Here is a 63946-nt window from a genome sequence, read left to right on the forward strand (position 1 = left end):
GTGTCACTGACTTTTTGGCTGCAGAGGAATGGTGGGAGGAACCAGCTGGAAAACCACCAAAGGAGGAAGGCTCAGAGCCCTGAGATTGGTGGTGGGGCGACGATGCAAGTGATCAGAAGGAGAAGACTAGAAAGAGGAGGTGTAGGAAGGGGGAAAGGTAACAGGGTTTAGTGAGCTGGGAGAATCGGTGGCAGAGAGGAGTCCAGAATCAGAGGCAGAAGCTGAAGCAGGAGAGTGAGATGAGGCAGGCCAAGAGGCAAAGATAAGTCAGGCTGGTGAAGAGTCACAGGTGTCTCCCAGAACTAGAAGAGGCATGAAAAAGGCGAAGGAGAGGTTGGCTACACACAGGCACAGTCTCTGATTGCCTGGGGAAAGCCATGGGGAAACTGGCAGCTGTGCGGAGGCAGGGATTTCAGTCCTGGCAACTGATTTTCACAGAGGAAGGCTACCGGGAATGAGCTGCTCTGCTTATTAAGCCTGACACTCAACCACATCTGTGGTGATCGTGCTTTTGCTAATAAAGAGATAACTCCAACTTTGAGCAGTGTGATTGCTGACCAGCACACTCCTGTAAGTGGAGCGGGAACCTGGGGGGTGGGGGCAGAAACAGAAACATCTCAGTGGCCAGAGATCCCCAAGTATCTGTTGGGCAGAAGGGAATGTAAAGCTGAAGGGGAATGGAATGGAGCGTTGCCCTCTGACCAGCCCCTGTCTCCTCAGCCTGACCTACCTCGCAGGGTTGTTGGGAGGATGGTGGGTGTAAGACCACGTTGGCCATTTTGAGCTCCTTGGTGGGAAAGCCTGATGCGCTTGTAAGTAAAAGAGAGAGAAAACAGAAGACGTCATCCTTGCTGACGCAGTGGAAGCCTGTGGACCGCATTTCTGTCCCATACAACCACCCCTTGCCATTTCAAAAGGAATTAGGTGGCAAATTGCGGGTCATAAGACCATAAAGTAATCAGATCATAGTGAGATAATAAAAAACGGTGAATGATCAAAAGGCTTCCAGCAGCTGGCGTGTAACACCTGGACAAGGCAACGGTCCCAAAGCTTTCTTGGCAGGCTCCCAAGTCGCCACGAATGAGCAACGAATGACGCAGCCACGTTGCAGAGGGCTGCAAATACTCTATCCACTGGCCAACTTTGCACAATGTTTTCACAACCTTTTGCACAAAATCTGTACCCAGGAGCATGTGAAATAAATTCTGAAATCAGTATTATTATTTTTACAGATTCAGCACCTTTGCCTGGTGTTCTGCTTAGCTTGCACAATTTATTCCCAGTCATGGAGAGGGGCGATGAGCAGCGATGAGCAGAGAAATCGAGGGTGTGGGTGTGTGTCCACCTTCCTCCAGCAGGAAACCTGTTTCAAATCTATGACTTCTAAGATTTTGACTGGTGTCACCCACGTGCTTTCCAAACCTATATTCCTCTCCATAAGGACTAGAAACTTGCTTGGAAAAAGGAAAAAAGAAAGCCAGCTTTTTCAGAAAGCTGGTTATTGTGGGGTATCTTCCCGCCCCCCACCAGCGCCCCAGACCTCCAAGCTGGATAAAGCACAGTAAAATGAAAGCCTGTTCTGCCATGCAAATGTTACAGGCATTTAAAAATACTAATATGATAATAACAATAGTAGCCATAAAGTGTTTTATAAACTACCCTGTCCCCTCTTACTTGCCTTTTCTCTAACTAAAATGTCTCAAATGCTACAACCTTTCCTCATTGGCCTTAGGCATCTCTCCTGAGAAAAGGAACCTAGGGACTTGCTTTCAATCCCCATCTTCTCAAGGTAGAATGATGAGGACTAGAATCTTGCTTTATTTTTAGGGGAAGGGCGGCCATAACTCAGTGAGAGAGAGCATGTGATTTATACATCGAGGGCCCAGCTTCAACTCCTGGAAACTCCAGGTAGGGTTGGGAGAAACCTTTGCCTGGAGAGCAGCTGCCAGTCAGTGTAGGCATTACTCAGCTTGGTGGACCAGTGGTCTGACTCTGCATAAGGCAGCTTCTGGCGCTGATTTGTGGAATAGCAAAGGAGGGGTGGGAAATGCCTCCAGTTTGCCTATTGCAACGTGGTGTGAGGCGCTTTTTCTTCCCTCAGTCAACCGTTCCAAGGCAGAGTCCTTGAGAATCTGCTGGGCAAACAATAAACAGAGGAAAAATGAGGAAACGAAACTTAATATTTCAACCGACTGCGAAAGTGACGGATGACACTTTAGAAAGAAAAGAATAAGATAGATTTGTGTGCACAGAGAGAGATGGGCTGGCAGGAAAGGGAACTGGCAGTGAGCCCCTCATTCCCTCCCCCCCCCAAAAAAAATTTCCACTATTTTTCAGTTATGACTTGGGGAGCCAACTTCCTTTGATCCACACAATTCAGCCCTTGAGCCAATTTTGGGCTGTGACACACCATACATTTAAAGCACAGTTCTCAACGCCTTGAGAAAAGAAATCACAAAGAAAATGATCCATAATTTGAGATTGCAACAAGGACTAGAACCTGCAGACCCTTTTTATATGAGTTGGCATTCCTTTATGACATACTAGCTGCCCCGGCCACACTTTGCTGTGGCTCATCCGTGTGATTCCCTCCCCCCTGTGCCGATCCATGACGTATCTCGCCCCCTCCTCCCCCCCACCCCCGGCTTATCCCTGTGATTCCCCCCCCACACACACACTGTCCTGACGCATGACGTATCACGCCCCCTCTTCCCCCCACCCCTCGGCTCATCCCTGTGACTGGTCCCACCGTGTCCTGACCTATCCCGTCCCCTCCTCCCCCCCACCCCCACCCAGGCGAGTCTGTACCTCCATTCGGCCTAGTCTGTAAAGGCTTCGGTCTAGTATGTAAACGGGAGCCGAGGTTCTGTTGAGAGGGAAGGTTTTATAGGTGCAGTACCAGCGTAGCCGCCACTAGAGGGTGCTGGTTTGCAACCTGGTTCTTTTCCCAGCATGCATTTTCGTCTAAGTGGTGTGTTTTGAAACACGGGGTTTTTCCTGGCACAGGTGTGACATCTGTCTTTGAAAATGGTACAGGGTCACTTTCATATTCGCATGCAGCATTGTGTCGAAATTTGAACACAATCGGTCAAGCGGTTTTGGTGAGAAGTGGAGACCAACACACAAGCCCCTTTTACATTTATATATATATATAGATACAGCGGAACCGTCATTTCCAAGAAAAGCCTGGCAGATCTGGAACGATGCTTGACAATAGAATAACACTCATATTTTTTATCTGGACCTCGTTCTTTTCACCCATGTGCAACTGTACTCACCCTACAGGCCTATTTTATAGTTTGCCTTTCCTCTTTTAATTTTTGTCTATTGTCATAACTGTTCTCCCTGTTTTATATACGTAGTAGAACGAAACTGAAAATCCTCGCCCCCAAAAAAGAACAAGAGTAAAATATCGCTTCTGATACTCATTTTTCATCTTGTACAATTTCTCCCCACAAAATCCTGCCCCCGTCCTGCCAGTTCCTGGTGGAATCAGGGGCAAAGAGGAGCAAGCAGGAACCACCGAGGCTGGAATCCCAGTCCGATCCAGCTTGTGCGTAACTGGGTGAGACGAGCAAGCAGTCCTTTAAACACCGAAAAACACAGGGCTGGGAAGGCAATTAATTGAGTGCCAAGGGCTGGGTCTGTGGTGCAAAAATCACTGCCAGGAATTGGGGTAGGACAGGGTAAACAAGAATGGAAGCCCTTCTGGGAAATCCCCAAACAGATGTTCCAACGTGACTGTCCCTGCTGTATATTTTGCATCGTCCTGCTTCCTTGAGTACCAGAGATGGGTGGTGCCGCCTGGTTAAGCTTTCTTAACCAGGTTAAGAGAACACTGGGGAAACATTTAAGGACTTTGCATTATTTGCTTTAGAATCATGGAATTTTACAGTTGGAAGGGACCCTAAGGATCATCTAGTCCAACCCCCTGCAATGCAGGAATCTTTCTGCCCAACATGGGGCTGGAACCCCACGCTCTACCGCCTGAGCTATCTCAGTAGAAGAAGAGAGGAAGCAAACTGACAGTCCTCCGAACCCAGACTTCCCCCCCCCCAAAAGTGATGGGGAGCCTGTAGCCTTTCAAATGTCGGTGGACTCCAACTCCCATCATTCATGACGCCTGGCCAGTGCTGGCTGGGGGCTGATGAGAGTTGTAGTCCAACAGCACGTGGATGGCTGTAGGTTCTTCGTCCCTGCTCTAGGTAAGAGAATATTACATCTCTGCGATTGCATTTGGTATGTGATCCCTGATTGGTTCGGACATGTATCTAGGACAGGGTTTTTATGGGGCCTGATGACTTGCATGCCTCACAAAAGAATTTTGGAAATTTTCGCTTCTGAACTTCCCTATTGCCAAGGTAAAGGTCTCAGCGGCCTTCTGTGTAAATAGAATTTGCATAGGATATTCTAATATTCAGAATTTTAAAACCTAAGTTTGTCCGTGCGTAAGTTATTCAATCCAGCATCAAATCAAGAAGAACAAAGTTTTTCATGGCCCAGGTGCGTATTGCATTCGAAAACAGAGAGGCTCCCCAGCCATCAAGAGCTCATCCCCTAATAAAATATCACAAGAACCTCTGATGCTGACAGATCACTGGCCCATCGGACTCAGTATTGTCAACACTGACTGGCAGCGAGCTGACATAGCTCATGACAGGTCTGGGGGAACCTTCTTCCAATGCAGTTGGATTCCAGATCCCACCAGTCCCAGCCAGCAGGGCTAATGGTCAGCAATGATGGGAGCTGCAACAACCATGGGAAAATCAGAGCTAAGCTCCATCAAGCCATGCACCCTGTTTCCAACAGAGGACAGCCGGATGCTTCTAGGCTACTCTAGGCTACATTTGCCCATTCTGCCCACTACCCCCCTCCAACTTCAATTGCAAGGTAGACTGTCTCTGTTTCTGGAGGTTCTTGGGTGAACAACCTGCCGAGACATCCTGCTCTTCCTAACTGGGCGATGTTTTTATTTCTTCCTTAAAGCAGTCCTCAGGGATAAGAAAACACAGTCCACTCTATGGACAAGGAAATGGGAACGAAAAGTGCTCAGGGTGGGAGGGAGCGAGATCCGGGGCTGGCTTGCTTTCGTTCCGTGGTTTCCCAAGGCAACAATGAAAGCAAACATTCCCTTTTTTTATTATGTAAGCAATGGGGGCAGGGGCAGCGGTTTGGCAGCAGGAAAGTGTATTTGTGTAAAGTAAATAATAATGAACAATAGGGTTGCCGATTTGCTTATTATTATTTGGCATGAGCGCTGATGCATTAAATCGACCGGTGGTTGATTAGGGTCAAGGGAAAAAGCAAGCAACTGACTTCTTGAATTCTTTCATGGGAAGGACTGCAGCTGAGCAGCAGAACATCTACTTGGCATGCAGATGGTCCCAGGTTCAAATCCTGACATATCCAAATAGCGTTGGGAGCGTCTCCTGCCTGAAACTCTGGAGGGCCACAGCCGGTCAGGATGGAGAAGACTGAGCTAGATGGACCCAAAATTGTGACTAGGTATAAGGCAGCTTCCTGTTTTTTCAGTCAGCCTTTTAATCCAGAGTCATGAGGACTAGAATCTTACTTTATTTCTCACTTTGCAGCTCAGTGGCAGAGAACCAGTTTTGCATGTAAGAAGTTTCAGGCTCAACCGCCGACATCCACCGTTTTAAAAGGATAGGGCAGACTTCTTTCTGCCCATCACTCTGCAGAGGTGCTGCCAGTCAGAGTAAGCAATCCTGGGCTTGATGGGCAATTGGTTAAACCTGGTACAAAGCAGCTGCCTAAGTTCTTCCCTCACCACCATAGCTGCCAAGTTCTCCCTTTTTTAAGGGAAATTCCCTTATGCTGAATAGGCTTCCTCGCGAGAAAAGGGAAAACTTGGCAGCTATGCTCACCACCCTGCCCTTGATCTTGCTGTTAACGGAGTGACTGGAATAAAGCAGATGGGAGTCGAGAGTGAAAACGTATCACACTTTACTGAAGTAAAGTGAACAAAACAGTATATAAATATGCAGAAGGGGGGTCTTCTTTCTTAGGGTTCAGGCCTAGTCCAGGGCAGGGTTAGTAGCCAATCAGAGCTCGAGTACTGCATTCTGGCTGGATGTTAGGAAACACCTCCTCCTCCTTCACCACCCCTCTTGGTTAACTGCCTGTCAACAGAATTAACCCTTTAGTTGCTGACCGCAGGATCCCTGCTGTTATATTTCTAACCCCTGCAACCTTAGCAACAAGCCTTGCTGCACCCACTCAAGAATTAAACCAAGCACGAGTGCCTGCTTCTCTCGACACTCAAAAAAAAATACAAAGGGCTGAAGTACTCAGCACCAGGAAGATGAAGTGCACTCAAGTCATTCTTTTCAGCAATACCCTCTTGAAATTGTGTTCTTTTTTTATGTTTGCAGAATCAAACTTCCCTGGTTTGTTTAATCCAGGGTGGGTAAGCTTTTTCGGTCCTTCTAATTCACTGTTGCTTACACTGGCTGGCAGAGGCTCTCCTGGATTTCGGGCAGGGAATATTCCCAGCTCTACCTGGAAATGCCATTGGGGATCCAACATGGGAGCTTCTGCATGCCAAGCAAGTGTTCTGCCACCAAGCTTCGGCCATCTCCCCAGAAATAAAGAGCCCAATCCTCATCCCCTTGGACCAGGGGTGTCAAACTCAAATTCATCGGGGCCCGCATCAGCAGTTTGGTCACCCTCAAAGGGCCAGTTGTATCTGTAGGACTATGTGTCCACTCTTTATTATCATAAATTATTGTCACTGCATTCAATTATTACTGTTTTTTGTAATAATGTAAGTAATAACTAACATAGTCAGAATAATGGCAAGTAGATATTGAAATGTACAATTATTGTACAATTTATTGAAAAATGATTTTTGGTAACTGCACTGGGTGGTGGAGGCTCGCTAGGGTTTCATGCAGGAGCTTTGCAGAGCTACTGGTACCTGGAGATGCTGGGGTCCTTCTGCATGCAGGACAGATGTTCTGCCAGTGAGCCACCACCCTTCACCAAAGGGACTGGCTGAGGTTGACTCACTGGAGCTGTTCTCCTGGTTCCAGGGTTTAAGGGCCAGAAGTATAAAGCAGCATCCTATGTTTCTGAGGAGAGGGAGAGGGAGGGGAGGGGAGGGGAGGGGAGGGGAGGAAGGAAGGAAGGAAGGAAGGAAGGAAGGAAGGAAGGAAGGAAGGAAAGAGGGAGTGGGAGGGAGAGAGGAAGGAAGGAAAGAGGGGAGAGAAAGAAGAGTAGGAAATAAGGAAGGGAATAAAGAAGGAAAGAAAAAGAAAGAGGGAGAGAAGACAGAGATAAAGAAGGAAGGAAGGAGAGGGAAAGAAAGAATAAGAATGAGGGCGAGGAAGAAAGATGGGAAGGACGGAAGGAAGGAAGGAAGGAAGGAAGAAAGAAAGAAAGAAAAGAGGGAGCAGGAGGAAGAGAGGAAGGAAAGAGGGGAGAGAAAAAAGAGTAGGAAAGAAGGAAGGGGATAAAGAAGGAAAGAAAAAGAAAGAGGGAGAGAAGACAGAGATAAAGAAGGAAGGAAGGAGAGGGAAAGAAAGAATAAGAACGAGAGAGAGGAAGAAAGAAAGGGAAGGGGGGTAGACGCCTTGATTCAGCGCCAGAAAAGAGCGCGAAGGGACCCAGGGGCAAAAAGCATTTCCCGTGCAGCGTGAGGCAGCGGGTGTCCGTTTTAGGAGACGTGCGTAAAGCCTCAGAGTTGCACGTTCGTGAGGCTGAGCCGCTGCTGAGCTCACGTTCATGAGGCTGAGCCATGGCAGGAGGAGGAGGAGGAGGCGGCAAGAGGAGGAGGAGGAGGCGGCTTGCCGGGTAGGTGTCCGTCAGCGCCGTACGGAGAGTCCCAAGCCTCTGAGACGCAGCAGTGCTCTGTAGCACTTTGAATCCTCCTCCACGCGGCGCTGCTGGGTGCTTTGTCTGTGCTTCAGCAGCAGCCACAGCAGCAGCCATTTTCAGGCACCGAGCCATGGCAGCAGGAGGAGGATTCAAAGTGCTACAGAGCACTGCTGCGTCGCAGAGGTTCGGGACTCTCCGTGCGGCGCTGCTGCCCCAGCTGTTTGTCGGCGCAGCGCTTCAGCAGCAAGGTCCCACTGCTGGGTCCCACTAGCTGCGGCGCTCGGCGGGCCACATGACGAGGTCTGGCGGGCCAGATTTGGCCCCCGGGTCTTGTGTTTGACACCCGTGCCTTGGACAAACGGCTGGTTTTAAATAGGGCGATAGGGAGCTGCCTTACACAGAGCCAGACTTCTGGGTCTATCTTAGCTCAGTATTGTCCGCACCAACTGGCAGCTCCAGGGTTTCATGAACAGGTCAATCCCCAGCCCTACTGGGAGATGCGAGCGGTTGAACCTGGGACCTTCTGCATGCAAAGCAGATGCTCTACCCCTTAACTACAGAGGAACTTTTTCAGCATGAGAGCCATGTTGCAGCACGGACCACCTTCCTGGGGACACATGTGGCCGGGGCCAGAGGCAAACAGAGGCAGAGCTTACCTTTCCTACGGGAAGCTGCATTCCAGTAGGGCTGCCATGCATCTAGAATACGGCAGTCTGAAACAGGGGACATCCCTGCAATGTCCAGGAAATTCTTCTCTCTTTTTGGTGAATTTCCTTAAGAATAGCTCTAAACCTTCATTATTATTATTATTATTATTATTATTATTATTATTATTATTATTTTGAGATATATATATATATGCTACGCAACTTTGGTTAAAACTAAAAAAAGCTCAACAACTTTTCACTTACTGTTATTGTTACGTTTGTCATAATGATATGTATTATTGTGTTTTTATCTTGCTCAGCGACCTTTGATGGTTGGTGGCTACCAGCAGGAGACAATAAAAAAATAAAAAAATAAAATAACAACAACAACTACTACAACTAATCCAGAATGCGACAGACTGGTGACTGGGAGCGGCCGCCGAGACCACATAACACCAGTCTTGAAAGATCTACATTGGCTCCCAGTACGTTTCCGAGCACAATTCAAAGTGTTGGTGCTGACCTTTAAAGCCCTAAACGGCCTCTGCCCAGTATACCTGAAGGAGCATCTCCACCCCATCGTTCTGCCCGGACACTGAGGTCCAGTACCGAGGGCCTTCTGGCGGTTCCCTCGTTGCGAGAAGCCAAGTTGCAGGGGACCAGGCAGAGGGCCTTCTCGGTAGTGGCGCCCGCCCTGTGGAACGCCCTCCCATCAGATGTCAAAGAGAAAAACAGCTACCAGATTTTTAGAAGACATCTGAAGGCAGCCCTGTTTAGGGAGGCTTTTAATGTTTAATAGATTTTATTTCATTTTTCTGTTGGAAGCCGCCCAGAGTGGCTGGGGAAACCCAGCCAGATGGGTGGGGTATAAATAATAAATTATTATTATTATTATTATTATTATTATTATTATTATTATTATTACTACTACTAGACAGTTGTCTTTGTTCAGATCATGGATGAGCCAGACCCTAGCAAATGAAAGCACATGCTATCATAATGGAGCCTAGCCCTTAAGATGTTACCAGACTTCCTTCTTTTGTTGTTGCATTTGCAAACAGACAACACTGCAAAAATGCCACGACCTCTCTGCAACCCTCACTCTGCAGGTATGAGCCTGTACAAGGCTGCCACTGTGGAAACTCCCTTCAAGTCACAACAAAACTAGCAATTAACTATTGGATGTAACAGCGCACACTTAAATATTTCTGTTCCTAGTGCTGCAGTGCCCTCTGCTGGCTATTGCCAGAACCAAACACCTGTTGAAAGAACCGAGCGGCCCTGGGACAGTTCTGAGGGCCGCATAGAGAGGCACAGAGGGCCTGAGGCTCTTGCTCCTTCCCAACTTACATGCCCTTTTGTTCTCAGACATGTGCAGGTGAAGGACCCATTAGATCAAGTCTGCATATGCCAGAAGGATCTGCCCATCTCTATCTAGGCAGCTCTTAATGGTGGCTGAAAGTGACTCACTTTCCTTTCTTGGGGGGGGGGGTGCATCTACCAGGGAGTGGGGGTGTCCTGCAGGGATGCCTGTTCTCCTTACACACTGACATTCAAAAGAAAACCAGGCACTGCGACGTAAAATCATGGAAAATAATAGTGGAAACTGCAGTGTCAAGTTCTGGGTGCGAAATGAAGCTTCCTTAGGGAACAGTGCGGAGATCTCAGGAGTGCGAAGGATCCATTTTAGGGACCTTCATGGAGAAGCAACATCCAGAAAACAAATGCAGTCAGTCAGAAGAGAGCCAGGTGCGATTCACCGTTCCGTTTAATTTTTTTTGTTTTTTTTAATATCACAACAATCCTGAAGTGAACAGGCAGATCTACACTATAAAATCTTAAACCTGCACGAAAACAGTTTTGATTGCCTTAGTTCACCCCTGCCCACCCTGCTGTGTCCCACCCACCTCCCTTTCTCCCTTGGAGGGGGACTCTCAATTCCCTCCCTCCCCCCAACAGGGGTGACTTATTCATCCCGTTGCCCTTTCATCCCCTTTGCCAGAAATCCAGAAATCCATGATTTGCAAAACCCAAGACAGATTGGAAAAAACAGACTTTGACATCATGTAGACAAGATTAAGAGATGGGGCTCGATCCAAAAATGAGGGGGGGTGAGGCACCTGTGAGGCCTTGCAAGACTTGCAAAGTTGGGGAGGGGGGCTCTTTGGAAGGGGGGGAGCTTTAAAAAACATTCAGTTCAAAATTGGAGTCAGACTAGGAGAGACGCGACAGGTGCCAATCACCCCGTTGCTGGTGGTGGGGTGTCGATGGAAAGATGTAGGGGGGGGAAGAGCACAGATGGATTACAGAGTTTAAAAAAGGGAGATTGTGTGTGATTAAAAACATCCCTAATTCGTCCATGCATCAAACGAAACATCCTTACCTCCTCCATAGATGAAAATTCCTAACCCCACGGGGAGCTAGGTTCCTTCAGAGTCTTTGGGGCAAGCATCCCAACTGGGAGAGTGCCGCCCCACCGCCCTGCAAGGCACAAGGACACAGAGGGACCGTAAAAGATGTTGGGGCGGGGGTAGGAAAAACAAAGGACCTGATGAAACAGAAAGACATTCCTGCACCCCACAAGCACACCCAGTGCAGCTTATGGGGGCAACACCCCGCTCTGTCCCATCCCTGCCCCCCACAAAATTATCTCAACAGCGAACATTCTATGAGGGGAGGTCTACTACAGGATCACGGTCTTTCGAAAGGCAGAGTCTCTTCTATCCGCTGGAAGGTCCATCAGCCCGCCAGGCGGGGCAAATCTCAGTATGGCCCGTGAGCAGAAGGGCGGCCATTTTGTTGTAGGCCCCGGGCATCCTCCGCCGCTTTCAACAGGCGCTCGGAGGCCCGTTTAGTGGGAGGGATGACTGTTCTCGTGCACCGAGGGCCGCTTCCTGCTCGGTTTCCGCCTCCCTCGCGCCAAGAGATGCCAAGAGACATGCTCAGTCCATCTTTGAGAAGCCGCCGATGGTGACCTTCCGCTCCTGTCGGTTGGCCACCAGCTCCTGGAGGTGCAGGGCGCCGCCGCCGATGAAGCAGAAGGCGGGGCAGACGGGTCCCGAGCAGTCGATGCCACACTCCCAGAGGCTGCGGAAGGAGACGGCGTCAAAGAACGTCACCTTGCCCCGCTCGTAGTCCAGGCAGATGCCCACACGGGGAGGCAGCGGCACCGTGCAGTTGCCGGGGTCCCGCGAGGTCAGCGCCACGCCGTGCGAGAGGAGGATCTTGCCCATGCCGATGGTCAGGAAGGCGAAAGGCGGCGCCGTGTCCAGGGTGGTGTCCTCAGCGCCGCTGTCATGGCCGCTGTCGGGGTCGTACCTGAGCCATGGGAAACGAGGGGGCAGGCCGGGGGGGGGAGAAGGAGTTAAGCCTCGGAGCAACAAGTCCGGCGGCACACGAGCGTCGGAAGCTGGCTCGCACCGCGGTCAAGGCTCCCTGGGAACCTCAGAGTCTTCCTTACCATGGGAGCTGGAGTCCAAGAACTACAGTTCCCACCAGCTCCGAGCCAGCCATGGCCGAGGTGTTTTCGGACTCCAGCTCCCATCAGCCCCTAGCCAGCCTGGGCCGAAAGGTAAGCCTTCGCAAGAAGCGACTGACGGTTAATCATCATCATCATTTCATTCTTATACGCTGCCCATCTGGCTAGGTTGCCAGCTCCCAACACAATATAAAGGGACAAAGCAAGTGTTTAAAAACTTCCCGAAAACAGGGTTGGTTGCCTTCAGACGATTCTAAAAGTTGTACAGTTATTTATCTCCTTGAAGGAGCGTCTGCACCCCTGTCATTCAGCCCAGACACTGAGGTCCTCCTCTGAGGGCCTTTCTGGTGGTTCCCTCCCTGTGAGAAGTGAAGTTACAAGGAGCCAGGCAGAGGGCCTTCTCAGTAGTGGCACCCGCCCTGTGGAACGCCCTCCCATCAGATGTCAAGGAGATAAAGAACTATACAACTTTGAGAAGACACCTGAAGACAGCCCTGTATAAGGAAGCTTTCAATGTTTGACGTTTTGCTGTGTTTTTATTATGCTGAAAGCCACCCAGAGTGGCTGGGGCAACCCAGTCAGATGGGTGGGGTACATTATTATTATTATTATTATTATTATTATTATTATTATTATTCCAACTTGAAGGGGCCTTAAGGATCATCTGGTCCAACCCCCTGCAATGCAGGAATATGCAGCTATCCCATATGGGGATCGAACCTGAAACCTTGGCGTTATCAGCATCACGCTCTAACCAGCTGAGCAATTGTAATATACCATAGCAGTATTTATATTTGTACCCTGATCTATAAGCTGATCGATATTACAGTCAATATCCTAATCAATATCCCTTCCGCAATAGAGTTTGGCAGAGGTTTTTCTGTATATATAAACTTTGTGAAATTAAAAAGACAATTTCCTTGAGAAAACCTGCCCCCCTTCCTCCCTCCAGAACAGCCGCTGCTCACCTGGGGCTCACCACATCCTGGGGTACCTGGAACCACTCTTGCAGCTTGCTCTCCAGCCCGACGCCCACCTTGACCAGGTAGGAGCTGGGGTCCACGCAGCAGGCCCAATAGCTGCGCCCCTGGGTGACGGCCACGTCCCCAATCACGAGGTCGATTGACAGGTGGCAGCTGGTCATCAGCCGCTCTGCGGCAAAGAGCATGGGCAGCCCCGGCACACTCCGGACGGCCCGCTGGTCCTTGCTGATCACCAAGCGCTCCCTGTTGAACCCCCACCGGTTGTCCAGGAAGAAGTTCAGCACTTGGGAGAAGGGGAAGGTGGGAGGCAGGAAGAAGGAAAAGGAGGAGAGAGGATCTTAACTAGGAAGAACCCTTCCCCCCCCCAAAAAAAAGCTGCTGAGGTGTAGAAACTTTAGACACATCAACACTTTAAACAGCCATGATCCCCCCCCAAATAACTCTGGGAACTGTAGTTTGTCAATGGTGCAAAAGGTCATTAAAGGTAAAGGGACCCCTAACCATTGGGTCCAGTCGCGGACGACTCTGGGGTTGCGGCGCTCATCTCGCTTTACTGGCCGAGGGAGCCGGCGTACAACTTCTGGGCCATGTGGCCAGCATGACAAAGCCGCTTCTGGCGAACCAGAGCAGCGCACGGAAACGCTGTTTACCTTCCCGCCAGAGTGGTACCTATTTATCTACTTGCACTTTGTGCTTTCGAACTTGCTAGGTGGGCAGGAGCTGGGACCGAGCAACGGGAGCTCACTCCGTCGTGGGGATTCGAACCGCCGACCTTCCGATCGGCAAGCCCTAGGCTCTGTGGTTTACTCTACAGTGCCACCCACGTCCCCTGCAAAGTCATTAGGAGGTCCCTATTCCCCATCACAGAGCTATAATTCCCAGAGTTCCCTAGGAAGAGGCACTGATTGTTATACCACTCTGGGAATTTGTAGTCTTGGGAAGGGAATAAAGGTTCTCCTGACAACTCGTAGCACCCTAATACTAGAGGACCCGGGATACTTGTTGTTTTTCTAAAGTGGTCTGATGCTGCTTTAAACCTACAGTGCAGATGGGCCTCATTCATTCATTCATTCATTCATTTTTTAAAAAATATTTGTATACAGCTACATCATTTAAAAATATCCAAGCGGTTTACAGCAATAAAACCGTAAAACTGTGAATCACCCCGATGTAGGGCTGTATACAAATTCAATAAACAGTAACAATAAAACGAGAACCATACAGTACAGTGGTACCTTGTTTCTTGAACAGCTTAGTTGTTGAACAACTTGGAACCCGAAGCGTAAACCCAGAAGTTTGCGAACTTTTTTAGGAAGCTGAATGTGCTCCAATTTGAGTGTTACACTTCCGATTTGAGTGCCACACTTTCTTTCTGAGTGCCACACGCTAAGGTCTGTCTGTTTATGCTATTTATTTAGCGTTTTCGTGGCTTTTTTTGTTTGTTTGTTTTTGTGACTGTGTGGAACCCAGTTCAGCTACTGATTGATTGATTGATTGATTGATTGATTGTGTGACTGCAGAAATGGATAAAAGCTGCAAAGCCACTTTAGGCAGTGCAGGTAAGGAAAAAAAATACATTTTCATTTTTATCATCTACAATACTGTTTTATTGATTTTACAGTACGGTGCATTGTTTATTGCTTTCATTTTATGAAAGATAGTAAAATTCATGTTTAATTGCTGTTTTAGGGGTTGTTTTTAAAAGTCTGCAATGGATTAATCTGTTTCGCATTACTTTCTTTTTCTTTTTCTTTAAAATTTTAAATTAAACTTTCTTTAAAAAAATTTTAAAAGAAAACAACAATTAAAAACAATTCAATACATATTCAAACATAGAAATCATAAATCCTTTTACAGTTTCAATATCTTCTTCTCCCTCCTGGATTAATCTGTTTTGCATTACCGTGTTTCTCCAAAAATAAGACACCGTCTTATATTTATTTTTCCTCAAAAAAACCCACGGTGGCTTATTTTCAGGGGATGTCTTTTTTTTTAAATTAAGTATGGTACAGTTTAACCTACAAGGTTAAACTGCCTATCACTATGGCTTATTTTCGGGGTATGGCTTATTTTCGGAGAAACACGGTACTTTCTATGGGAAAGCGCGCCTTGTTTTTGGAACGCTTTGGTTTTGGAACGGACTTCCGGAACAGATTAAGTTTGAGAACCAAGGTACCACTGTAAAACCATAAAAAAACCAGTTTAAAACATTTTTCAAAAGTTTGAAACAGGCATGAATTAACCATTGGGGAAGGACGCATTCTTCGTCACCTGCCTGGTGGAATAGGAAAGGTTTTGGAAGGCTTTTCCAAGTTGGCACAGAAGGCGTCTGCCGAATCTCTAGGGGCAGATAGTTCCACAGGACCGGGCCAACAGCTCCAAAGACTCGGTTTCTCGTCATTGCCAACTCGGGGAAGGGCCGACGACGCGGCTGCAGATAATCTTGGTGACCGAGCTGATCCCCGAGGTACCCTGGACCCAAAGAACCTTGAAGCTGGCTCAGTATTTCCAGGCAAACATGTCCATGGCTGCCCTGGTTGTCAGAAAGACAGACTGCCTATATTTTTAGGAGGGTCTTACCAGGCGCCGGCGGCGTGTGCAGGTAGATGTCCTCGCTGTAGTCTCCAAACCCAGCCTTGTTGTACCCCTTGACCCGCAGGACGTACACGCAGTCGGTGTCCAGGTACTCCACCATCGCGCTGGTGCCACGCACCTCCTCACGGCGCTGCCACAGCTTGAGCGCCTTCCCTTTGGGCTCGGCGCGCCGGAACTCCACCGTGTAGTGCCAGGCCGACGGCGAGTGCTGCGGCAGGCGCCAGCAGAGGAAGATCTGGTCGTAGGCATAGGTGCGCTGCGTGTCGATCACGGGGGCCTCGGGCGCTGCAGTGGGGGAGAGAGAGAAAGAAGGAGGGAGAGGGGGGAAAGACAGGCGATGTCAGGCGCCGCCGCGGACAACAGGCGACGGGCGCTCTGCACGGACCAACAGAAACCGGCTACAGGCTAAGGGGGGTTCCAGAAGGTGAAAAAATGGGGTGGGGAGGAGAGCTGTCGGGAAGACGGGGCAAGCTGCTGAGAGACTCCGGGGAGCAGAAAGAGGCTGAGTGCAAGAGTCGGGGAGCAGGGTGGGAAGGGAAAGGGGGAAGAAAGAGAGGAGGAGGAGGAGGAGGAGGAGGAGGAGTGGAAGAGCGTCAAGGCAGGAGGAGACAGACCATGGCTGGATAGACACAGAAGAGAAGGAGAGAGCAGAGGCGATGTGGTGGTGGCCTTGAGAGGGCCAGGACATGGATTGAGAGGGCTGGGGAGCCAGAGTTTTCCCCACTCCTGCCGTAGGACCCAAAAATGAATAAAAGGGGAGAAAACAGCACTGAATGATTGCCGCAAGTCCCTTTGAGTTGCTTTCATAAAAAAAATGAAACGACTAAAAAGTTTCATTTGGCCCGGACACTGAGGTCCAGCTCCGAGGGCCTTCTGACGGCTCTCTCGGTGCGATAAGTGAGGTTACAGGGAACCAGCCAGAGGGCCTTCTCAGATGTCAAAGAGATAATCTCATCATCAGATGTCAAGGAGATAAACAACTGTCTGACTTTTAGAAGACATCTGAAGGCAGCCCTGTATAGGGAAGTTTAAAATGTTTGATGTTTTACAGTATTTTAATTCGCTTGAAGCCGCCCAGTGTGGCCGGAGCAACCCTATCAGATGGGCGGCATATTAATAATAATAATAATAATAATAATAATAATAATAATAATAATAATAATTGTTGTTGTTGTTGTTGTTGTTGTAACAAAATATGCATCTTACACTGCAGCCCACCTCAGGAAGGGCAACGTGAGTTAATTAAAAGGGCAACGTGAGTTAATTAACCTCACATTTTTTTGATCAGTTTGTTGGTTAAAATGGAAGAAGACTGTAATATTTTGCAGAGGAGGGAGGTGATTTTCAAAAACAAGATTCAGGGGGTCGTATCCAGTGTTAAGCTTCGTCAGAGAAGACCCATTGAAAAATGGATGGATATGACATTTGTTTCAATGCATGTAAAAATTCAGTTATGTAACCCGGGACCTCTAAAATGAAAAGGGTGAAGAAAGAAAGCCAGAGAATTAAAAGGGTATTATCCATGTTTTTGTTTGGGTACCAGGGAGTAAAGTTGCTTGCGAGTCCTGGCCCCTTCAACCCAGACCACTAATGGTCAAAAAAATCAAAAAGTGTCTTCTTCTGAGAGCCCCACTTCGCTCTAGGTGGCCCCACCCCAAGGTGATACAGGATTACCTCAGCTCTGTCCAGGCAAACCCTGGTTCGACCTCGTTCGGTTCAGGATCTGGGATTCGTCTAATTCACTGGTACACAGCCCTACGCAACCTCAATTGTCCCCAACTGGGATTCCCAGCAACTGGTGTTCAGAAGCCTAATGCCTCCCTTCGAGAATTCTGCTGTTGATGTCCTCCAGAACACAACAGATCTCTGCAAGCTACGGGAAGTCTCTCTCCGATATGGAACTGTCTCCCTCGGGAGGTGGTGGGCTCTCCTTCCTTGGAGGTTTTTAAGCAGAGGTTGGATGGCCACCTGTCATGGATGCTTTAGCTGGGATTCCTGCATTGCAGAGGGCTGGACTAGAGGACCCTTGAGGTCCCTTCCAACTCTACAATTTGATGATTCGGTGATATTTACACAGCTGAGGCAGCTCACCAACTCGCTCCTGGTATTTTGTCACCTCTGGCGACTGCCCGGCTTGCTTCCCAGGAAGAAGGGTGGGCCCCCAGTTCAGACAGGACAGAAATGTTTAAACGAAAACCAGGGGTAGCCAACCCTCTAGCATTTTGCTTCCCTGCAGCCCCATTGCCTCCGGGGCTGATGGGACTTCGAATCCAGCAACATTTGATGGGCTGAATTGTGGTCTAAACCCCTGAATTTTACAGTGGAGGGTTTTGGCAGAAGTAAAGATATTGGGAGAAAAGCTTTTGAGTTTTAAAAGAGCAGGGGAGAACTAAATTTGGTGGGAGGGGGCAAGGAAGGGGTAGTGAAACACACGAGACCCCTCTCTACCCCAAAGAAGCACCCCTCTGTGTCATGCCTTTCGGAACTAAACTAAAACTATTTCGCCTTCCTATTTCGCCTTTGGATACAGTCGACAGCAAAAACCTACGTCAGGATTCAGCGGTGAGCGAGAACCCTGCGCCCCAGCGGTCTTTTTTAAATTATTATTACTCTGCACGCACTCAGAGGTGCTTGGCCCGGCCAGAGCATCTTGAGGACCCAAACCAAATCTAAGCCACACAGAGGGATGGGCAGAGGGAGGATGCAGGTGAAGGATGCAGGATGGAGGCGCGAGGGCTGGCGATGGGGGCAGAGGGAGGAGAAAGAGAAAAGTGAGAGAGTGTGTCAGGAGGCTCAGGGAGGACTGAGGTGGAGGGGGGGGTCGGCTGGGCGGGAGATGACTTGCCTCATTTTTTTACTTCGATGATGACTCAGCAGCAGCCAAAGCCTATAAACAAAGAGAGGTAAAGCAGGTCTGAGATGGGTCAACAGCCAGGCACGGGGCGGAAGTGGGCCGCTGGGGGGCGGGCGCTGCGCCTGGAATATCGGGTGGGCGATGGATCATGGGATGCAGGGGTCGCAGGTCCGGGGGGGGTGAGATGTAGCTGACCGGGGCCAAGAATCCCAGGGTGTGGTCCAGAGGCGATGTGAGAAACGGGGTGGGGGTGGGGAATCAAACACCCACCCGGCCCACCTTGGGTCTGGAGGGGGATGCGTGAAGTGGGAATGGGGTGAAACGGAATGGAAGGGGGGGGAACAGCCCCCATACTTACCCTCCGCGCCCAAGGGCCATGACCTGTCAGATCGACGCCACACAAGCTACCTTCTCTCGGAGGATCGCAGTGCAGGCCAAGCCCCACTGTTAGGGGGCGGCCTGAGGGCTTCTGGGAGGGGAGGTCACCCCTCACAGGCCCCAGGCAAGGAGGAATTCGCTTGTCCTGCCACGATCAAAAACAAATCCCGGGAGCAGCTCCGCGCCCGCTGCTTTTCACGCGAGGGCGGCGGCTCCTTCGGCAAACGGGACCAGACGAGTATTTCCTCCGACGGAAACGACACCGGTGCAGAACGCGAGGGCAAGGGAAGGGTGCCATGACCCTGCTTTTGAGGCCCACTTCCTACCACGCCGAAGCCCCCTCGGCCACCGCACGTCCCGTACGTACCTTTGATGAAGGTGAGGTCCGTGAGTAGCTTCAGCTCTCGGCTCACATCCACCTGGAAGTGGCTGAAGGACGAGCTGGCTGCTGGGCGGAAGACCTGGAGCGAGTCAGTCGCCCGGACAATCCTGCCGGCGGCGTGGGGTGGAGGGTTTGGTGGAAGGAAAGAGGGGGTCAGGCAAAGAGGAACCGTTTCCCAAGGCAGATCCGAGGCCTACTGTCCTGCCCAGCCTTGCATCCTCTGGGTGCTGTGCGCTACGATTCCCATCACCCTGACCCATTGGCTGCCCGCGCTGGGGTTGATGTTAGATGGAGCCCAACAGCACCCAGAGGGCGAAGGTCAGGGGAGGCTGAACCGCAGCAGAGATACACACTTCTCTTCAATATATCTGTACTGTTTTCGTCAGTTGTGCTCAGGGTACATTCAGACATGGGGAATATTGCATTAGTTTCCCTAACTGCAATGTTTTTTTAATGTTCATTTTGCGCTCCAGTACCTGTTGCATGACGGAACCATGGCTTTTTGACCGATGTACTGGCATGTTGGCCTAAATTTTTATTCACACCACGGGGTGCCGTATGACGAAACAACAAAAGGCATTGGGCAACGTTGCTATCCCTCAACACCCAACAACACTCTCGTTCCGCACATGCCTGCTTCTGTTATTCCCCCATTAAAGGCATTAAAAACTGCATTCCAGTCTGATTTTCCTACTCATATTGAAATACTGCCCCTCAATGAGGCCAAACTTTCATCAGTAAAACACCACACATCCCCATTCCACACTGCTTCACACATTAAACGCTAGCTTCCGTCTGAGACTCAGGAAACGCCGTGACAGGAAATGAGGTTGCCATTGGGGGTAGCAACGGAACTGACGATTTACCATGCTAGAGAAGAAACTAAAATTTTCAAAAATTTTAGTTTCTCCTCCTGTTCAATTCACAAAATGTTTAGGGATACGCATCCCTCCGCGTCCCCCCCAGAAAAAAAGCACTGGCATAATGAAGGAAAACCGACCCGCTGTAACAAACCCCTCAAAAGCTGACACTTGTTGCTCTGTTTTTCTACCAGAGCTAGCTGGCAAACTTTCCGACACCACATGGCGGCGGGTGCTCCCTCCAGAAACTTCCAGTGCTAGCTTTCTCACCTAGCTGCCGACAATAACTGACCAGTAAGACGTTAGGAAATGCATGTTTGTGTCACCTGCCAAGAAAAAGTTGAGGGAAGCAAGTTCCTGAGGATTTAGCTCTCTCCCGTTACGGCACCGACTTCCCCGCGTGCCATTTTAAATTTGTTGCACCCACACACCCACACACACCTGTTATGCAGCTGCTTGGCAGCCTGGACAAAGCAGGGTTGGTCCGTCTCCTTGAGCACCTCCTGGGTGTAGCCCACCATGCCTGAGTTCTCCACCATGGCACGGTGTTCGTGCAGCTGCGCCTGCAGGTTGGAGACGCGGTCCTGCCGGCACTCCTCGATGGCGTTGAGCAGTGACGACTGCTTCTCCTCCAAGAGGGCGCTCAGGCCGCGCATCAGCCGTGCCACTTCCTCCTTGGCCTGGGCACCGTTCGCCTGCAGGGAGGCAAAACACATGGGGACATTCAGGGAGGCAGGAGAGGATATACAGTGGTACCTCCGGTTACAAACACCTCGGGTTACAGACTCCGCTAACCCGGAAGTAGTACCTCGGGTTAAGAACTTTACCTCAGGATGAGAACAGAAATCGTGCGCCGGCGGCAGTGAGAGGCCCCATTAGCTAAAGTGATGCCTCAGGTTAAGAACGGTTTCAGGTTAAGAACGGACCTTCGGAACGAATTAAGTTTGTAACCAGAGGTACCACGGTATTGTTTATTAATGTCTTTCCTACCTTGTGCTAGCAGGTTCCTTAACTTAGCAGAGTTTCACATTCCCCTTTTAAACACACAGCGGATAGCTGGTTGCAGGCTTGTGTAAGCCTCTTACTGTTAGAAAAATAAAAATAAAAAAATCCTTCCAGTAGCACCTTAGAGACCGACTAAGTTTGTCATAGGTATGAGCTTTCGTGTGCATGCACACTTCTTCAGATACCAGTGTGCATGCACATGAAAGTTCATACCTATGACAAACTTAGTTGGTCTCTAAGGTGCTACTGGAAGGATTTTTTTTGCTTTGTTTTGACTACGTCAGACCAACACGGATTACCTACCTGTAACTCTTACTATTAGGTTCCTCTTAAATTCCCTCTTAAAAGAATAAACACGCCACAATCTTTTGTAAAGCCAATAAAAGAAGTTTACTCACATTCAGTTCACAGTTGGATCATTGAAGGCAGACTTATTTACATGTGGATCTATCCCATATGGGGATAATCCCAGTGTCCTCTGTTGGCTGAGAGCCAACAGAGCATATCTAGCTAAAAAGCTGCTCCAACGACAGAGAAATTCAAAGAGAGAGAGTGTGGCAGCGTGCCTTGTCCTTTTGTTACTTGGACAGGTGAGGTCACGCCCACCTCTAGTCACATGCAAAGGAAGTATGTCCCAGCCAGGAGGAAACAGGAAGTTTTCAACTGGGTGGGCCAAACATTCCCCTGCATGTCCACTCTAGGAAAACAAGGAATGTTGTACTTGACTGCTGCTTATGTATCACATCCCACAAAACAGCGGAAGCTCTCTGGTTTGCAGAGGGGCACATGTGGCTCTGCTCCTCGTTCAGCTACTAGAATGGACACCAAGGATCATCCAGGAATCCCAGCTGAAGAATCCCTGACAGATGATCATCCAGCCTCTCTTTAAAACCCTCCAACGGATAAGAGTCTGCCGCCTTTCGAGCAAGTCAGTTCCACTGTCAAACAGCTCTCACCATCAGAAAAGTTCTTCCTGGCGTTTAGTCAGAATCTCCTTTCTTGTCATTTGAATCCATTGGTTTTCGGCCCTACCCCCCCCCCCCCCGGGAGCAGCAGAAAACAAGCTTGCCCCATCTCCCATAGGATAATTTTGTTGTTATTATTATGCAGTGTAAACACCGACAACTGGGAAACACTGGCCTGCGAGCGCTCCAGTTGGAGAACAGCCTTTGCCAATGGTTTTGAAGACGCTCGAACTCAGGACGAAAGGGAGGAACGGGCTAAGACGAAGGCATGCTTGGCAAACCCTCACTATTATCAACTCCCGCCCGGAAACCTATGTCCCCACTGTGGAAGGAAGTGTGGATCCAGAACCGGCCTCCACGGTCACTCGGGGACTCACTTTTGAAAACCATGTTTATGGAAGACAATCTTACTCGGCTATGAGTGATCGCCAAAGAAGGAGAAGAAGATTACTCATATGCTGCCCATTTGGCCGTGTTGCGCCAGCCGCTCTGGGCGGCTCCCCACAGAACATAAAAAACACAGCAAAATATAAGCCATTAAAAGCTTCCCTGTACAGGGCTGCCTTTGGGTGTCTTCTAAATGTCGTGTAGTTATTTATCTGCTTTTCCATCTGACACGATCGCCTGAAGACAGGTAATAAGAATCGCAGCCTCTCTTTCTGAAACCCTTTAAAGCATCTTTGGGACGAGGAAACTGGAATGACAGGCAGCCCCGCTCCATCTGAAAGGGGAAAATGTGAAACGAGAACAACGGACGCGAGAGCAGTTTGTACCTCGGTCAGCCGCAGAGTCTCTTCCAGCTCACTGATTTGGGCCTGGACTGTGTCTTGGTTGCTCAGAATGTAAGTCAGGCTTTTGGTCAGTTTATCCTGGATGTGCAAGGAAAAGGGGATGGAGGCAAGAGAGAGCAATGTGAGCAGCAAAGCATTTTGGTACACATTTGACACCAAGCCCGGGGGGGGATTCCCGATTCTGCCACCCCCCACCCCACCCGATCCCTTGAGAGTCACCCACTCCTCCATCCTCTGCCTCCCCCTGTCTCACAGCCAACACACGCCACCATTCCCCAATGAGACAGACCCAAAATACGCTGCTCAAGAGGCAGCAGAGATTCGTACATTTGTGCCAAAGACAAACAGCATAGCGGTTAAGAGTGCTGAACTAGGACCTACAAGACCAAGGTTCAGGTCCCCGCTCAGTCAGAAAACTGGCTGGGCAATATTGGGCTGTTTCATTGCCAGGATGTTTACCACGGAGGGAATGTCAAAAGGTGAAACGGGGGAAAGCAGCAAGACGATGGGATATTGAATTAAATGGAGGTCTGCATGATACAGTGAATTTCTGTTTAATTATAATTTGCTGATGTTTGGGGAGTTAATTTTACTGTTGTATGCTGATAGATGATTGAATATCGCCTTATTCGATGTAAGTTGTTCCGTTTTAAAGTTTTATTGTTTTACTGTGACTTTTTCTATTGGATCAGATAATTTTAAGGTGTGCAATCTTTGTTGTTATATTTTGTTGCTGTAAACCACCTTCGGTATAGCAATATAGAAAGGCAGTACACAAATTTAAAGTGGATTGAAATGAAAATGACATGAAATACAGGTGCAGACCTAGGCTGCCCCAGATTCCACAATTTGGATGGAAAGGCCATACCTCAGCCTGTTTTACAAGCAGGAGGTCCTGGGTTCCACACACATATCTCTACACAGAGCTGGGGGAAAGACTCCAGGCCTGAAACCCTAGAGAGCTTCTGCCAGTCAGTGTGGGCAATACTGAGCTAGGTGGACCAAAGCTTTGGCTCTGAAAAAGGCAGCATCCGATGGCCCTATGGAGGCCAGCTCTATGAGCATGGAAATCTTAAGGGCTTCCTAGGGGGTAGGCTGTTGCAGAGTGGCAGAACACGGCATCTGCTTTGCCGAAGGTTGGGGGTTCGATTCCCAGCCTCTGCAGGTATACCTGAGAGACTTGCTGCCCAAAGGGCAAAATATGAAACCACAAAATACATAATCAAAATAAAAACAACAACCCAATAAACACCCCCCCCATATTTTTTAAAGGGCAGCATTTAAAGTAAGACAATTAACAAACCTGGACAGGAGCCACTCGTTAGAAAAACCATGGTTCAGAAATGTCTGTGGCAATATTTATCAGTGAGGCAACATGGGCTGTTTGGTCTCACTCGCTATATGACAACTTCCTTTTTTATTTTTAGATTTGCACTTCTAACAAAAATTTAATGATTTTCCAATTATTTTTTTAACATTCTCAATCAGATGTAATTAACCAAAGGAAAAACAGACACAAGATTCCCTCGCATCCTTGGACCGCCCTCCACCCTTCCACGGGTTCCATGTTAAACATTTCCTGCTGCATATTTTATGTCCTCCATTTATTCCATTTAACATTTTATATCTAAAGTCTCTGTCAACTCACAAGTGTTATTTAAGCCCCGTTAAAGAGCTCAGCTGTTTACAGTGGTCTTCCAGGTATAATACAGTGGTACCTTGACTTACGAACGACTTGACAACCGGATTTTTCGACTTATGAATGGGGCAAATGGCCGCACGCTTACTAATTTCTTGACATCTGAGCGGTTTTAGATAGGGTTTTTTTTGACTTACGAATTTTTAGATGGGGTTGCTTTGACTTACGAATTTTTCGGTTTCCAATGCGTTCCTATGGGAAATTGCGTTTCCAATGGCGCTTTTCGACTTACGGATTTTTCGACCTACGAAGGTGCCTTCGGAACGGATTAAATTTGTAAATCGAGGCACCACTGTATAAATTTCCTCTGGTCTTTATCAAAACCTTGGTCTTCCCAGTTTCTGATTTTTCCAGTCATTTTCACCATCTCGACCTAGTCCATCCACTTTAATTTGCCATTCCGCTCTGGCTGGGACTTTTCTGTCTTTCCACCTCTGGGCCAGCAACCTTCCTTTCTCAACTCAGCCGTTTTATCAGAACTGGGCGGACGAACAGATGTGGGGATGAAGGAGACAGCTTAAATCCCACCAAAAAGCCTCACCTTGAGGGCCTGGTAGGCGCTGAGGACAGGCGAGATCTTGTGGCCTGTGTGCGTCCGGCGAACGCGGCACAGCTGGCAAACTAAGCGCTGGCAGCTCTTGCAGTAATGCGTAACCTCTTCCCGGTGCTCCGGGCATGTCAGACCCTGCGTGGGACACAGAAGGAGGCAGGTTGCTCACGGTTTTACAGTGGTATAATAATAATATAATAATAATTTATTATTTATACCCCGCCCCATCTGGCCGGGTCTCCCCAGCCACTCTGGGCGGCTTCCAACAGAAGAACAAAACACAACAATCTTTTAAACACTAAAAGCCTCCCTGAACAGGGCTGCCTTCAGATGTCTTCTAAAAGTCTGGTAGTTGTTTTCCTTTTTGACATCTGTTGGGAGGGCGTTCCACAGGGCAGGCGCCACCACCGAGAAGGCCCTCTGCCTAGTTCCCTGCAACTTGGCTTCTCGCAACGAGGGAACCGCCAGAAGGCCCTCGGTGCTGGACCTCAGTGTCTGGGCAGAATGATGGAGTGGTACCTCGGGTTACAAACGCTTCAGGTTACAAACTCCGCTAACCCAGAAATAGTACCTCAGGTTAAGAATTTTGCTTCAGGATGAGAACAGAAATTGTGCAGCGGCAGCGGGAGGCCCCATTAGCTAAAGTGGTACCTCAGGTTAAGAACAGTTTCAGGTTAAGAACGGACCTCCAGAACGAATTAAGTTCTTAACCAGAGGTACCACTGTAGTTTGTTCAAAGTCTCTGTCACTTGCGGACACAAACACAGGCTTCCTCATCTTTGTGGGGAGAGGGCTTTCCCTTTGAATCCATTTTTGTTTCTTTAAGACAGGAAGCCAAGGGCGGCAAATGAACTGGAAAGCGCCTACGAAGTGCACCGTGGTAGCTCTCTGTGAGGGGAAAAAGGCTTTCAGGAACAGGAAACAAGACCAAGGAAGATTCCTAAGGCGTACCCTTGAGAAAGGCCACGGATTGGGAGAAATGTGAGGGGAAAGTTCGTGCGAAAACAGACACACACACACACACACACACACACACCAAGAGGCAGTGTGGTGCAGTGGTTAAAGTGTCAGACTAGGACCAGGGAGAGTCCAGGGTTCAAATCCTGACCTGCCCATGAAACTCACTGGGTGGCCTTGGGTCAGTCACTGCCTCTCAGCCTAGCCTACCGGTACCTCACAGGGTTGTTGTGGGGATTGAATGAGGAATAGGGAGAACCATGGAAGCCACCCTCGAGGAAAGTTGGGATATTATTATTATTATTATTATTATTATTATTATTAGCTGCCCATCTGACTGGGATGCACCAGCTACTCTGGGTGGCTTCTGACATATATAAAAGCATAATAAAACGTTACAAAAGGCTTCCCTATACAGGGTTGCCTTCAGATGTCTTCTAAAGGTCAGGTAGTTGACATCTGCTGGGAGGGCATTCCACAGGGCGGGTGCCACTACCGAGAAGCCCCTCTGCCTGGTTCCCTGTAACCTCACTTCTTGCAGGGAGGGAACCACCAGAAGGCCCTCGGAGCTGGACCTCAGTGTCTGGGCGGAATGATGGGGGTGGAGACGCTCCTTCAGGTATACAGGACAGAAGTCTTTTAGGGCTTCAAAGGTCAGCGCCAAGACTTCGAACTGTGCTCGGAAACGTACTGGGAGCCAATGTAGATCCTTTAGGGCCAGTATTATATGGTCCTGGCGGCCACTCCCAGTCACCAGCCTGGATGAGTTGCAGTTTCCAAGTCACTTTCAAATAAAAAGCAGAGATTTCCCGCCTGGTCCTCAAGAGGAGTTGGAGGGAGCCCCTTACCTTGGGCCGGAACGTGAGCGTGGGTGGGGTGGGCTCGTGCTGGGCTTTCTGGGTGCCCCACGGGTGGTAGAGCTTAAAGCACTCATTGCAGAAGCTGGATTTGCACTCGGTGCAGCCCTTGGTGGCCTCCAGCTGCGGCGGCTTGCAGAACTGGCACATGATGGCGGCGCTGACATTGATGGTGTGGCGGTAGCGCTCCACCACCCTCTCCAGCGTCAGGTTGCGGAAGAGGCTGCCCAGGCCCCTCTCACCCAGGTCCACGTCCCTCTGGCACAGAGGGCAGGGGAAGAGCACGCTCTGGGGGTGCAGGAGCCCACCTCGCTTGCGCCCCGGGTACGTGCCGAAACCTGGAAGTACAGGGACACCAGAACACAAGGCAAAAGGTGACATTGCGCACACAGCAGAGGCTTCCCCAGAAGATGCGGGGCTCCCATCAGCCTCGGGGAAATTGGCCCATGGGGTTTGTAGTCCGGCAACATCCGGAGAGTCACAGGTTCCCCACCCTTGTCCTAGAATCATGTCCCAGCCAATCAGGTGTGGGGAACCTGCGAGCCTTTCTGGGTCTTCTTGCTGGACTCCAACTCCCATCAACCACATGGCCAACAGTCAGAGGTGATGGGGACTGTAGCCCATCGACATCTGGAGGGTCGCGGGTTCCCCACTCCTGTCCTTGGCACGTGTCCCAGCCAATCAGGGACCACATATTAAATGCGGTCAGGGACTGGCTTGGATGCTAAGGAGAAGTGGGGTTGGGAAAAGGGAGCAGTGATCTGGGGGGAGCCTGTAAAAGATAGGAGGCGAGAGGCAGAGGCAGGAGAAGCTGCAAGGTTGAAGGATGCAGAACAAATGCAGGAGGAGAGAGAGATGGGTCAGGCTGGTAGAGAGTCACGGGCTTCCACACCTCCTTCCACACCTCCTCTCCTGCCTCATCTCTCCTACTCCACTGTCTCCCAGGACCAGAAGAGGACTGAAGCGGGAGGAGCAGAAGGCTACAAGCAGGCTTAGTCTTCGCCTGCTTGCGTTCAGTTCAGATGGAGGAGATACACAAGAGGGACGGGGCCTCTCTGTTGCAGCAACAACCTCATCGTGTGCACGCCCAGGAGTAGCTGAGAGACAGAAGACTGATGTACATCCCTTTCCTTTTGACAATACGTAGTGAAATCCTTTCCCTGGAATTTCCTCGTCTGACCGTGGCATGCACACTCGTAAAGCAGGTGTGGGGAACCTGTGGGCCCTCCAGATCTTGCTGGCAACCCAAAGCGCCCCCCGCCCCTCTTTCCACTTTCCTCCCATCCCATTTCCCCGTTGCCAAATTTTAATTTGTAACATCCTCGGGGCAAGGACCTGCCCTAATGCACTCGCAGCACGAACTGCAAACATTCCTACAGCCCAACCGCTTTTACCTTCAACCAGGTAAAGTTAAAGGTAAGGGAGCCCTGGACGGTTAAGTCCAGTCAAAGGCGACTATGGGGTTGTGGCGCTCATCTCGCTTTCAGGCCAAGGGAGCCAGCGTTTGTCCGCAGACAGCTTTCCAAGTCATGTGGCCAGCATGACTAAACCGCTTCTGGCGCAACGGAACACCGTGACGGAAACCAGAGCGCACGGAAACGCTGTTTTCCTTCCCGCCACAGCGGTAACTATTTATCTACTTGCACTGACAAGCTTTCAAACTGCTAGGTTGGCAGTGTTAGGAGTCGTCCTACACACAAGTAAGACCCTGGCAGAAACACAGGCCCACCTGGCATGTTCTCTCCCTCCTGGTCGATCATTCGGGAGCTTCAAAATCTTTCTTCTGCCCAAACATCACAGCGACTGATGCCAACACACATCAGCACACTCAAGGAGTGTTCGCAGTTTGCATTACAGACCTCAGCAATTCAGTATTTGGCTAATCTACTTTATAAACACACAAGGAGCACTGCAACATGGCTCCTTCTCTCTCTAGCTCAGCGAAGGACGACAATAGTCCCACTTCACAGAACACAGTAACACAAGCATCCTGTCTCTGTCACTTCCCACTCTGTGGAATGAAAACATACACCATCATGTGATAGACAACAATCCCATGACTGCAGACACGGGGAATGAATCTTCAACAGGCAGGAGCTGGGACTGAGCAATGGGAGCTTACCCCGTTGCGGGGATTCGAACTGCCAACCTTTCAGTCAGCAAGCCCAAGGGGCTCAGTGGTTTAGACCACAGTGCCACCCGCATCCCATCTTCCACCAGGAGGGGGTGCCCTTGCCCTATGTGTCCCCCCCTCCCCGCCAGCAGAGGGTGTCGCCACACCGCCCTCCTCCCCACCTGACTTGAGGAGTCGGTCCAGGCGCTCTGGCTTGGGGATGACCCGGCGGCCCAGGCGAGGGCTCCGCGTGGCTGGCGTGGAGGCCGGCGAGGTGGGCTCGGAGGTGGGGTCCGGGCAGACGTAGCCCTGTTGCAGCAGGACCTCGGTGGCGCAGATGTGGCAGACATTGTGCATACAGGGAAGCACCAGGGGCTGCTTGTACATCTCCTTGCACACTGGGCACAACAGCTCCCTCTCCATGTTCTTCATGCTGGTCTGGAAGGACAAGGAAGGAGGGGAAGGAAAAACAGGGTTCAAGAGAACAAAAATAGAGGCTGGTTCTAGCTCAACAACAGTACAGTATTATAACATACTGTGGGATCCCCCACAGAAGGGCGCTAAGAGGTATGGGGGCAACAGCAGGGGGTGCTGAGGGTATAAATGACTCCCAGGCTTTGAAAAGCTGGTATCGCTGGATCAATTTTGTTGAATTACTTAAGGCTGAATAGTTTTAATTGGCTTTTGAATGCATGTTCAATTAATTTTGTTTTGATCTGATTTATTGCATGCCTATGCCCGCTTTCCGTTTGAATGAATCCCAAAGCGGCTTACAAACAGTGAATAGCAATAACACAACACCACAAATGCAGCATAAATCCTATATAGGACAATTAACAAATCATCAGTTGCTAACAGTTGCTATAAAACACAGCCACCAAAGCAACAACTACAAAAACAAGCTGAGCATTGCAATGAAAGCAAAAGTTGTCTTATACAATTAACAAACCAGTAGGGCATTTATAATCTATTAAACAAGAATCAACAACGCTGATGAAATTAGCAACCCCCCCAAAAAGACCTAAGCACTGTTAAGTCCACGCACACGCACTGCACACACCCTTTTTTGTTACTGTTTTGAATTGTATCGCGTTACTATCTTCCTTAGTGGGCCGTCATGCAAACCGCTATTCAAAGAATTGCAGAATTGTAGAGTTGGAAGGGGCTACAGGGGTCATCTAGCCCAACTCCCTGCAATGCAGGAGGGTCGAACCCACAACTGTGAGATTAAGGGTCTCATGCTCTACCAACTGAGCTATCCTGACTGTTCTGAACAGTGCTTTCTGTAGGGTAGGACGCGTTATGTAACTAAGGCATAAACGAAAAGAGTTTGGGAACCACTGGCTTAAACGGAGGATGGGGGGGGGGAAATACAGGGCAAAATAATTTAAAAAATTAAAATTGAAATTGAAAATTGAAAATAATAATGATAGTGGCTTCCTCCTCTTTGACACTCTCAAAGAGTTTGCCCACCGCTCGCAACCTCCCCTTGCGATCTGGAGCAGGGGTTGCAGTCTCACCTCTCCCTGGCCAATCACAAGGCAGTGTTGTGCTGCCCGTAGGAAGAACAGACCAATGGTGCGCTTTAGAACACTTCCCAGAATCCTTTGCAACGTGCTTTGTTACATGGCCAACGTGCAGGGGAGGGAAGTGTTTCCCTGCAGCAGCGGCTAAGGGAAAGAATCCTGGTTGCTAGTTGCAAAAAAAAAATACAGGCTCTGCCTTGAGATTTAAATTCATCTCTTCAGGCTATGAAGTCTGAAGTCACTAAAATAGCATCACGCATGCACAAGGTTTGTAAATGTACCCAAACTAAAAAAAGTTTTTTTTGGGGGGGGGGGAGAACCGCACAAGGACTGAGCATATTCACTGCACCAACTAACTGTTGCAAAGAACGGGGAAGGGAACCAAAAACAGAGGGAATGGAATGGAGCCTCTGGCTGGCTGGGATCCTGAACAAAAGCATTCCATGCTGGCAAATTTTGTGGCACATCCCATCTGTATATTATGAGTATTAATATATCTGTGGTAGTAGTGAGTATTCTGCATTTGCTGCCATGCATAGGGCGTGTCTCATCATTTGCATCCTCACAGCGACCCTGCGGGATAGGCAAAGCAGAAAGCAAACGACTGGCCTAAGTGCATTCATTAAAGCTTTGGGGGGGTTGAATGCGACTCAAAAATTCGCCAGCGTCCTGCCCACGGGTGCAAGGAAGCCCTCTGAAGGTCTTTCTTTGGCGCCCAAAAGGCCTCTGACCACACCCACACCCCCACACCCCCACACCCAGCCACCTTCAAAAGAGCATAGAGATGAAGGAGGAAGTGGCAAGAGTGGCACTCTTTCCCCACTTCCTCTTTCAGCTCTATATGCTTTCCAAGGCTCGGTTTAATTTACCGCTTTCGACTTTTACCTGGATCCCTTTAAAATGGCTGCATTTTCTGTCTCTTTGGGGCGGGTGCAGGGGGGAGATTTGGAAGACAACAGACCAGGAAGGGAGGCGACGCCCGTGATGTTCACTCAAAAATGCAAACATGCCCACCTGCCTAAAAAGGTTGCTGACCCCTCTAACCACTGCTCCATGCTACCTCACCAATAATGCTTAGCTGTCCTGCTTCACATGTGTTCAAAGGGCCTCATTAAACCCCCCCCCAAACCACCTTGTAAACCAGGCCACTGTTTAATATCCCCATTTTGCAGATGGGGCTGCAGGAGTTGAGGCACAGAAATTTGCATCAGGGAATTTGCGGGAGCAGCAGCGAGACCTGGGGACGTTCCGCAGTTCAGTTTTCCTTCAACCATTACACTGCAGTGTTTGTCCTCAGAAAATAACAAGAAGACCTGGCCAGTGACCCATCTAGTCCAGCATCCTGTTCTCACGACGGCCAAACAGATGCCTCAAGAAGGATTCGAACACTAAAGCACTCTCCTTGCCTGTGTTTTGTAGAAAACGGGATTCAAAAACGTTACTGCCTCTGACCGTGGAACCCCCTAAGCATGTACAGAGGGCCGGTCTCACTCTTGAGGCACCCCAGCAAGACCGTGTGTGTCATGAAAGTGGCAGAAACATGAGCCAAGCTTTGAGACTTCGTACAGCTCCTTCACTCCCACTCTAGATTATGTTACAAAATAAGGTGCCTTATACAGAGTCACACCACTGGTCCAACGAGCTCAGCACTGCCTGCACTGACTGGCAGCAGCTCTCCAGGGTTTCGGACAGGGGACAGGGGAGATTCCCAGTCTTCCTTGGCAATCCTAAGATCCTTGGTGAAGCTATGGATCTTAGCTTACCTGCTATTTATTTGACCACCCAATGATTTTTACACTGATATATGAATAAATTGCTGAAAAACCAGAGCGGTTTAACAATCAATCCCCAGGGAACTCTGGGAATTGTAGCTCTGTGAAGGGAATTGGGGTCTCCTAACCACTCTCAGCACCCTTAACAAACTACAGCTCCCAGAATTCTTTGGGGGAAGCCATGACTGTTTAAAGCGGTATCGCAGTGCTTTAAATGTAGCCTGTGGGTGTGGCCTACGTCTACTCAGATGTAAGTCCCACTAAATTCAAAGGGGCTTACTCACTGGTAAGTGGAAGCAAGACTGTGTCCTTAGTTATAGGGTAGTAGTTAATAGCAACACTGCAATCCATCCGGATTTATCCAGACATTACTGGGAAATGCAGTGCTTTGTCCTGGATTTAGGCAAGTCAATCGTGGTCTTTCGGTGTTTTTGTAAAAAAAAGAAAGCTCAACAACTTTGGGGTCTTCCTAAAAGAAAGCTCAACAACTTTTGGGGTGTCCTGGTTTTTATTTTTTGAAATATGGCAACCCTCGCATTGGTGAAGTCTTTTCTAAGGGTGGTGAGGTAGGGGAGATATCAATAATAGAAGCATGGTTTATTTTTTTATTTTTTTAAAAAAATCTATTCACAAAGACATAAAGTAGATTCCTTCCTAGAGTTTCTAGGGATTGAACCTGGGACCTTCTGAATGGAGGGCATTGTACTTAGCTACTGAGGTACTGTATGGATCTTCTATAATCCCCCCCCCAAATCCATCAGTAATTTATTTATGTTCTTACAATATGCAGAGACATGACCATTAGCGAGAGAAACAGCAACATATTTCTGGGGACAAAGAGATTTCCCAAAGGTCAATAAACTATATGTGCAAGGGGTTTAGCACCCACCTAGCATGCAGGAGGTCCTAGGTTCAATCTCCAGGCAGGGCTAGGAATGTCCCCTGCCTGAAACTCTGCTCCTATTTAAATCAGGCCTTTCTCTACAAACAGGAAGAGTGGGGTCTTCCTTTATTTGTAGGGGGTGGTCCATGGCTCACGGGAAGAGCGTCACCTGCTTTGAAAGTCCCAGGTTTCAATCCCCGGCATCCAGGCAAAGGGCTGTGTCTGAAACCCTGGAGAGCAGCTGCCAGTCAGTGCAGGCAATATAGAGCAAGACAGCGCAATGCTCCGAATCAGTATAAGGCGGCCGTCAGCCGCTCACACCCACCCAGATTCCCCACTTGTGCAGCTCAGAGGCAGAGCCAGCCTGCTTTCCCCACCACTGGGCACACAGGCTGGCCGTGGGGGGGGGGGGGTTAGGGAGAGAGAGAGACCCCGCCTCCCAGTTCTTACAGGCAGTTTGGCAGCCAGCCCAGTCTCTGCTGCGTCCCATTCAAGGGCACTCTTGTCCTTTAGCCAGGGAGTGGGGTGGAGGGGGGCTCTCCGCCCCTGGTAGCACCCCCTGCCCTAAAGCTGCATTCCCTTCTGCTCCAGCTGCCCAGCGATACAAGGCACCCAGGGTGAAGAAGGTGGTCAAAAAAAAGAGAGGAAAGAAACCCTGGCATCTGATCTTTTGCCAAAGAACCATTCATCTTGCCGGATGGCTTGCAGTTTCCCAGCCAAGGCTTCCCCACCTAGAGATCTGCCACCACGGGGCCCCAAAGGCATTTCCCTCCCCTGCCATCCATCCCCAAGGGACGGGCACTCACCTTGCCCAGCGCCCGCCTGGATGCCATCTCTCTTGGCAAGCGAAAAAGGGACACACACACGCACACACATACACACACAAAGCAGGAGGAGGGGAGGGGATGGATGGATGGAGAAGGGCGGGGAGGGAGGGAGGGAGGGAGAGAGAGAGCCACAGTGGAGGCAGATGCTGGACCAGGCGGGCCCTGGCAGCCAGCCCTGGGAGGAGGTTGCCATGGCGACGGAGGGATGTGCTCGGATGCTCACAGCATCCTTCACTTAGCCCTGAAGGGAGTCCAGGGGAAAAAACTGATGGAGCTTGTGGGGTGGGGGAGGGAATGGGAGCGTCTAGGCTAGTTGTCAACAGGGGAGGGGCAGCACCTATTTTATTTGCGGGGGAGGTCATATGGGGGTGTGATTTCCAGGTTTTTCGCGGGGGGGGGGCGGCGGCGGCTCTTTTGATCCCAGTGGCAGCAACATGGATCCCACATCATGCCGACGCACTAGGGAGACAATGGGATGCCCATACTAGATCTCTCTTCCTCACACCCCCACCCCTCCCGCAAAGCATCCCTTCTTCTCAAGGCATATGGACAGTCACCCCCACATCGGCTGCACTAAATTGGGGTGTTTCTCCCCCACACCTTTTTTCTCCTCTCTCTCTCTCGCCCCCCACCCCGGTTTTTCTATGCCCTGCGTTGCAAGCCCGCCCCCCCCCTCTTCCCCACCCCCCAACCCCCGGTTCTCACGCTGATCCGGACGAGGGCATCCATGATCGACGTGAAGGAGTGGAGGTCCTCGCCCTCGGCCATGACTCCCGGGGGGGACGGGGGGCTTCCGGCCTCCGCACCCCCGCGCCGCCCCGGCAGCGCTTTGCAAACGCCTCGGTCTATTGCGGCCGAGAGCCCGGGCGAGCCGTCGGGGAGGGAGGGAGGGGAGAGCGAGCAACGCGCATGCTCCTCCGGAGAGGCTCGGCTCCCGGCGCCCCCCCCCCCCTTTGAAGTGATGGAGGGCGTGTGTGTGTGTGTTGGATTATTAATGGTAATCATTTTATTGCTTGTGCAGCAGATCCCACATGCAGAGTGCTTTAGGGAGGAGGAGAAGCAGCCAAGGGGAGCGGGGTGCAGAAGGTTGATGGGGGGGGCGGCCCCGCAGGAGCTTCCAGTCGCCACATGCCATCCCAGGGTGTGGTCATTTGTTGAGCTGGTAGAAAGGCTTTGATCCTGTTTTCCACAGTGTCACTGGCCAGGCTTTGGATGGGAAAGGGTGCATCTGAGCATAGGCAGAGTGCGTTCCCTTAGCTTCTAAATCGGAAGGTGCAAGGTTTCAGGAAGATCTTTGGAAGATCTATCTATACAGTTCCCGTTGCCTCAAAAAAGTAAAAAAATATTTTACAGGATCCATCTCATCTGGGATATAGTCTTTTTGTACTACTGCCTTCGGGCAAGAGATATAGAACAATTAAATCAAGAACAAATAGACTAAAAAACAGTTTCTACCCAAAAGCTATATCCAGCTTAAATACTGTAACTAAATAATTGACCTGAAGAGTTGTGTAGGCATGTGCATGTGTGGCTGAAAATGTGTTTTTTGTTTTGTTTCTTGTTTTTGTTTTTATGGGATAGCATCCAATTTCATTGTAATTACACAATGACAATAAAGAAATCTAATCTAAGAAGATGTACGTTTTGCATTTATTACCGTCGTCGTCGTGTCATTATCGTTAAACTGCAGTACAGTACAGTATTCACTAAATGTGATCAGGCCTATAAATGCTGAGGCAAGACTCGAACCCGCGGCTTCCCGGGCCTGCCCGGGTTCTCCACCTCTGGTCCTTTGTTCGCTGAGTGCGCGTGTGCTCCCTCTAGTGGCCAGCCTGAGGAAATTAAACTCAGCAAAGCCTGCAGTGGGCGCCGCCGGCCGCTTGGCGGAGAACGTGGCGCGACGCATGCTTCTCCACCCTCCGCCCCTCTCAGGCGAGCGGGAGTGCGGCGCGCTTGCGCGGAAGCGCAAATTACACGTCTCCGCTCCGAGCCGTGGGCAGAGCCGCGCCTGCGCGGCAGAGAGAGCTCCCTCTCGCCGAGGGAAGGAGGCGTGAGAACGGCGCATGCGCGAGGGGAAAAAAAAGAACCAGGGAACTTTGGTTCAAACCGGGAGCGGACACATCGGAGGGCGCAGCGCGTTGCATTATGGGTAATGTGGCATGGTGATTGGGGAGGTGGGCGACATGCATGTTCCTGGCCTGGAGAGGGGTGGGTACTGCCTTCTGCACCGAGGTTCTTGCTGCCAGCCTGTGCTCAGGGCGCATTGTGGGTGAGGAGCATGGGCAATGGTGGCAGAGCATGTGCTTTGAATGCAGAAGGTTCAGTCCCCAGTGGCATCCCTGGGTAGAGCTGGGAAGAGGCCTCCCCTTGTCTGAAACCCTGGAAAGCTGCTGCCAGCCTGTGTTGGCAACACTAAGCTCAATGGACTCAATATAAGGCACCTTCCTGTGTCGGGGAGGTGCTGTCGCTCAGTGGCAGAGCATCTCCTGGGTCCCGGGTTCAATCCCCGCCATCTCGAAATAGGCTCCCTCCTTCCTCAAACCCCAGAGAGCTACTGTGAGTCATCGCGGACAATACTGAGCTCAGCAGATGAATGGCCTGGCTGGGTTGCAAGGCAGCTAAATCTGCTGAGGAGAGGCTGGAGCTCAGCAGTGGAGCATTTGCTTTCCATGCAGAAGGACCCAGTTCAAGTCCCCTGCACCTGTCCAGGTACGGGTAGACCAGGGACTGGGCACCTCAGACCTGGAAGCCAAGTGTGGCCCGGCAGGCCCCTATCTCGTGCCCTCAGGCCGTGCTGCTGCTGCTTATCCTCCATATCATACACCCTCACCAGGCCCTGCTTGACACATTCCTCGAGTGGTTTTGGGGTATCAACTTGTAAACCCAGTTTGAGCGTCAGTTACTCAATATTAGGGGCGGCAGCCGGCAGAAAAAGCAGGGTTCGTTGCACAAAACTTTGACGCCAGTTTGGAGTCAATCAGACAATTTTGGGGTTTGGGGTATACCTTTGGCCCCCTGATTGAGCAACTACTCAGTTTGCAGGTGTGTGTGTGTGTGTGACAGAAAACACAGGATTCGTGGCACAAAACTTTGGCACCGGTTTGGAGTCGATTGGACAATGTTGGGTTTCAGGTATTCAATTGTGACACACACACACCCCAGTTTGCTGTGTCAGTTACTCAGTTTGGGGGTCGGCACAAAGTGTGGGGATCACGGGCACAAGACAGCAGGAAACTTTGGGACCTGTTCGGAGGGGATCCAAAATGTCGTGGTCATGTGTTAATGACGCTTGTCCTTAGTGTTCCTGTCAGCCTCCTGCCAGCAGAGGCAAGTGACCCTTGTGTCTTTCTCTCTCCCCAGCTGTCGGCACGGGTACATCTTTGGTGCTTTCGTCCCTCCTTTGCCTCCTGCTCTTCACCGGGATGCAGATGTACAGCCGCCAGCTGGCGTCCAGCGAGTGGTTGACCATCCAAGGAGGCCTGCTGGGCTCTGCTCTCTTCATCTTCTCCCTTACAGTATCCTGCTAAGTGCAGCATTGCTTGGGCATTTTCAGCCGGGATGGGGCTGTCAGAATGGGGTGGGGTCAAAGGGGGCAGGAAGGTGACACATAAGGGCTGCGGCTCAGTAGGTAGAGGGTCTGCTTTGCAGAAGGTCCCAGGCTCCATGCCTGTCATTTCCAGGTAGGGCTGAGAACGTTCTAGTCTGAAACCTGGGCGTTTTGCTGCCAGTCAGGGTAGGCACTACTGAGCTAGAGGGACCAGTGCTCTGAACTGCAGCTTCTTATGTCCCTGTGTTATAAGTGGTTCAGCCTCTGCTTTGCAGTGCAGAAGCTTCTAGGTTGAATCCCTGACATCTTCAGGTAGAGCTAGGAGAGGCTATTTTCTTTTAAATGGTCTTATTCTTCTAAATGTTTTATTTCTTCAAACGGTGCTGCGGAAGTAATATTGATTAAAATACTATATATAAATTAACTGACCCACCCACCCCAGCTTGAACGCTGTTTCGAAACTCAGGTTACATTTTTTGGAAGTGCAATATATTCTACAAATAGCATTGAGAATCCTTTTTTAACATCATATTCAATAATAATAATAATAATAAGTGCTATTTTTCTAGAAAAAGAGGTGCCAGAATGCAGAACGAACACCTCCATCGTTCTCTTAGAATGGCAATGGTGCCCACCTGAGAGGTGCCAGAACTGAATTTCTGTGAAAATAGCCCTGATAATAATAGTAACAATAATAATACAGTGGAACCTCGGTTCTCAAACGTCTCCATTGACGAACGTTTCAGAACCCGAACGCCGGAAACTCAGAAGTAAAGGCTTCCGTTTTCGAACATGCTTCGGAAACCGAACAGCTTCCACTGTGTGTTTTTTTTTTCACCATTGAAATTGACATTCTCCCTTTCCACCCCAAGTTGTTGAATGTTTCAGAATTTGAACGATCTTCCGAAACAGATTACCTTTGACAACCAAGGTTCCACTCTGATAAAAATAATAATGTTATTATTTGGTACCATGCCCAACTTGACTGGGGTGCCCCAGCCACTCTGGGTGGCTTCCAACAGATACAAAAACATAATAAAACATCAGGTATTAAAAACCTCCTAATTATTATAATAAATAATACTACTTTTTCGTTTACAGCGTTCATTGTTTTCGGTAACTTAACGCTCCAGCTACAAGCAATATATTTTACAGCTTCCTTTACAATCAGAGAAATAGAAATAATTCCTTGCAAGTAACGTTAGGACTAGGGACGCGGGTGGGCCATGGGTTAAACCACTGAGCCTAGGGCTTGCCGATCAGAAGGTCGGTGGTTCGAATCCCCATGACGGGGTGAGCTCCCGTTGCTCGGTCCCAACATAGCAGTTCAAAAGCACGTCAAAGTGCAAGTAGATAAATAGGTACCGCTCCGGCGGGAAGGTAAACGGCGTTTCTGTGCGCTGCTCTGGTTCTCCAGAAGCGGCTTAGTCATGACCTGGAAGCTGTACGCTGGCTCCCTCGGCCAATAAAGCGAGATGAGCGCCGCAACCCCAGAGTCAATCACGACTGGATCTAATGGTCAGGGGTCCCTTTACTAATGTTAGGACAATACCTCATTTGGGCCGGGAAGTTCTGCAACAAAATGTTGCAGTAGAGGGTGCTTCTGTTGAGGGAGCCAGCCAGCAATGCCCTTCTCTGTAATACTCCATTGTGCTCCCTCTCTCACCCAGTTTTCCATTCCCCGCCTCCCCCCACAACAGTAAGCCAATCATCTACAGTCGCTGAGCACACACAAACCTCAGAGTTCCCTCAGGCCCTTCCTCTTCCGTGTAGGTGACGTGACTTTGGCTACGTAAACAGGTTGTCACTAACCACCTGAACTTTGGAAATAGAGGGAATCACATGAAATGACATCAGAAACGTGTAACCACATGCTTTCAGTTCCCCCAAAACCATTAACCCTGCCTGAATCAGCATTCTGGAGAAGTTGTGAGGGCTGGCTTTGTTTTTTTACTAACCTCATTAAATAGGTAAAGGGTAAAGGACCCCTGACAGTTAAGTCCAGTCGCAGACAACTCTGGGGTTGCGGCACTCCTCTCGCTTTCAGGCCGAGGGAGCCGGTGTTTGTCCGCAGAGTTTTTCCAGGTCCTGAGGCCAGCATGGCTAAGCCGCTTCTGGCACAACGGAACACCGAAACCAGAGCAGCGCACGGAAACACCGTTTACCTTCCCGCCGGAGTAGTACCTATTTATCTACTTGCACTTTGATGTGCTTTCAAACTGCTAGGTGGGCAGGAGCTGGGACCGAGCAACGGGAGCTCACCCCATCGCGGGGATTCGAACCGCCTACTTTCTGATCGGCAAGCCCAAGAGGCTCAGTGGTTTAGACCACAGTGCCACCCGCGTCCACCAGCTAACCTCCGTTGGTCCTAAATAAAAGTGTTGCTCTAATTTGACTTTCAGGGGTGCGGGGGTGCTGTTTAGTGTTTCTAATGAACAGAGACACCTACCTGCTAAATCCCTACCCCCTTTAAACAGAAGTCTAGCATTATTGGGAGAAAGGTCCAGCATTTTTTTTGCTTCTTAGGAGTTTAGGAAGTTGCCACATTCCAAGTCAAGACCATTGGTCCATCTAGTTCAGTATTGTCTACGCTGACTGGCAGCAGCTCTCCAAGGAGTCCTTTGCAACCCTACCTGGAATGTTCCACATGTTTGCCATAGTTACTTGTAGAGAAAAACTGGCAGGTAGCTCGTGTTTTGCTTGCAGCAAATAATTCAAAAATGCAATCCCACCCAGCTGAAATCTAAAGTGGCACAGTCTCCACCCTACAACGTTAGGACTCTACCACACTTGTCTTATTCCACCAGCAGGTCCAGCCTTACAGCATTGAAAGCCGCACTGTTCCTGATTTTAAAAACAAAAATGTATTCATTTATATTGCATTTCATAAAAAAATTATATACCACTCGATTGTTTAAAAGGAAACAACCTCAAAGTGGTTTACAAAAAGAACAATCAAAAACAATTATTTAGAAAGTTCAGAAAAGTGTTTTTTTAAACGTATTTATTGACAGTTCAAAAGTACATAATTATATGTGCACTAAACATGGTGAGACGTAAATAAAAGAGAAAAAGAAAAAGAGATCTTAACCTATCACAGTATTTATAAGGATGGATTCCAAATATTATTGAATTTGTCCATGGCAAGTCTGTGTTTATATGCAAGTTGTTCATATGTTGCGAGTTTGCATAAGTCTTCAATCGTAGAAGGGAGCCTCATTTTTATTTTTCCAATTCCATCAATATCAGTCTTTTTGCTGCGGTAAGGGCACGGAGAGTCCACTTGTATTGTCCTTTTGTAAGGGTCCATGTGCTGAGTAAATAATTCAAGAGGATGTTTTGCTCTGTAAATGTAAGGTTGTTCCACACAGTTCTGTTGATAGTTTCAATTACCTTCTGCCAAAAATCTTTTTAATATAGGACAATGAACATACATATGTTTTAGAGAAGCATTATCCCTATTGCATCTCCAGCAGATACCTTAGATACCCTGTTTCTCATATTTTAAGACATACCCATAAAATAAGCCATAGCAGGATTTTTAAGCATTCAAGGAATATAAGCCATACCCTGAAAATAAGACATAGTGATAGGCGCAGCAGCAATGCCGGCCGCGGCAGGAGGAGGAGGAAAAAAATAAGACATCCCTTGAAAATAAGCCATAGTGTGTGTTTTTTGAGGAAAAAATAAATATAAGACGTGTCTTATAATATGAGAAACACGGTAGCCCTTTTTAAAACAAGCGTAATGTTCAGAAAAGTTCAGAAAAGTAATTAAAACCAATAAGCTAAAAACGAGTTTTTAGCTTTCAACATACCTAGATAGTCTTGCCTAAGCAAAAATCTTTTTTTGGTGGGTGCCAAAAAGCAAAGGGGCCTGCCTAGTGTCAAAAGGCAGGGACTTCCAACACGCAAAGATCAATTTTTACAAGTGTAGTACGCATGTTATGTGATGCCAGCAAACTGGGAATTATTATTATTTATTAAATTTGTATGCTGTACCACCCTTTGTCCGCAGATCTCAGGGAGGTTCGCAACATTTTCCCCCTGGCCTGCGCTTCTGGGTGAATGGTTCCATTTTGGCTACATAAAGTTGGTAGACCCCCAACTTTGGATTTTGTCCATTTAGCATGAAGAAGCTTTCTGGGGAACTTGAACGCTTACACATTTCTGACATTTTCCCTCTGTTTAGTCTGAAGATGCTTTCTGGAGAACTTGGAAAGCTTACGCATTTCTGACCTTCCACCTCAATCTCTCTTATTTCCAATGACCAAGCAGTGAGTGACGATCTTTGTGTAGCAACAGAGGGGAGAGTATCTGCATGTCTGCCGGGGGTGTGGGGAGGCTTCTCACTTCCGGGACATGTCAGCAGATGTTTTCCTTGACTCGAAACCCAGGCCTTCAACAACCTTGAAAATTTGATTTTCGGCAAAGGATTCCAAGCTAAGATCTTCCCTGAAAGTAAGCTGAACGGATATAGGGTGATCATTTTCTTTTCAGAGGGTGGGGGGGCTGAGAAATCGGCTGGCTTGCATGTAGCAGCCGGTGGTTGGCTAATATGGGGAGGTTTTTTGGGGGGGGGTTAGGGTGGGGGTTGTTTACAAAACAATAATTTCTCATCGCTTTTTTTCCCCTTGCCAAAACGCACCTCCTTTTCCTCCACAGTTATTACCTGCCTGCTGCTGGCACTGTTTGCTTCAGGGCTGATTCATCGGGTCTGCGTCACCACCTGGTAAGAACAGGGGATTGTGTCCCAACACACACATACACACACGTCGTAACAGATCTGGATTAAGGGAATCCAGCTTGTATCACATCTAAAGCTGCTGTCAGGGCCAGCTCAGGGGCAGAAGCCCCCACAATTAGCAAAGCAAGCAGGAAGCTCCCCAAAACATGGTCGATTGAAACAGGAACGTCGGAAGCTGCCTTATACTGAATCAGACCACTGGTCTAGCTCAGCATTGTCCACACTGACTGGCAGCAGCTCAAGCAGGGCTCCCCTGCAGCCCTAGCTGGGGCTGCCAGTGACTGAACCGGGGGACCTTCTGCTCTGTTGCCGTTCTGAGTCCTCTCCCCTAAAAATAAAGCAAGATTCTAGTCCTCGGCGTTCTGGAGCAAGGGCTGGTTTACATAGGGAGCCGTCTGACCTTGAGTGAGATGATTCCCCATCAAGCTCAGTGTTGACTGCACTGACGGGCAGCTGCTCTCCGGGGTTTCAGGCAGGGGGCGTTCCCAACCCTACCTGGAGATGCCGGGGATTGAACCCAGGGCATTCTGCATGCAAGGCAGGTGCTCTATCACTGAGCCATGGCCCTTTCAAAGACATTGCTACACTCCCTGGGCTAAAGGCTGATCGGCCGACATCGCAGAAGGTTGGACTCCCAATGGACGTCCTTCCTGGCTGTTGGCCATGCTGCTTGGGGGCTGATGGGAGTTGGAGTCCAACAAGCTCTGCAGTTTCTCATAGCTCTGGTTTAGCAACACCGCCTCTCCTCTGACTGCAGTCGGGGCTGATCATCAGAGATGCAAACCTGGGTGCAGGCGTCAAGTCGGTCTGCGTGTAAGCTAGCCTACTGCACAATGGCGAAGATGTGCATTTGCCGGCACACCCACTTTTGCGCATGGTCCTGGGGAAAATTGCTCAGAAGAGAATATGGCCCTTGAGGGGGAAAAGATTCCCCACCGCGGAACTAGGGAGCCAAGCTATGGAAAGGGAGGAGGGCCTTTTTGGGTGCTCTCTGCGGGCCACGCCCCTTCCTCACAGGCCACGCCCCCTCCCTGGTCCTCCTTTCCAAAGCAGTTGGTCTAGCCTTGAGCCCTTCCTTGCGATCAAGTCTTCCTCGCAACACGCTCACCCCTCTGGCTTTCCTTCCCAGTTTCATCTTCTCGATGATCGCCCTGTACTACATCAACAAGATCTCCTCCACGCTGTACCAGTCAACCACCCCGGTGCCCGTGGTTGCCAAGACTGTCAGTAAAGGCAGGAAGAGGAATTGAAGTAGAGGACCATCCTGAGGACAGTCGGAACAGCCAATAAAACATTTCCTTTTTTAAAAACAAACAAGACCCCGTTCTCTTCTGAGCTTGTTATTTCAGATAAGGATGGGGGGGAAGTCTCCGCCCCAATGTGCTTGCACTCCAGAAAAGGTGTGGGAAAGCTTTGCCTCTCCAGATGTTGCTGAGTCGACAACCCCCATCATGCCTGGCCATCTCGGCCAGCTGCCTGGGGCTGATGGGAGTTCGACAATATCTCGAGGGCAAAGGACTGCCCCCCTACATCAAACCTGTAAGTGCGTTTGGTATGTGATCCCTGATTGGTTGGGACATGTGTCTAGGACAGAGATGGAGGACCTTCAGTCCTCTAGATCAGGCTTCCTCAAACTCTGCCCTCCAGTTGTTTTTGGCCTACAACTCCTATCATCCCTAGCTAGCAGGACCAGTGGTCAGGGATGATGGGAGTTGTAGTCCAAAAACAGCTGGAGACCCAAGTTTGGGAAACTCTGCTCTAGGTGTTGCAGGACTACAACTCTAATCAGCCCTGAACCATTGGCCATGCTGGCTGGGGGCTGATGGGAGTTGGAGTCCAAGAACATCGTTGAACCACAACTCCTATCAGCCCCTGCCATTGGCCACATTTGCTAGGGCTGATGGGAGTTGCAACATCAGGCGGGCCAGAGATTCCCCCACACCCTCGTTGAGGAAAATGACACAACTTGGGAAAGAAGGAGCAAAAGGGAAGCACATGGAGTAGGGAAATTAATAATAATAATAATAATAATAATAATAATTGTACCCCACCCATCTGACTGGGTTGCCCCAGCCACTGGGCAGCTTCTAACATATATAAAAACATAATAAAACATTACACATTAAAAGGTTTCCCTATACAGTACAGGGCTGCCTTCAGATGTGTTCTAAATGTCATACACCATAGTTATCTCTTTGACATCTGATGGGAGGGCGTTCCACAGGGCGGGTGCCACTACCGAGAAGGCCCTCTGCCTGGTTGTTGCAGTAAGGGAAACGGCAGAAGGCCCTTGGAGCTGAACCTCACTGCCCGGGCTGGACGATGGGGGTGGAGACGCTCCTTCAGATATACTGGGCCGAGATCTTTTAGGGCTTTAAAGGTCAGCACCAGCACACTGAATTGTGCTCATAAACGTACTGGGAGCCAATGTAGGTCTTTCAGAACCAGTGTTATATGGTCTTGGCCAGGGAAGACAACCTAAGGCCCGTGGGCTGGATGCGGCCCAATCACCTTCTCAATCTGACCCACGGACAGTCGGGGAATACATGAGTAGAATGTGTCCTTTTATTTAAAATGCATCTCTGGGTTATTTGAGGGGCATAGGAATTCGTTCACACACACACATCCCAAAAAGGGGTGTGAGGGACAGTGGACCGGCCCACGGCTGAAAAAGGTTGCTGACCCCTGGTCTTGGCGGCCACTCCCAGTCACCAGTCTACCCTGTTTCTCCGAAAATAAGACGTAGCCATAAAATAAGCCATAGCGGGATTTTTAAGCGTTCAAGGAATATAAGCCATACCCCAAAAATAAGCCATAGTGATAGGCAGTTTAACCTTGTAGGTTAAACTGTACCATACTTAATAAAAAAAAATAAGACATCCCCTGAAAATAAGCCACGGTGTGTGTGTTTTTTTTTAGGAAAAATAAATATAAAACGGTGTCTTATTTTCGGAGAAACACGGTAGCTGCCGCATTCTGGATTAGTTGTAGTTTCTGAGCCACCTTCAAATGTAGCCCCACGTGGAGGAGCACATTGCAGTAATCCAAGCGGGAGATAACCGGAGCATGCACCACTCTTGCTAGACTGGTAAGGTCTCAGCTGGTATCATGGCTAGTAAACGTCAGTAGCTCTCCGTGAATTTGTCCAAGTGTCTTTTAAAGCCAGCCTAGGTTGTTGGCCATCACTGCCTCCTGCGGGAGCCAGTTCCACAGTTCTTAACTACGTGCATCATGGAAAAGGACTTCCTTTTATCTCTCCAGGGTTTCAAGTAGGGTTTGCTCCCAGCCTTACCTGGATCGAACCTGAGACACACTGCGTGCAAGGTTGAAGCAATCACATAATTCTACAGCAAATAATCAATATTTCAAGCAACAATGTGTTTCCGCTGTCAATCGCCTGAGTGGACAATACTGCTGTTTAAATTCCTCATGGCTGTGAACAATGGAGGCAGACGCACTTTGCCAGGAAGGGCATTTCGTAAACAGGGAGCTGTTAGCAAGACGGCCGCCAGGCGTCCATGCCAACTGGGCAGTGCCCCCCCCAACAGCACCACTCCTATGGCTCCACTGCCAGTTGCGCAAGATAATACACCAGTCATGTGCCCATTATTAATGTGCCAATAATGGGCACTGCAGGGGGGCTGGACTAGATGACCATTGGGTGCACCTTCCAACTCTATGATTCTATGATTTCCCAGCCTTGGGTCTCTCTTGCTCTCTCCACCATTGCGATGTGAGGCGGCTTCCGGCAGGGGGCACTGCGGGACTGGCAGAGATCCGAGTGGTTTTTTAAAAGCCTGTGGATTGAGGAAGGCAAGCTGCCAGCCTCTGTGGTTTTCAATCACTGCAATTGTTGCCCAAAAGGAAAAGTGATAAGAACAAGCCTTGTTGTCTCTCAGGATGAAGCTTCGGGAGCAAAAAGGGCAGAAGCATGCGTGCAACAGGCCTGCTATTCATTTGTTCGTAATGACAACAAATAATAACACACTTTAGAAGTATCTGAAGTGTATCTGAAGAAGTGTGCATGCACACGAAAGCTCATACCAAAATAAAAACTTGTTGGTCTTTAAGGTGCTACTGAAGGAATTTTTTTATTTTGCTTCGACTCAGACCAACACGGCTACCTACCTGTAACTACACTTTAGAAGTGTTTTCTTAGAAAGCTGTACAACAGCCCAGTAAAGGTAAAGGGGCCCCTGACTGTTAGGTCCAGTCGCGGACGACTCTGGGGTTGCAGCACTCATCTCGCTTTATTGGCCGAGGGAGCCGGCGTACAGCTTCTGGGTCATGTGGCCAGCAAACCAGAGCAGCGCATGGAAACGCCGTTTACCTTCCTGCCGGAAAGGTACCTATTGATCTACTTGCACTTTGACATGCTTTCGAACTGCTAGGTTGGCAGGAGCAGGGACCGAGCAACGGGAGCTCACCCCGTCACAGGGATTCGAACTGCCGACCTTCTGATCGGCAAGCCCTAGGCTCTGTGGTTTAGACCACAGCGCCACCCACGTCACAAGGTAGGATACAATACGTACGGTAATTATCTTCCTTTTGTAGGTGGGGCGAAGGGAGGGAGGTTGTGGCAGAGATACAATAAAACCATGAAGGAATAAATCGGTTTTTAAGGTGCCACAAGACTCTTTTGTGACCCCCCCCAATGTTATCCCCACATCCATCCTTTGAGGAAGGTTAGTCTGGGAAACAGGGACTAGCCCATGGTAATCACCCTGGCTGAGTGGAAAACTAAGCCCTGGTCTCAAAGTTGAACCCAAACCATTGCACCATGCTGACTCTCCTATACACACTCACCTGGGAATAAACTCCTCTGAAAAACAAGGACAGTTACTTCTGATGCCTAGGACTGCAGTCACACACACACACACTGACTATAGAGTAAACCCCATTGAAGTGAATGGGACTTACTCCTGTCCTGACACAAGGCTGGACAGATCCATCAGAGAATTGTACAGTTAGAAGGGACCCCAGAACGAACCCCTGCAATGCAGGAAGGGCAGCTAAATCCCCGTTCTCGCCAACTCTCCTTTTTCCAACCTTAAATTCAGTTCTCCGCATTTCCTTGTGAAAATGTGTCAGAGCGTAATGTGGATTTTTTTCCCTCACCCGTTCCGTTTTGACTTAACGTACAGATTTCGGCAATGGATGCTCCCTAACAAGGTACACGTTTTTGGCAACTACCTTTGGCCCGAGACCTGCGGTGCAAAATTTGGAGAAGGGTGCATTTCGAAAGGCGGCTGCGTTTTGGCCCCTGCATCTGTCATGGATGCTTTAGCTGAGATTCCTGTATTGGGCTAGATGACCCTTGGGTGTCCCTTCCAACTCTACATAAAGTGAAAAGAAAGTAGGTTCTCCTGGAAGCGCAAACCGTGCCTAATTTCTTCCCCATCCCTTCTCTCATATACTTTGGGATGGGTGCCCCTTCCCTCTCTCCGGCAAACCTCCTTGCAGATGTCAGGCAACTCTCCTTCCATAAGCTCCCCCGCCCCACCTCCTGAATTTCAGCCTGGGGGAAGCAATTCAGGCCGGGATGAAGACCACCTCTCCTCTCTCCCTCCACAACAATCCCACCACAAACCTGCCCCAGGTAGGTTCAAATGTCAACCCCTCCTTTCGAACACCAAGGCCTCCTTCCACCTTTCACCTCTGTGCCCCAGGCCGCAGGGAAAGAAAACAGTTGCCAGCCTGAGATTGTTTTGGGGAGAGTGGTGGTGCAGGCAAAGGGTTTAGCAACAAGCGCAGGGGGGCTGAGCCCCCGTCCCTATTCAGCCGCATTCCAGAGCGAAACTCCTGTTTGTTTTGTAACTCAAACCTCTCCACAATGCCTGTCTGCTCCTGTCCAAGTTACTTTGTGCCAGAGCTGAAAACCGATCCCGTTTTCCCCTCAGCTTGGGGGGGGGGGGCTTTTCTCAGAAAGAAGCTGTGTCCTGACTTAGGAAGGGGTCTTCTTCCCACCCACCCTGTGCGATTTGGGACACGGGTGCAAAAAAAAGGGGGGGGGAGATCAGACAGTAAGCGGGCAGATTTTCCGAAATATGATAATAATTTAGGACAGCAGGGGCCGTGTTCACAGCCGGACGGCCGCATTCTATCCTGGGAGATCCTCTGAGGGCCACATGCCAGGGGGGGCTGGGGCCAGAGGCAAGAGTGTGCAGAGCAACGGGTGCAAGATTTCCCTGTTGTTCAGGAGGCTTGTGTCCACACACTCAGATGCCCGAGACACAATGAGCAAGGCAAGAGTCACAAAGAGGAATTCAGCAAATTTCAGCCAGGCAAAAACACTCAAGAAAGGTCCAAAGCAGGGACGGCAAGGGATGTGGCCTGAGGAGAGAGTTTCGAGGGCCAAACAGCGAGACTCGGAGGGCCAGGTCCTGAATTTCCCCACCCTTGGCTGAAAGTCTTTGGGGCTATTGTGGGGGCCATAAAGAGAGACCTATACACTGGGACAGAGAGAAGCGGTAGGAAAGGTTTCTTCCCCAACTCGCCTTCCCCTTCCTATCCCATAATATTAGGATCTCCCAGCGGAGTTGATTTGCAGCACAAAAGGAGAGGATTATTCCTCCGAATGATGCATAATCCGTTTGCGGAATCTGTTGCCACAGTGCAAAAGGAGCTCAGGCACCTCTTAAGGGGGATTAAGACAAATTTGGGGAAGAGGAGGTTGGTCATGAGTGCGAGATGCAACCACCCTCCCTATCCAAAGGCAGTCTGTCTCCAAATGCCTTATTGCTGGAGGCAGTCAGCAGGGGGAGGCCTGTTTCGTTCCCGCCCGGCTGACCAGCTTCGCAAGAGGCATCTGCCTGGCCTCAGCAAGGAAACAGGAAGTTGGGCTTGTCGGGCCTGTTAGCCATCATGTTTAGGAGCGGAGCATCCATGCTCAGAGGCAGTCTACGTCTGGATACCAGTCGCTGGGTGGCAAACAGCAGCAGCTGGCAGGGGTGAAGGGGATGCTGAGTGGGACGTCCACATCCAAGATCAGCATACAGTACTGCCAAATTTCTGCCGTTGGAGAACAAGCTGGAATAGCTCAGTCGGTAGAGCACGAGACGCCTAATCTCAGGGTTGTGGGTTCAAGCCCCACACTGGGCAAAATGTGGATTCCTGCATTGGACCAAATTATCCCTGTGGTGTCTTCCAACTCTACAATTCTATGAGCCAGGCTGAAAGGCCATGAATTTAAAACTATGGCGCTATAGGGGCTGGTAGTTCTGATCTGGCCATGGCATTGTTGATGGTCTTCTTTTTAAGCGGAGCCTCCATGGAAAGGGGCAGTCTATCTCCGTGCACTTAGGGACAGGCAACAGGAGATGGCTGTCCTCCTCAGTGGTGTTCCTAGTAAGAGCCAGCCGGCCGCTTTGCTAGACTGGGGGGGGGCACCTCAGCCGGATCCAGGAGGGAATAATAGCCCCCCCCCCCACGATGCAGAATGCTTCCCACCTGTGTTCAAAGCCTGAAGCACAGGACTCGGCAAGAGTTTTAGAGGCATTAGGCCTGGACCACACAGATGTTCCCAGATCTTTCCTCCCCACCTCTTCGTCTCCTGGGCCTTTTCTATTTTCCCCGCACAGCCTTTGTCCCGGGATCGCCTTTCCTCAAGTTCCAGACTCCCAGCGCTTACTCATAACACAGCTGCGCTTCGTAGGCTGAGCTTTTTGAAAACGCAGCATATGTCTCACTGCTCTGGGAGACGCCGCGGATGAGTTGCCTGCCTGCCTGCCTCGAGGGGTCGTCGTAGGGACTGGTTGGAGTTTGCAACGCTGTGTGTTTTTTTTTTACTGGGGAGCTGGGTGAAGACAGACAAGCTGCTACACCCTGCAGGTTTAAGGCTTATGCAGACTATTGGCTGTCTGCAATCTTAGCCCTACTGAGAGTAGTCCCATTGACATTCATAGACCAACCGAGAAAGCGGCTGTGAGGTTTAATCTGTTTGCAGTCTATTGTTATTTTAACTTTGTGGAAGTTTTAAATTATTGTTGTTAGGGAATTTTATTAGGGGGGGGGCACCCAAACGAGGCTTCATTTGGGAATCAAGATTGGCACAAATGCCCTCAAGGGGACCCCGTCTGATCCTACAACACCACTCTAGTATCGCACCAACACGAACCCCTCAAGATCAAGCCCTGTGTAATAAAGGCTCCCTTTCCTACCCTTTCTCTGTTGCCTGAGACTCTATGTAACCATATTTCTGTATTTCTAAATGAAACCCCCTTTTGCGACTCTGGCCAAGGGCTCTCAGGGATGCAGGGAACAGCCATAATCCTTTAAGCGAGAGGTCACGTAGCCAGGGTGGTGCTCCTCTGCATATCCATAATCCATTCAGGTACCATCTCCTGCCATTCCCGACCGAAGCAAGAGGCAATACACACACCTGGACCCATTGTTTTTCCCCACCAGGTACTCGGGGATCCCCTCCCAGATGCTTACTGGTACTTGCTTATCAATGTCCTGGGACATCGTGCATTGTTACCTTATGTTAATCCTGTTTACCTCCTGTTTACCTGTATGCTAATGCCCCTTGCACCTTCCCCTTTTCTGACGTTTTACCCTGTCACAAGTGATGTATGTATGATGCTTTCAATGTGCATTATGGGATGGTGGTGGGAACTTTTAAATGTTCTTGCAGCCCTGTTTACGGTGTTCAGTCTGGCATTGAACCTGCTGCGCAGTAATAAACCCTGCTGTTTGCTCCAGATCATGGCTGGACTCCTTCCTTTTATACTCCGCAACGACCACAGGCCCTTGCCTGATGAGCTGGGTGGCTGAGCATTCTCGCACCCAGAATTTTGCCCTAACAGAGTCGAACCCAGAACCCTGAGATTAAGAGTCTCATGCTCTTCTAACTGAGCTATCTATGGATAATATCTTTCTTACTAACAGGCCGATGAGTGCAGAGAGGAGACCAGGCACCTCTGGGAAAGCCCACAAAAGCAGAAGACACAATTTGCCTCTCCTGCGCTTGCCCAACCCTCTCAGCAATCTGGTAGTCTGCCCCTGAACATGGAGGTTCTGCTGAGTTTTCCTAGCACCCCCCCCATCTCTCTCCACCTCCCTAATGAGCTGGGTGGCTGAGCATTCTCGCACCCAGAATTTTGCCCTAACAATTGTCATTAATTTTTCCTGTTGATAATCTTATCGTTCTGTCTTTTTGAAAATTGCTCTCTCTTTTTTACAATCAAGTAGCATATAAATTTTATGAGATAAATTAATCTAGAAAGTTACATTTGTTACTCAACAATTATATTCCAATTCAACAAAACTAGTGACATTTGTGCTCGCCCAACATCGATGTTTAATTTCATCACACGTTAATTTTCAGTGGGTCTACTCACCCTATGTCTATATCCCCTAAGGAGTTCAAGATCAAGCTGGCATACAGAGCCACTTCCCCTCCTTTTTTATTCTCACAACAACCCTGGGAGGTAGGCCAGGTCGATGGGCAGTGACTGCCCCAAGGCCACCCCAGTGAAATGCGTGGTGAACTTCAGGATTTGAACCCTGGTCTCCTAGGTCGAAACCCAATACACTATGCAGACTCTCCTGTGAACATATTTAACTGCAATCCTATAAACACTTACCTGGGCGTAACCTCCCCAGAAAAAAACAAAGAAGCTTACTTCTGCTGACCTAAAGGCTGCCACTCCATAAGTGCACACTTTCCTGGGAGTAAGCCCAGAGCTGCTTAAAAAAGAAATAATATCCTTATTTGCACAGCGCATAATTAAACTCTGCAATCTGTAATCTCCCAGGAGAATTAGCAATGGCCAGCAATTTTGGGTGGCTTTAAAGAGGATTAGAGAAATTCATAGAGGAGACTATCAATAGCTGCTAGTCAGAGCTGCTTAAATATTTGCCTCCAGTATCTGAGGTAATATATCGAATAATTTGGCCACAGTAAGGAAATTTTGTCCACGGTGCGATTACTTACCACCTAGTCATTTTGACACTTGTTGGCACCCTATTTGCGGAATTTTAACAATTCCAAAATGCAGGCGCCCTTTCACTCTCGCAAGATTGAATCTACTGCCTTCGGCTGGACTTGAGGGTCGATTTCAAAAAATTCCACTGGGGGAAAAAATTGGTTATGTCAATGTGGAGTCAGTGGCTCCTGTGCTTCTGGCTTGCAACCTTTATAAAGATTTGAGGAGTGAGGTTATTCCCCCTCTATTATTGTCCATGCTGGGTCGCTCAACCATTGCTACCATGTCCTTTCTTTGAGCCGATCAAGATGGTCAGGTGACAGCAAAAACGGCAAGGTTTTTAGCGGGGGCAATTAGAATAAGATCTATTATTTGATTATTAATGTAAACCTCCAAAATGTATTTTGCGTAGTTAAGTATTTACCCCTGTCTTTATTGCTATGGCTAGTGGCTGATGCAAATAAAGATGATTCTTCTTCTACTAGCCAGAGCAGCTTATATATCTGCCTCCAGTATCTGAGAAAATATACCCCAGTTGCTGGGAATCTGTTGCTCTCCGGTCCTGTTTGTCAGCTTCCTATTGGGGCACCAGGTTGGCCACGGTGAGAAAAGGATGTTTAGCTAGATCACAATTGGTTCTGGAAGTCTGTTCATAAACTGAAGCGTTCATAAACTGAAGCGAACTTTCCCATTGAAAGTAATGGAAAGTGGATTAATCCGTTCCAGACGGGTCCGCAGAGTACTCAACCTGAAGCGTACTTAACCTGAAGCATGGATGTAATTGCTTCCGGAAGTCTGTTCATAAACTGAAGCGTTCATAAACTGAAGCAAACTTTCCCATTGAAAGTAATGGAAAGTGAATTAATCCGTTCTAGATGGGTCCGCGGCATTCGTAAACCGAAAATTCGTAAACCGAGGTGTTCATAAACTGAGGTTCCATTGTAAATTATTCTATTCTATTCTATTCTATCCTTCAGAGAAAAATGGCCGGATCCTGCAGAGATCTTTTAAGGATCTTACAAGATCTTAACCAGGGTTCCCCAAACTAAGGCCCGGGGGCCAGATGCGGCCAATTGCCTTGTAAATCCGGCCCGCGGATGGTCCGGGAATCGCCATGTTTTTACATGAGTAGAATGTGTCCTTTTATTTAAAATGCATCTCTGGATTATTTGTGGGGCATAGGAATTTTTTCATTTCCCCCCCAAAAAAATAAAGTCCAGCCCCCCACAAGGTTTGAGGGACGTGGACCGGCCCCCTGCTGAAAAAGTTTGCTGACCCCTGATCTTAACAATCCTTCTGAGGGGGAAAAAAGGAGATGCACCCTCATCGCACTGGGGATTCCTTGGCGTGATCCTCACTAAATTTGCAACTCTGATGCAATTTTAATCTCCTCTTCAAAAAAAAAAAAAAAACCCACGTTCCCCTACATCCCAGAAAACATATCGACGTAACCTCTTCATCAGGAACGGGGAATTTGCATCTCTTCAAATGTTGCTGGGTGCCTAACTCCCAAGCAGCCAGCTGGGTCAAGCATGATGGGAGTTGTAGTCCACCAACACCTGGAAGGCCGCAGGTTTCCTCACTCCTGATTTAGAGGATCCAGAAGCCCTGCCTGGGATCAGCCAGGGCATTCCACAGAAATCCGCTTGCTCCGCCCTACCCCCTACCCTCTCTGTTTAGACCTGTACAAACAGCCAGGAAAATCCTAGGAAAACCAGGCAGGTAGTAGCAGGCCCAAGCACTGAGAATCTATTTACTTGACATTTAAAACAAGGGCAGATACTCTCTCCTTTTTTTCCTCCCCAAAGGGAGACAGGGCTGGAAAATAACCACCTGCCCTGCTCGCCTGCTGAGATTTGACTCCAGGAGACCGGGCGCGTTGTATATTTTTGCGAAGTGGAAGAACATCGTTTCTTTTCTTATCGCTTTTGGTCTAACGGAAAGGTCCCCCCAAAACCCAGCTTTCAAATAGGGCTGGGAACCCTGAAAAGGCACTGCTGCCGGTCAGTGCAGACAACACTGACCTAGCTGGACCCAATGGTCTGGCTTGGTATAAGGCAGATTCCTGGCTTTCCCCCCCTGCCTGCTGCCCACGACTCTGTTCAAGGGCGACGAAGCAGGCTGAACCCATGCGTGTGGCGCATGTTCTCAGTCACCTCCTCATGCACCCAGGGCCAAGGCACTTCAGAGTCCCTGTGACCTACGAGAAATGACATACATTCATCGGGTTCTTTTGTCAGGATCTCTCCTGGCTCCGTCTCGCTGACTGACAGAACAGGTGGAAGAGGCTCTCCCAGTCCCAGGCCCCCCAAAAAGCTGAGATGTTAACTCTTGGGTGTGTACAAAGAGATGTATTTTGCATCCTGAGCGTACAATGCGCATTCAGCATCACAGGCGTGATCGTCTGCCACAGAGCTGCTGTGTGGGCACCCTTTCTTTGCAACCTAATCATCTATTTTGGGGCGGGATTATTTGTTTTATTTCCTCCCCCTCCTTTTTTTCCCTTTCCTTTTTTCAAAAAAATAAAATTATTCTTTGGTAACCAATGAAAAGTTCAAACGTAGCAAAAAGAAAGTCGCGCCAAAGAAACAAAAATTCCAATCCTTATATCGTCACAGCCTGGAAGGACCAAAATACAAAGATAATTTAAAAATTACTTACGCTTACTTGTGGGATCTTCGCTGATCGCCAAAGAATTGATGCTTTTGAATTATGGTGCTGTCGGAGACTCTTGAGAGTCCCATGGACTGCAAGAAGATCAAATCTATCCATTCTTAAGGAAATCAGCCCTGAGGGCTCACTGGAAGGACAGATCCTGAAGCTGAGGCTCCAATACTTTGGCCACCTCATGAGAAGAGAAGAATCCTTGGAAAAGACCCTGATGTTGGGAAAGATTGAGGGCACTAGGAGAAGGGGACGACAGAGGACGAGATGGTTGGACAGTGTTCTCGAAGCTACCAACATGAGTTTGACCAAACTGCAGGAGGCAGTGGAAGACAGGAGTGCCTGGTGTGCTCTGGTCCATGGGGTCACGAAGAGTCGGACACGACTAAACGACTAAACAACAACAACTTTTGGGATGGGACGCGGGTAGCGCTGTGGGTTAAACCACAGAGCCGATCCCCGTGACGGGGTGAGCTCCTGTTCTTCTGTCCCTGCTCCTGCTAACCTAGCAGTTCGAAAGCATGTCAAAGTGCAAGTAGATAAATAGGTACCGCTCCAGTGGGAAGGTAAACGGTGTTTCCGTGTGCTGCTCTGGTTCGCCAGAAGCGGCTTTGTCATGCTGTATGCCAGCTCCCTCGGCCAGTAACGCGAGATGAGCGCCGCAACCCCAGAGTCGGTCACAACTGGACCTAATGGTCAGGGGTCCCTTTACCCTTTACCTTTACTTTTGGGATAGTATTTGTGAAGAATTGGGGGGGGGGGAGTTCAAACAAACTTTCGTCAAAAAGCCCGAAGCATTTATCTTGTGTTTACCATCATCAGATATCCCAAGCAATAAAATAAGGATATTTTTATATGTCACTACAGGAACAAGAATGCTTATTGCCAGAAAATGGAAGGTGGAAGAGATTCCAATAAAGGAAGAGTGGCAAATAAAGTTATTTGAATACATTGAGCTGGCTAAAATGACAGAAATAATTAGGAACTGAACAAGTCAAAAGTTCAGTAAGGAAGGAGAGCGTTATAAAAACATTGTTCTCAAATAAAACCTTTACTATGCTTTGATTAATTTTTGCAAAAGACAAAACAGTTATCATAACTAAATAAGTTAATACCAAGAAATGAAAAACATCTAAAGAGGGCAGTTAGGGGGAAAAAGAATGACTCAAATTGCGGTGGTGGACGGAAGTCAACTCGAAAGACTAGTCACTAGAGTGCTTGGGTTTGATAATTCAGAATAATAATCATGGGTAATTGGTGGAGGGAAAGATATTTAGTTATTATGTATTTTTATGTATTTGTTTATTTTTAGTCTTAATTTGAACTTTGGATGGAAACTTTCTATGGATGTATGTAAAGCAAAACTCAATCAAAATTATTATTTTTTAAAATTACTCACACAAAGGTTCACTTTACAAATGATGAAGATTGTAAGAATGGAAGCTGTGAGGTCCATTATTATTGAGAGTAAAAGTTCTATGTAGCCTTAAACGAGCCAAATATTTGGATATACTAATGGCAAAGTTTTATTTCCTAAAATGTATATGCTGCTTCATACAATTACAGAGGAAGGGGCCCTGAGGAGCATTTAGTTTAACGCCCTCCAGTGCAGGAATACACAGCTGTCCCTTACAGGAATCGAACCCGCAACCTTGCTAGGTTCAGCACCACGCTCTAACCAACTGAGCTATGCAGCTGGGTAGCTTGCTTGTAAAATAATAATTCTAAAAATCCAAATGGCTTACAAAAATAGCAATACTGCATACAACACTAATGTCTCACGTTGAGTATAACCGATCTGTAGAAAAATCACTACGGCCTGGTAAAAAGAGACAACACACATACTTTTTTACCTAAAAAAATCTTTAATAGAAATTATTTAAAAAACAAAAAAGCAATGAAATTATCAATTTTTAAAAAAAACTGTAGAAAAAACCAACCAATTATTTAAAACATTAGAAAATAAATAAAATCAACAATCCGCTAAGAACCAAAATACATCTCAATTTCTGGATAGGTTGGCCTAATCCAGGCACCCCCAACCTACAGCCCTCCAGATGTTTTGGCCTACAACTCCCATGATCCCTAGCTAACAGGACCAGTGGTCAGGGATGATGGGAATTGTAGACCCAAACATCTGGAGGGCTGGAGTTTCCCTATGCCTGGCCTAAGCAAAGATGCTTTTAAAGGGACCCCTGACCATTATGTCCAGTCATGACCAACTCTGGTGTTGCGGCGCTCATCTCGCTTTACTGGCCGAGGGAGCTGGTGTACAGCTTCCAGGTCATGTGGCCAGTATGACAAAGCCGCTTCTGGCGAACCAGAGCACCACACGGAAACGCCGTTTACCTTCCCGCCAGAGCGGTACCTATTTATCTACTTGCACTTTGACGTGCTTTCGAACTGCTAGGTTGGCAGGAGCTGGGACCGAGCAACGGGAGCTCACCCCGTCGTGGGGATTCGAACTGCCGACCTTCTGATCGGCAAGCCCTTAGGCTCTGTGTTTTAACCCACAGCGCCACCCGAGGGTGCCAAAGAGAGCAGTGAAGGGCTGGCATCAATAGGCGGGGAGTTCCAAAGTGTGGCACAGGTAGCAGCAATCTTTGAATAATGGGCCGCTTGGTCTGATTCAGGAAAATGCAGCTCCCTGTGTGTCAAAGCAGAAGCGAAACCAGCCAGAGGAAGAATCACGGCTGTTTTTGCTGTAGTTGGTAGTTACCAGCTTGGGAGAGAAACTAGCGGGGGTGTGGGGTGGGGAGTCAGGGATGGGGCAGAAAGTGCCTGGGGGGCAACTGTGGTTATTTCTCATAAATGATGGACTGCATGGACCATCCTCCTCCGGACTTGTCACTCTTTCTCTTTCGGGACGTCATTTCTCCAACAGCCTGACGCACATCCCGACCTTTGCAGTGGAACAACCTGAGCCAGAGAAAAAAACCCCATAATATTCAAGCCGGGGCACGCTTCAGGTGGTCTGGGGAGATAGAGGGGAGTTCTTCTTCTTGTTGTTGTTTTTGTTGGTCAGAGAGTGGCACGTTCTGGAGGCCAAGGCTGCATCCTGCTCCTTCCCAGCAGAACTAGATCAGACTGACCCAGGTTGGAGAGGGGCAGCTCAGAGTTTGGGGTTGGAAGAGGCCTCCAAAATCTAGGCTGGGGGACCTTTGTCTCATGGGAGGTTGCTGGGCTCTGCTTATCCCTGCCAATTGGCCATGCTGGCTGGGGCTAGCCCCAAAGCCTCTGGGGGGGGCATGAGCTCCCCATCCCAGCTTTACACCCAGCAAATGCATTTAACATGTGGTCCCTGATTGGTTGAAGGAACGCGGGTGGCGCTGTGGGTTAAACCACAGAGCCTAGGGCTTGCCGATCAGAAGGTCGGCGGTTCGAATCCCCGCAACGGGGTGAGCTCCCATTGTTGGGTCCCAGCTTCTGCCAAGCTAGCAGTTCGAAAGCACGTCAAAGTGCAAGTAGATAAATAGGCACCACTCCAGCGGGAAGGTAAACGGCGTATCCGTGCACTGCTCTGGTTCTCCAGAAGCGGCTTAGTCATGACCTGGAAGCTGTACGCTGGCTCCCTCGGCCAATAAAGCGAGATGAGCGCCACAACCCCAGAGTCGTCAGCGACTGGACCTAATGGTCAGGGGCTCCTTTACCTTTACCCTGATTGGTTGGGACATGTGTCTAGGAGAGGGATGGGGAGCCTGCCAGACCCCAGCTCTCAACATCCCTGACCACGGTCCATGCTGCATGTGGACTCTGAGAACATTGTTGAACCGGAACTACAACTCCCAGAATCCAACCAGCTCAGGATTGTCCACACAGACCGGCAGCAGCTCTGCAGAGTTTCAGGGAGGGGAAATTCCCAGCCCTACTTGGATGCCGGGGCTTAAACCTGACTTACGGCCCTTTGACTTTATAAGGAGTGCTTGAGATATTGAAACAGGTTGTCTGTCTCTCTGTCAGGCACGCTGGCGTTGCAAGTTTCCAGCGTTTTATTACAGTTTGATGTCCAGCAGAGTGCTTCTACGTTGCATGCATTGGGGTTTAGCGATTTCATCCCGTTGACTAATTGCATGTTTAGTATTTATTGCCGTCTAATTTGCTCCCTTAAATTATTCCTATCAGAGATGTGGCAACCTGCACATCAATGCCAGCCTTTTTGCTCGGTATCGGGGAAGCCGTCAACGGCAGAATTCCTGCATTTAGTGGCGGGGTTGGTCTAGATGAACTTGCAGGACCCTCCCAACTCTGACAATTCTGTCCTTTCGCCCTCTGACCCCTGCGCTCCCCAACTTGCTGAATTTAGCTCTGGCCCTCTAAAGAGGCTGTGGAATTGAAACCAACGAGAGGGCAGGATCTGGGCGATTGCCCTAAGGCTGCTAGATCCGCCCTCATTCAGGAGGCAGACGGGTGCCGGGCTGAAGGAGCAGGCGCCACCTCCTCCATAGCTTGGAGATCCCCCGCCAGGTTTGCTGGTTTCAGCGGTTTTTCGATAAGCTTCAAACCCCCCCCCCCCGGCTGCCAAAGTCTGTAATCTAATGAGAGACACATTCCTGGACAGACGCCTTAAGGGAGATCTTTGCAGACTGCAGCCGTCTGCTTCAAAAGGCTTTGCAAAGGGAGAAAGGCAGGCATGTAGAACACCTGGCAGTTTGTGTATGCTCAGAGGAAAGCCGGGATCTGCCTTCTGCTGAAACAGGCCTGCGCCAATGAAACTGTTTACTGAGGTGGTTCAGAACTGCCAAAGAAGTGCTTCTTCACACAGCACAAATTTATTAACTGAACCAACTTGGGCTCCATACCGCTCCATTTCGAGTAGTTATATCCCCCCCCCCGCCCTGAATTCTGGGAACTGTAGTTTGTTGAGGGCGCTGCGAGTTAGGGAGATATCCTATTCCCCTCTGAGAGCTATGAAGAGGGATTGATTGGGTCTGGAAACCTAGCTTTCTGAGGAATGGTGGAGAAAGTTGGGTATGAAGAACAAATGAGAGGCGGTATCTGGGCTTTTTTTCCTATCCTGTGAGCTCCGGCACCTCTCAGGTTGGTACCACTGCCATTCTAAGAGAACAAGGGAGAAGTTCGTGGTGAGCAACGGCACCTCTTTTTATAGAAAAATAGCACTGGGCGATATGAAAGCCATCTTCTAATGTCTAGAGATAGGTTTAGCTTGTTTTCTCCTGCTCCAAGGGGTAGGACTAAAATCAATGGATTCGACATATGCAAGGAGATTTTGACTAAACATGAGGAAGAGCTATCTGAGGGAAAGCCCTATCTGGTCTGGCACAAAAACTCTCCATGCTGCAACATTCTGTTGCAGCAGCAACCCACTTGTTTTCCTGAAAGCCATGAGTGTGCTAGTTAGGTGGTGTTGATAGATCCCGTCTCCTTCAATTCAAAGGCCTCCCACGATCTCCATCCTGAGTCTCACACTTCGCCAACATTTCCTTCAGCTATCGTTCGAATCCCAGCCTCGGCCGGACGCGGAGGAAACCAGATGCTTCCTGCCGAAAGCCACCTCGATTCTTCCAAAGAGCCGCCGAGAGGAGAATAAAACAAAACACTGCTTCCTCTCCGGTTGATTCTTGGAATCAGGCACATTTTGTGGGGAAGGTGAGGTGGCTCTGTTTGTGGAAGAGATAGAAAGTCTGAGCTGTATCCAACTAAACCCTACTCGGAATAAACCTACAGAAATCCAGGCCCATGCCTAACTTAAGCCCGTAAATTTCATGTGCGCTATACGTTTAAAGCCAAGTCCTACCACAGGGACGCGGGTGGCGCTGTGGTCTAAACCAAAGAGCCTAGGGCTTGCTGATCAGAAGGTCGGCAGTTTGAACCCCCATGACTCAGTCCCTGCTCCTGCCAACCTAGCAGTTCGAAAGCATGTCAAAGTGCAAGTAGATAAATAGGTACCACTCTGGCAGGAAGGTAAACGGTGTTTCCTTGTGCTGCTCTGGTTCGCCAGAAGCAGCTAAGTCATGCTGGCCACATGACCCGGAAGTTGTACGCCGGCTCCCTTGGCCAGTAAAGCGAGATGAGCGCCGCAACCTCAGAGTTGTCCGCAACTGGACCTAATGGTCAGGGGTCCCTTTATCTACTGCTTTAAACAGTACCACCCCAAAGAATTCTGGGAACTGTAGTTTAAGGGTGCTGAGAGTTGCCAGGAGACACCCCCCATTCCCCCTCACAGAGCTACAATTCCCAGAGTTCCCTGGGAAGAGGGATAATTGGTTGTTACACTACTCTGGTAAATGTAGTTCTCTGAGGGGGGATAGTGGGGGTCTCCAAAGAACTTGCAGGACCCTTAACAGAACACAATTTCCCATGATTCTTTGGGGGACGCCACAACTGTTTAAAGTGGTCTGGTACGGATTCTGCCTTGGTCAGGCCACACCTGGAATACTGCGTCCATTTCTGGGCACCACAATTTAGGAAGGATGTTAACAAGCTGGAAGGTGTGCAGAGAAGGGTGACCAAGATGATCAAGGGCCTGGAAACCAAGCGGGATGAGGAAAAGTGGAAGGAGCTGGGTAGCCTGGAGAAGAGGAGACTGACTGAGAGGAGATGATAGCCATCTTCAAATATCTCAAGGGCTGCCCCATGGAAGATGGAGAAAGCTTGTTTTCTCCTGCTCTGGAGGGCAGGACTTGAACCAATAGCTTCAAATGACAAGAAAGGAGATTCCGACTAAACATCAGGAATAACTTTCTGACAGCAAAAGCTGTTCGAAAGGGGAACAGTCTCCCTCGGGCGGTGGCGAACTCTCCTTCCTTGGAGGTTTTTAAGCAGAGGTTGGATGGCTTAAGCCACGGGTCAGCACACTTTTTCAGCAGGGGGCCGGTCCACTGTCCCTCAGACCTTGTGGGGGGCCGGACTATATATATATATATATTTTTCCATAACTCCGGACAATATTTTTTTTGGGGGGGGGGGATGAACGAATTCCTATGCCCTACAAATAACCCAAAGATGCATTTTAAATACTAAAAGCACACATTCTACTCATGTAAAAACATGCTGATTCCCGGACCATCCGCGGGCCGGATTTAGAAGGCGATTGGGCCAGATCCGGCCCCCAGACCTTAGTTTGCCTACCCATGGATTAAGCTGTCCTGGATGCTTTAGCTGAGATTCCTGCATTGCAGGGGGTTGGACTAGATGACCCTCGGGATCCCATCCAACTCTACAATGATCCTATGATACCACTTTAAATGCATAGTCAGCAAGTCCGGGGGATGTGGGAGCTGAAGTCCCGCAACATCTGGAGGGCCACGGCTTTCCCTGCTCCTGTTGCAGACAATGCCAAGCTAGATGCCCCAACTGAGTCTCGGGCAACTTCCTCTGTTCCTCTGCCACCAATTAATCCACCTCTGTGCCCCACTTGGGTGCCAAGTTTCGTGGGCCCCGGGCTGTGCTGAGACAGGAACTGGGTTGGGAGCTCAGAGGGGGCTCGGCTGCCTGCTTCTGGCTGCGTGCTTAAAGCCTGGCACCGATTACAAGCCATTTCCCTCTGCCTTCCTTTGTGATGTCAGAGTGGGGAGCCAGGCACTGGGAACCAGCAGCTCAGAGGTTCCCACTGGTCTGAGCCACACGCGAAACAAGGCTCTTGACCAAGGTCCCCATTCTGACATCAGCGGCCAGGGAAGTTCAGAGTTCATGCCCAGCCGGGCACCGATCCAGGCACAAGCGAACAGGAGCTCTGCCCTGGTTTGCTTTGTTTTAATTTATTTGAATTCCCCAAACTCCTGCTTTTTACACGCTCTTGTTTGTTGCATTCGTGTTTTGCTGGATTTGTGCGACTTTTTGGTTTTTAAACGAGACAGGATTGTTTTTTTAATTTTGACAGAAAAGATAAATATCACAAAAGAAACTAACATTTGCTGCCCAAAATTAACGTTGCAGAATATTTTTTGACGGTACCATACTGTCAATTGGTCTTATATAAGATCTTTGCAGCTCAAATAGTAATCGCAGCTCAGTGGAAAACAGCCCCAAAACTTACACTGCTCGCTCTGGAGTACAGCTATAATGGAGAAAAATACGTATAATTTGAGATTTTTGACAAGGGCTGGAACCTCCAGGCACATGAATGACTTGAGGTTTGTCATGCCCATTCTTTTCAATGGGCCTCGTCTCAGCACAGCTGACATTGGATTATTTATTTTATGTTGTATGCTGCTTAAGAGATTTTTTTTTAATAAAAAAATTAAGCGGTTCATAAAAGCGTTTGAAAGTATAAAAGATTGCATGTAGAGGATTCTATCCAATTAGACCCCCCTCTGAAGTACACATTTAAAGAAGTACCATACCACTTTAAACAGACTTGGCTTCCCCCTAAGAACTCTGGTAAGTATAGTTTACTAAGAGTTGTTAGGGGACACGCCCCCCCTTGCCCCTTGCAGAGGGAACTACAATTCCCAGAGTCCCATGGGAAAGGAGAGTGACTCTTAAACCAAACCCTTCTCTCCCCTGAATTTGTCTAATTCTCTTCTAAAACCCTCCAAGTGAGAAGTCACTGACCATCGATACCTCTCGTGGGATAGTTTAGAGCCGGTGGTGTGGTGTAGTGGTTAGAGTCCTAGGTCTAAGATATGGGAGAGGCCTGGGTTCAAATTCCTACTTGGGTGTACAAAGCTCACTGGGCATAATGTCGGGAAGCAGTCCCTGCCCTACCTCAAGGGGTTGTTGTGGGGATTAAATGAGATGGTGGGAGAGCCATGCAGGCCACCTTGAGCTCCTTGGAGAAAAATGAAGGTGGAATATAAATGCAGTGTAAATAAATAAATAAGTAAATGTAAAACGAACTACTAGCTTTTTGCAGAAGTCTTTCCCTTTTTACTTGGTTAGAGCTTTGTGCTGATAACACCAAGACTGCACATTCACACAGCTGTGTATTCCTGCATTGCAGGGGGTTGGGCTAGATGACCCTCAGGTTCCCTTCCAACTTCTATGATTCTATGATTTTATATCCCAGTATGATGTCTCTTCCCCCTTCTCCGCCCCGAGTCGCCTTTTCTCTACCCTTAAAAGCCTCAAATGTTCATAGAATCATAGAGTTGGAAGAGACCACAAGGGCCATACAGTCCAACCCCCTGCCAAGCAGGAAAC

General features: G+C 49.1%; 2 protein-coding genes across 2 annotated transcripts; one reads left to right on the forward strand and one right to left on the reverse strand.

Moving 5' to 3' along the window:
• Positions 1-10231: 10231 nt before the first annotated feature.
• TRIM46 (tripartite motif containing 46) lies at positions 10232-34806 on the reverse strand. Its single transcript, XM_035098481.3, has 10 exons — positions 34664-34806; positions 29133-29388; positions 26829-27175; positions 25015-25158; positions 22757-22852; positions 20455-20708; positions 19139-19260; positions 15525-15824; positions 12930-13227; positions 10232-11801 (listed from the first exon to the last, which is right to left on the reverse strand). The coding sequence occupies exons 1-10, from the start codon at positions 34724-34726 to the stop codon at positions 11426-11428; spliced, it is 2256 nt and encodes a 751-aa protein (XP_034954372.3). The 5' UTR covers positions 34727-34806; the 3' UTR covers positions 10232-11425.
• Positions 34807-36036: 1230 nt separating this feature from the next.
• On the forward strand, positions 36037-43565 carry KRTCAP2 (keratinocyte associated protein 2). The gene is made up of 5 exons (XM_035099401.3): positions 36037-36107; positions 37319-37473; positions 41902-41965; positions 42170-42236; positions 43381-43565. The coding sequence occupies exons 1-5, from the start codon at positions 36104-36106 to the stop codon at positions 43499-43501; spliced, it is 411 nt and encodes a 136-aa protein (XP_034955292.1). The 5' UTR covers positions 36037-36103; the 3' UTR covers positions 43502-43565.
• The last annotated feature ends 20381 nt before the right edge of the window (positions 43566-63946 follow it).

The sequence above is a fragment of the Zootoca vivipara genome, chromosome 16, assembly GCF_965207765.1.
Source record: "Zootoca vivipara chromosome 16, rZooViv2.hap1.1, whole genome shotgun sequence".
Lineage (NCBI taxonomy): Eukaryota > Metazoa > Chordata > Lepidosauria > Squamata > Lacertidae > Zootoca > Zootoca vivipara.

Excerpts from the sequence above, each read along its gene's own strand:
- TRIM46 (XM_035098481.3), bottom strand. The coding sequence starts at position 34,726 with ATGGCCGAGGGCGAGGACCTCCACTCCTTCACGTCGATCATGGATGCC. Across the intron at positions 15,825-19,138 it reads GGACCTCACCTTCATCAAAG|CGCCCGAGGCCCCCGTGATC; the intron begins GTACGTACGGGA and ends CCCCCACTGCAG. Across the intron at positions 11,802-12,929 it reads CAGGATGTGGTGAGCCCCAG|GTACGACCCCGACAGCGGCC; the intron begins GTGAGCAGCGGC and ends CCCATGGCTCAG.
- KRTCAP2 (XM_035099401.3), top strand. Across the intron at positions 37,474-41,901 it reads TCTTCATCTTCTCCCTTACA|GCCTTCAACAACCTTGAAAA; the intron begins GTATCCTGCTAA and ends CTCGAAACCCAG. Across the intron at positions 41,966-42,169 it reads AGCTAAGATCTTCCCTGAAA|TTATTACCTGCCTGCTGCTG; the intron begins GTAAGCTGAACG and ends TTTCCTCCACAG.